Source organism: Saccostrea cucullata, unplaced genomic scaffold (assembly GCF_032062105.1).
Source record: "Saccostrea cucullata isolate Sc308-1 unplaced genomic scaffold, CSIRO_AGI_Scuc_v1 ctg3432, whole genome shotgun sequence".
Taxonomy (NCBI): domain Eukaryota; kingdom Metazoa; phylum Mollusca; class Bivalvia; order Ostreida; family Ostreidae; genus Saccostrea; species Saccostrea cuccullata.
Window position 1 is genome coordinate 1,863 of NW_026936889.1, and position 72,089 is coordinate 73,951.

General features: G+C 33.4%; 2 protein-coding genes and 1 pseudogene across 2 annotated transcripts; 1 reads left to right on the top strand and 2 right to left on the bottom strand.

Moving 5' to 3' along the window:
* Positions 1-7,153: 7,153 nt before the first annotated feature.
* On the bottom strand, positions 7,154-11,059 carry LOC134246809 (uncharacterized; annotated as a pseudogene).
* Positions 11,060-25,387: 14,328 nt separating this feature from the next.
* Positions 25,388-60,347, top strand: LOC134246808 (transmembrane protein 233-like). Its single transcript, XM_062729160.1, has 4 exons — positions 25,388-25,507; positions 57,895-57,989; positions 58,198-58,326; positions 59,849-60,347. The coding sequence occupies exons 1-4, from the start codon at positions 25,477-25,479 to the stop codon at positions 60,038-60,040; spliced, it is 447 nt and encodes a 148-aa protein (XP_062585144.1). The 5' UTR covers positions 25,388-25,476; the 3' UTR covers positions 60,041-60,347.
* LOC134246807 (chitin-binding domain protein cbd-1-like) lies at positions 39,381-41,179 on the bottom strand. The gene is made up of 3 exons (XM_062729159.1): positions 40,908-41,179; positions 40,001-40,252; positions 39,381-39,808 (listed from the first exon to the last, which is right to left on the bottom strand). The coding sequence occupies exons 1-3, from the start codon at positions 41,134-41,136 to the stop codon at positions 39,381-39,383; spliced, it is 909 nt and encodes a 302-aa protein (XP_062585143.1). The 5' UTR covers positions 41,137-41,179.
* Positions 60,348-72,089: the final 11,742 nt, after the last annotated feature.

Consider the following 72,089-nt stretch of genomic DNA (forward strand, 5'->3'; position numbering starts at 1 on the left):
TTATGTAGGCCTCAGTTGCTTTGGTGTGCGCAAACGCCATTCCTGTACAGGTTATGCCACGACATTTCATGAAGACGACATCCAGTGCAACAGATTCTGTAAAATATAAAGGAAAAGCCAGCAACAAGAACCAAATATGCAATCATTTAAACTCGAAATTATGGGAATGGGTGGGTGGGATATTTAAGACCGATGCAAAAAATTTCTTACAAATATTATGAAAAAACTTGACAAAAGAAATATTCAACCTACTCTGTATCCAGCAAGTTGACGAAAAGAATGTTGATCCCGAGCTTTCCGACTTATATAATACCCAAATTTTGAATTGTCAAACGTATGCAGATATTTGGTAAAAATAAAAATGTGAAAAGATAACGACCAGTAATCAATCTCCTAAAACGACAAACAAAACAAAATCTTAAAAAGAGACATAAATAAGATTCGTGAGGTGGGACCAAGAGAACAGAAGGAGTAGCATTTCCTGTTGACCAGTCACACCCGCCGTAAGCTATGTGATGTTTTCACACTACTAAGTCAAAAACGTACTGACATTCCCATTTTTTACTGACAAACTTAGAAAATTACTGACAATGTGCTGTCGTTACTGTAAAACTTAGACAATTACTGACCTTTTTACTGCCGGTGCTGATAAACTTAGAAATGTGCTGACAATCTTAGTCGGTGCTGAAAAACTTAGACAATTACTGACCCGTTTACTGTCCCTGCTGAAAAACTTAGACAAGTACTGACATTTACTGATAATTACTGTCCTTATTGTTCTGGCTCTCGGGGAGGCTGCAGAGGTGTGAAATTGATTTTTTTCTTTATTTCAACATAAATTATTATTTCATTTATTTGTTTTTTCATATAATTTTTAAATATGTCCAGAAGAAAAGATTGAAAAAAAAGCTTCTTTGATCGATTTATAGAAAATTTATTTGTAAAAAAAATATTTTCAAGAGAAAGGATAAAATTTCCAAACCGTCAAAAAGATAAGCAATTAAAAAAAAAATCTTCGTTTAGTAGTGAGATATGAAATTTTTTAGAGGTTCTTTCCTTTTTATAATGAAACATTGTTATTATACGACATGTAGTTTATGATATTTTCTTGATTAACATTAACTCCCTGACTTTCTTTATATTAATTTAGAGAATTAAATTTGATTTAATTTAAAGAATTCATCTGTTAGATTAGATGTGTTTTATTCAATTTTAATTTCATTTATTCAAATTAGTTTGGATAATTTTAATAAACTCATAGCAAGCGGTGAGGCTGTGGGTGCCCCCTTTTGAGGAAAACCGTTTGTTATAGATTTCATATCACGTAAAAATTTTAATAATGTGGAGGCCGCCTAAATTTGATTTTGTGCAGTCAAACTTACTCGAATCCAAGCATTTGCAAGAAGAAAAAAAAAATAAAAGACAGACCAGAGATTTAAATAAAAAAAAGACGACTTTTTATTGTATTTATTGGGCAGGTGGAGGGGGGTGGGGGTGGGGGCTACGGGCCTGCATCGATCATTGATCCTTTGACATTTTCATTGCTTTAGTTACTGTCCGCATTATTCATATGAAACAATGTACATCTTTAAGCTGATTTTCGAATCTGGATTTTCTGGATCCCCACCGAAAGTGTTATTTTAATTCAAATGTATGTAAAATCATTACATTTTTATTATCATGATTTTTCTATGCAAACTCCTGAAACAAAACGTTGATAGAATGTTCTTTTCAAATAGAGTGTCGGTAGACGTTCACATGGATCTAGTTTCTTTTCAAATTTAAATGGGGGGGTGGGGTGTTACGTGCGAACTATATGTAGAACATTGAACATTTATTTATTAATTTTACTGAAGTAGAGCACACAATACTGTCGTGATTAAGTTTGCACTCTTTTTATCTGTTTAATTTAAAAAAAAAATCATAAAGAGGGTGTTGCAGAAACTTGCAATCATTCCCTATATATCGAGAAGGACATTTAAATACCCTCGTTATGTCTAAATATAGATACAGCTCCGTAGAAGACTATGTTTACAGCGGGTATTTTCTGCTTGATACAGCAACACACTTTCGTCGTTTTGCACGAAAGAGGGTGGAACAACAAAAAGCAAAATGGCAACAGCAACATTTTGAAAGGTATACATATATATGTAGACTTCGTGCGAAAATATTTTTCATGAAATAAAACTGCGTCCCATAATCTCAATGTTGGTGCTACATCCAAGACATTATATTTGTTTCACATCAAATCTTTGCTACTAAGAGACCAAAATTGCCATAACTACAGTATTTGTATAAAGGTATTATTTAAACAATTCAGTAACTTTTTTCCAAGACAAAACTAAATAAAGCATTGGTTTTAAGTCACAGCATATCAAGGAAAACAATTTAATCCTGCATTTCTAATATATAGATTAGTTATTACTCAATTAACTTCTTGATACCTTCCCCACCTCTCTTTCAAAAAATGTATAATTTCGTTGCACTACAATTACATATGAAAAAAAAAATTATCCATACCAGGATTCGAACCCATTCTCTGGTAAAAGTACTAGTTGGAAGCCCACCAGTATTTCCAGTAGACCATTTCGGATACGATGGATATACGGAGTTATTTAAAGGACACATTTTACATTTCGTTTGGAGAATAAATTTTATTCATTTTTTGCGTTTTTCAAAAATGTGCCTCTTTGAAACAAAAATCGGAAATGGCAGTTTTGAAGAAAATTCCTGCCTCTTTGTGCATGCATCAAAATTAATTTGTTTCAAGGAGGCACTTTTTCAGAAAAATGGGGATTCCTATTTAAAAAACGGAAAATCTGCTATATTTTGCCGTACCACTAATTTTCACATCATTTAATAGCAAATTGGAAGTCAATGCACACTTTCCAAATATTGTTTCTCGTTGTGCTTTATACATTGTTGCATTTGAAAAAAACTAATATGAGTTTCTGCAATGTAAAAATTCTTCTTTTAATCTGCTACACATTTAGGGAAAATAACAAAAGAACTGCAACACCCTCTTTAATTAACTTATTATAATCAATCGACGTTTCATAGCTTTGTTCGGTATCGAAACCAGTATCATGATTTTACAGTAACACTGCGCTTTTTATTCGTCCAAAATTATTCAAGTCATTTAGCTGGTATCCAGCCGAATTACATAATCTTTCACGGAAACTCTGTGAAGCACCTGTGTGTAGAAGAAACCGCCTGAGGCGATCCGAGTGTGTACGGTAGCGGGTAAAAAAGACAATAGGTGTCACTGCAGCATTATACAGAAGACCACTCGCCGGATTTCACTGGAAGTTAGTTACGCAACATTACGGCGACAGGTAGACTCTTCAACACAGTTAGAATTTGAGAATATCAGCACCAACACAAACGTATTATAAAACTGCAATCTACAATCTTTCAACCTCTTCTTAGATTAAATAAATTATTTTTTTAACTACACCGACGTAAGATAAAATTAACGATTAATGAAAAAGAAGAATGATGTGAAAACCAACCGGGGAAAGACACACACTTTTTAAAGATTTAAACAAGGATAAATATATATAAGAAGGGGTACATTACATCTAGTTTTGTAAAAAAAATTACTGGTTCCTAATATTTTTGTTAAGTCGTGTTAGTCTGGGTGTGGGACAGTGAAGTGAGGAATTTATTTGAATATCAAATCAAATAAAAAATAGTTCATAGTATATTTTCTTAACTTTTTATCAGTAATTTAGAATAATTAAAAATAAAAAAACAATTTATATGCGGCAATATCATGACAGTAAAAAAATCAGCCGGAGTTTCACTATATTTTAAACTTTGCCTGGGTCGATATTGATTTTTTGTAGAGAGAGAGAGAGAGAGAGAGAGAGAGAGAGGGAGAGAGAGAGAGATGAACGGCAACTCGACACGGAAGATTGTAGGCACCTACAGTTAGCGAATAATCTTAATCTTATGAAATAGAAAGATGTTTACTTAATAAAACCTGAATAAAATATATCATGACGGGTATAAATTGATCAAATGGACAAAGAAATTTGCATCATTAAAAAAACTTACACATTTTTATAAATCCTTTTCAAGTATACTTAATATTTTTTTCAGGTAATGTGTGAAGGGGAGGGGTGGTTATACATGTATACTAGAGGGTTCGAAATAAATATTTGTTAGCACTGGTTCGACGGGCTTATGACTTTCAATTTTCACTACTTCGTAAAATATTTTACTAGACAAGTCCGCCTTCTGCCTTATTATTATGTTAACATCATTACATCCCATACGCCTACCTACTTTAATGAGATGAAATTTAACTTCGGCACATAAAATTAAATTAATTCCAATTCACCGATAGCTACAGGGGGAAATGGTAAGCATGAAACATGAAATATTTTTGATCAAATTGAATCATGATTAAAAAATACTTGATACTTAAAAAACTAAATCGTGATCTACACCCCCCCCGGCAATGTGAATAAACAGAGTACTTTTCAAGTAATTTAAAGCGTCAGTACTGTTTGTATCTTTGAGAGAGAGAGAGAGCGGGGGAGAGAAGAAAAATATTGGAGAAAATGGTGCTACTGCTAATATTAGTCTTACCGCTGACCTAGTAAATATGAATATTTTCCGTAAGATTACTATAATTGCTACTAGTACATGAATTTTTATTGCTAGTCTGATAAATATTTATTAGTCTCCGACATTGGGTACATATGAACCCTGTGTAAGCGACCAACCAACCATTCATTTAGATACCGGTAAAATGTTTTAATGACAAAATTAACAAGGCAAAGTACAAGTCTATAAGTGGAACACTGTACTGTTCAGTAGGGGAACTCCCGTATGAGCAAATGAAACCGGAAATCCGTTAACAGGGGTAAAAAATTATTTGACTTGTACAGATGTCCGAGAACATAATAGGAAACTGAATTACCTATGAGTAATTATTCAATATTTAATAGATTCCCTATTTTATCAAGAGACATCTATCCTGTTTGTGAAAAGAAAATTAATACCACTTTCCAATCGTGAAAAGGGGGGGGGCTCTCTAAAGTCAGATATCTGTGTGCAAAGAAATCAAGTTAGATGAAAACTAACTTGATGAATAATTAATTTTAATTCTTTAATTGAACTTGGATAGACATATTCTACACATAAATTTAAACTTGATTTACACGTAGTTAATTTCAAATCATATTCTGAATTATTTTACAGATATCGATAATATTTTAAATTAGATTTAAAATAATAATAAACTATTTTTTTTCATAAAACATTAAAATAAGACTGTTTTTAAACGCAAAGTATAACGCACAGTCATTTTCACACCACTGCAGCCTCCCCGAGAGCGAGAACAATAGGGACAGTAATTATCAGTAAATATCAGCACTTGTCTAAGTTTTTCAGCAGGGTCAGTAAACGGGTCAGTAATTGTCTAAGTTTTTCAGCACAGACTAAGATTGTCAGCACTTTTCTAAGTTTATCAGCACCGGCAGTAAAAAGGTCAGTAATTGTCTAAGTTTTACAGTAACGACAGCACATTGTCAGTAATTTTCTAAGTTTGTCAGTAAAAAATGGGAATGTCAGTACGTTTTTGACTTAGTAGTGAAGGCCGCAGGCCGATCCCGACCAAAAATTAATGCCTTTTCCGTAAAATAAAGTCATCTGATTTTACATGCATAAAATAGATGAAATTATTTATATAGGGAAATGACAACAAGGTGTTTGTTTTAACCTTTATTTTGGCGAACATTGGCCGTGGCATAGTATTTTGTGGGATGCCAATTAATACACACAACTTTTGGGCAAACCCACACAAAATCAACAAATTTCATCACACAAAATCAACAAATTTCATCAACACAAACAAGTCATATGTTCAACAATGACCACCCCGGGTAAACCGCGGGTGGTTACTTATTTAAGATACTTATTTAAGTCAAATTAGTTATATGCACAATTCAAGCACAAAACAAATCATATCAACATATCAGCAAATATTTTGCATATAAAATGGTTCAACACTTCAAACCCCTTCACAGTTCAATGATGAAAACTTCACAACAATACAAAGTTTATGTAGGCCTCAGTTGCTTTGGTGTGCGCAAACGCCACATGACAGCGAACAACCGAAGGAGAGTTCGCAGTCATCCCACACATGGAAGAGCACCCAAGCAACTGACAAACATCCCCCACGGACCAATGTTCTTTATGTTTTGTTCAAGGATACACATTGCCTTGTTTTAAATTCTGCCCCCCCCCCCTTGGATATTATTAAGGAAGAGTTTATTTCCTGGGTCATTGAGCTGTACTCCATCTGGTAACAGAAATTGTGACATGTTTTTCAATAAATCAGGGTACTTTATGTAACAACCCCCCAACTCTAAAACTAATGGAGCAGCTACCCTATTGGCCTTAAGACAGGATTGCTCCATTGTCCCCCGAGTACCTCTATTTCTTTCGTGGCAACTTCTGTGACCAAACAAGTGTAGAATGTGGAAAGCGAGTCTTAATAATCTTTAGATCGGATTTAATTTTCTCAATGAGAGTATACAGATCAATTGACCCTATATTGTTTGCACCACAATGGATAACCAAAAAGTCAGGGGATTCCTCGTATTCTGTCGGAAAATTAAAAGCTTTCTTTTAAGTCCCAAAAAATTCAAACCTGAATATCCCTGCCATCAGATATTTATTTTCAATCTATCCATTCCAAGATTTGTCCCCCCCCCAGTCTGCATACTGATGCCATCATTGCATTCCTAATAATAGAGGAGCCCACACACCAGACTTTAACTTCAGGGACCTAATATTATGCAATAATTTGCATAAATCTTTAATTTACAAAATTACAACTTATTTGCCCCCAACATCTGCCCAATAGGACATCTTATGTATGAATTGTATGCCCTAGACTTCCATCGCCCTGCTTCCATTATGACATCTTGTGAGCCACCCGATTCAAATGCTGCAGTGGCTGCCCCGATACGAAATGAATGGGTCCTATAATGTGCCTGAACCCCCAAAACCTGAAGTGATTTTTTTTTCAAAAATAAAGAGAAATGATACCTGGTAAGGGGATTTTTTCATAGTGGATAAATAATGGTCCTTTAAGTTTTGGTCTTACTGCAAGATTATCTATCAAATTTGCTACTGGACACAGGATTCCCTTACTTTTATCAATGGCTTAAGAAACCCCCTTTCTATCCTGATCACATTTTGACCTTCTTATGTGTACAAAAACCTTGGAGTAATTAGCTTGAAATTGAACATCAGTCACTTGTAAAATTGTATGAACACCATTACCAGTAGACAATGTGAATTCCCCTTTTTTGAGAAAACCAAAGAAGGCTAATAAATAAGCAGTTTTCCCCTTTTCTGAGAAAACCAAAGAGGGCTAATAAATATTCAGCTCTGAACAATTTTGTTTCATAACTATCACTACAAATGCTCGGTAAAACCCTAACAACTTTAGTAAGCAACTGCAAGGTTATAGGTAGCCTTGAATCTGCAGACCTACCAGTTCTTCTCATACCCTAAAGAACCTTTACAACCAGAAAGCTCTTCGTTTCATCAACCAAATTATGGATTTTGCATTGAAAACTAATAGATGATAGATAAGATTTAGCCGTAGCATAGGAACACTTCTTACGTGACAGATAAGCAACAAAGTGAACAACCTCCCTAAGAGGTGGGGGCCATAAAATTCCGTACCCAAATTCTTTCCGGAAATTATAAAATGATTTTTCCCTGTTTCGTATACTGTCTTAGTGTTGTAAGAGATTGAAGCATCTAGCAATCTATTCATTTGAATTTGTAAATCATGTTGACTAATTCTGCTGGAAGAGGGTCTGGTCTGGTGCTTGCCTCTGGTGCCAATGTCTTGAAGCGGAACCACTGTTTGCAAGAAATAGAATCTGCAATTTTGTTATCCAAGCTACCAATGTGATTTGCCCTAAATAAAACATTGTTGATCATCAGTCTAAGAACCAAATGTCTTACCAATTCCATAACTCTTTTGGACTTGGACGATTGGGTATTGATGACACTAACAGTGAAAGGTTATCAACATGAAATTGGACTTTTTTATGCAGCAACCTAGGTCCCCACATCTCTATTGCTAAAACTACTGGTATGAGCTCAAGAAAAGTCATGTCTCTCAAAATGTCTTGGTTGCTCCAGTATTTTGGCCATTGGAGAAAAAAAAAACTTCCACTAAAGTAACACCCACAACCTAAATGACCTGGACCTGCACTATCTGTAAATAACTGTAAAATACTAGAATCTTCCCATACAGTATTAGGAAAATATGCTACCCCATTGAAATGGTTCAAGAACACCAGCCACATTCTAATGTCACTTTTAATTCCAACTGATAATCTTATATGATGATGTGGCTTGAAAACTCCACTAAATGCATCATACATTCTTCGAATAAAAGCTCTACTAGATCTGATTGCCATTGAGAAAAAATGGAGCATTCCAACTAAAGACTGCATTTCTTGCAGTGTAACTTTTTCCCAATCTAAAAAAATTTCAATCAGACTCTTTAGGAATTCTAACTTTGCTTCTGGAATCTTAATTGTCATCTCTAGTGTATCAATTGCAATTTCAAAACCTAGAAATATTAATTTTGTCGTTGGACCAGAAGTTTTCTCATGGGCTAGTGGTACCCCTAAATCCCGGCTAAGTTACTAAAAGTAGACATTAGAATTTCACTTTCATCACTACCAGACCTACCTGCAAAAAGGAAATCGTCTAAATAATGATCTAATGTATTCAATCCAGACTTGAACTGAGTACACCAGTGTAGAAAAGTTGCAAATGTTTCCCAAATTCTGCAACTAATGGAACAACCCATGGGAAGGCATTTATCTATGTAATATAATCCATCTACAGAGAAACCTAACAAGTCAAAATCCCCTGAATTGATTGAAACTAAACGAAAAGCTCTTTTAATATCCATCTTACCTATCAATGCGCCGCTTCCCAAATTTGCAATCATATTGACTACACTATCAAAGATGCATACTGCACTGTACATAAATCTGGGTCTATAAAGTCGTTGATCCCCTGTGAACTAGGATAGGATAGATGGGTAATCATTCGCCACCCTCCATCAGATTTAGGGACAATGCCAACTGGCGAAATGTGGAGGTTAGAAATTGGAAGTTGATCGAAAGGACCCATGATTCACCCAAGCTTTATTTCCTTATTTATCTTATCCATCAACTCATCACGGTGTTCAATTGCAGACTTAAGATATTTTGAAAACACGTGACACCTCGGGCCTGTATAATTTTTTCAAAACCCTTTGAAAACCCATATTTTATATAATTAGCAGCATATTTGTCTGGATATGGTTGCAAGTATTCATTTTAACTTTTCCACATTAATAGGGAAATTTCCTAGGGCCCATATACCTTTGTGGTCTTGGGGTTTGGGTTGGGTGTGACATAAGGGATCTAACTTGGGGATTCCCCTGCAGTGGTCCCCTTGGGTAACTTGTGGACTTACCAACATAATTAGATTGAGGGCACAAATATTGCGGATGACTCCAAGAACATTTAATACACTTGTGCATGTACTGGTAAGAAGGTCTGTCACAATGACCCTTGAAGTTGAGATGATAGCACTTGTTGTAGGCTGGGCTGCTTAGTTTAATTTTTAGTTTAGATTGTAGGGATGATGACATTAACATCAATCATAACTCATAGTCTGCTTAAGACCAATCTATGGTGGGATCGATACTGCGGCGAAGTCGAGACTGCTCGTCATATTTCTTACATCCCAAATCCCCCTCCCCACATCTTGATGTCCCGAGTCTTATGTCATGTAAATATTTCAGCAAACCCTGACAAGATTCTGGGTGGGCTGAAGCATAAATGCTAGCGTTAACTAAGAATGCATCTGTCCATTTACTGATATTTTGAATCTTACTGCTAGGTTTAACAACCTCTCTTGTGACCAACTCCCCTTTTTTATTGTAATTTTTTTTTTTTTTTTAAGATTCTGTTAGGGAAGTGTTATCAAACAACAAATTAATCTCTATGTCTGCTGAACTAATGATTTAGACTCCAACGAGTTAGAGACATTGCTAGCCAATAGTGAATGAATGCTATCTACATATTGATTCTCACAATCAATGCTTGTACCTGATTGAGATTCAATGGCCAAAGCAGGCACAGGTGCTGGGGGAGAGTTTGACTTTCTGGCACCAACAATATTCTCTATGGCAGCGATGCTTCCTGAAAGACCTGGTTCCTCTACTGTAGGATTATCGTCAACCGCTACCGCTGGTCGCTTTTGCCTTAACCTTTTTGACCATGATGCTTTCCCCTCGTTGTCACTCAGTCTGCGTTCTTCTTATTCTTATTTTTGGTAGGCATTGCGGCTCGTTAGAGTAAATAATAAACAAAAAATTACTAACTGTAATTCACTAGAGACAAACTTTTTTGGTTGAATTTGCTACGGGCAAAAATAGTAACAATATATTCAAAATGGCAGTCGTGTCACATTTAGTCGGGCTGTAAATCCAGCACAATCCAGAGAAAATATGTACGCTGGATTAGAATAACATTAAGAACACACAAACTTTATTATCCATTAACCAAAATCTACATATATTTAAGACCGATGCAAAAAATTTCTTACAAATATTATGAAAAAACTTGACAAAGAAATATTCAACCTACTCTGTATCCAGCAAGTTGACGAAAAGAATGTTGATCTCGAGCTTTCCGACTTATATAATACCCAAGGCCGCAGGCCGATCCCGACCAAAAATTTATGCCTTTCCCGTAAAAGAAAGTCATCTGATTTTATATGCATAAAATAGATGATATTACTAGAAAAAACCTTGAAATTACGATTAATGACTGAATTTTTTTTTAAATGAGTTTTTACGAATTTAAGTTGTATAAATATCACCCTTACAAAGATCAACATCACAATCACTACTTGTGTAAAAGTTCAAAAAGGTGTTACTTAGCATCTAAAATGTGACAAACAGAGGAAAATTGAAGACTAACGTTACCTTTGATGTATCCTCTTCCAGGTACATATTGTTCTTTTAAACAGACATAAGCCAAAAGTCTTTCTTAACACAAGGGCTTTTGTTGATGTCTCCATAAAAAAAAATAGTGCACAGAAAATACTGAAATACCAATATCTTGTGATTATGTAAAGAAATATATGGAGATAACAAACAGCATTCGAGCCCAAATGTCCATAAAACAATACAAAATAGGAGCAGAGCAAAGACAGGCCTCCAAAAAAATAAGAAAATACATGGAATGCCTAATAAGACATATTTACTGTCACATACATATAAACTGACAATTAAAGAATGCTGATAATAAATGATTTGACATCACGATAAACAATTTTTTTATTCAAATTCATTTCCCGTCTCTTTTTATGCATTAGTCGTTCACAAAAGAACGAAATAGATTTCTAATAAAAAATGTTTTCAAATATTAACTAGAATTGTTGTTAGCAATGAGCTCACTAAATGATACCCCCGCCTCCCATATGAATATAATGACAGTGTTTTCTATGGAAAAACCCAAAATATTTGTCGGATCAAAAAGTAAAATAGTAGGTGCACAATAGAAATATGTAATAAAGATTCTTTGTCTTTGAAAGTTTCATCAAATTTTATTCAGTGGTATGAGAGGAGTTGTGGATAAGAGATGGGTACCAAAAAGCATAACAGACGAACATCCCGATTACTATATACCTTTCCGCTTTTCAAGCAGGTGTATAATAAAAACCCATCTAAATTCTATTTTGATGGTCTTACATACATGCTTAAAATTAACAGTTGTTTATTTAGGTTCTCTATTTTTTACTTCTTCAGGCAAGATCCCGTTACGACGAGGGTGACTATGTAAATGGGAGAGAGTATTCAAGATCGGCTAAACAGTTGACCTTGATTTCACTCATACTCGGCATCCTCTGTATTACTGGCTTTACTATCTTCCTAGTTTTCCGAATGAAAGAAGTGTTCGAACCAACAGGAGCAACCACACAAAACCCCTTTGGGATCTAAAGTGTTGACTTTGCTTTAAACGGTTATTAAATCATAACCAATTTATTTGTACTTTTTACTAGCATTCAATGAGCATAGAGTCTTTAATTCTTGATTGTAACTAATGGAAATTTTTCATACACAGATTAACATTCAATTATATAAGTAACCTGCTTTCTTTCACTTGGTCATGTATTTGTTTGAACAAAAAAGATTATCCTGTCTCCAAGAAATCCTATCCGATCAACTGTGAGTTTTTTTCCCAGATATTTAAAATCATTTGTAATTGTCTTCAAGTTACTAACATCAGTTTTGCACTGTCTAATAAAATTTATTTGCCATACTGTTTTGTGATTCATATACTGTATAGTAGCTGAATAAAATAAATGAAGTTCAACCAAATAAAGAATCAATTTCAGTCTTCATCACAGGAAATGTTGGATATTGTGGGCCCTAAAAATTAACTCATTCATCTCTTTGAATTTCTTAATCACCAGAATCTAATTACTGGCTGATGATTCCCGTACCAACTGTTAACTTAAGTGAAAACACTCGATTACGGCAAGTGCAGGAACGGCAAGATATTATAAACAGTCTTACCAAAATAAAGCTGATTATTAGGAATGATTTTTGTTCGTAACGCTCACTCTAACCGGGATGTAAATGTTACATGGAACATTACATTGAATGGGCCTGAAAATAAAAAAATTAAGATAAACTAGATACGATACTCGTTGCGAGCAACGAGAGGTCTTCCGTCCGATTGACGTTCCTTACATATATTACAGTATGGATGTATAGTTATATAATGCATAGATACGGTGATTTCACCCCCCCCCAATCTTCTCTCTTATTTTGTGATCTATATTTGATATACCATCTGCGTCACAAAGACAAGATATATACCAAATTGATTCATGGCATTTAAGGGCATTAAATTCAAGAGAACTTTTTTCTTAGCTGCTATGAATTACAGAAGATCGAGTCTTTTAAATGTTATTAACCCCCAACTGAATATTAAATTCAAACAAATCCACTTTAGCGAAAGGTATACAAAAATGCTTAATTATTTAGGTGGAATACATGTACATGTATTTACACTATTGAAAATCCCAGCAGTAATAGATATTCTGAATTTCTTTACGCGATGTAGTACATGTATGTATAAAGAGATAAATAGATGTGAATAAATTATATAGAAAGAAGAAGTAGATTTTCCATGTATTTCCGGGATGCCTCTACATTTTACATAGTCGAAATCGCCACTTCCGTTGCTTTCGATAAACAGGTGCAAGAATCGAGGACGTTTCGGTTCACTGCTTTTTTAAAACGGCATACGCAGGTCAACAGATGATAGGAATTTGTCATTCAATCATTTTTGAAGCTAGATCTCACCCAACACCGGTAGGAAAAATGTAGACAGAGATGAAAATTTAGTGTGAACCGAGGCACCCCCTATGATTCAAGATGGCGAGTGGCGCTCCTTTACTCTTTTTATATACAGTAAATATGACATTTTTAAAACGTGCTAATTTCAGCGAATTTTTATTTTTATTTTGACGAGGGTATTCAGACACACCTAGAAAAACACATAATACACAAAATACACAATCCTGTAACCAAGCGCCTATGCGCACGTGCGCAATGAATACACACTTTCTTTTTCAATGGGTGGCACTGTAGCTCTCCGGTCTGTCGATATATTTTACCGGAGAGCTACAGTTCTCTCTAGTCCTGGTCTGTGATCAAGTATGTGTCCAAAATATATATAGATGTAATAAATAATATTTTTGGTATGGCTGTGGGCCCCTATCCTGACCACAAACAGGTCCTTTTTTTCTCAAGAATCCTGAATCCGCCACTGGTGTAGAATTATCGAATGGAGCTGGCTTTTACTTCATTTATTCTATATGAATCTAACTCTTTCCCATGCGATTTCATATTAAGGCATGTTGATATAATCTTTTTCTGCACTTCTGTTTACTTCTGCACTCGTCAATCTCCACTGGCGTCGGAAAAAAAGATATTATATAGGTACTGAAATTGGGATTTACTTTTTTTTATTGGTTTAGCCCCCTCACTTTCGATGACCCCCCCCCCCTTTCAATTTGCTTCCGACGCCCATGTGCAGGCCATTCACAATTTCCCGCATAACGTCACGAGTAAATCGTGGCGCCTTTTTTTCTTTCGCTATTGGGAGTACTGCTCTAAATGTACTTGTCTATACTTCTGCAACAGTACACCTGTCTAAGAATTATCGAAGGCACCAAACGCCACGACTAAATCTTCGCGCCTTTTCTTTGGACTGATCTATTAAATAGGTGTGATAGCTTCAATGAAATTAAGAAAAAAGAATGTTCTTCTAGCCTTAATTTCGAGGTTTAGGAAATATATTTAACACATTGTACACATTATATAGGTAAGTTACACAAAAGCAGTGAAGTGACTATAATTTTAAACTTTTTTTTAATTTCTCGTTTATCCCCAAAGTGAACTATGCCGATAGTTACACTTTCACGAAAAGGTTGAAATGGTTCGCCGAAAAACATGATTCACCCTACGTCAAGGTATCAGGTACCATTTATGTTCAATAACTTGAATCAGATTATTGAGAAAAGAATGTTAATATAAACTCTATTAGACGATCTTATTTAAAAAAGGTTTTCTTTTTTCTGTCTTTTGTATTAGTTTAATATGACACAAGTGTGCATGGGAAACACAAATGTGACGTTTCTTGAAAAACTAATAAATTTTGAATACTGCTCTAAATATAGTTGTGTATACAGTACACCTGCAACAGTACACCTGTCTAAGAATCATAAAAGGCGGGCCACTATTCATAAACTGGCGCCAAACACCACGAGTAAATATTCGTGCCTTTCCTTTGGACTGATCTATCAAATAGGTGTGATAGCTTCAATGAAATTAAATATTCAATAAAACAACTTCTTATCGCCTTTATTTTATTTCGACATTAAGAAAGTATATTTAACACATTGTACACACGTATCTAGCCCAGTTACACTAAAGCAGTGAAACGGAAATTAAGTTTTAAGATTGACACTGAATTGCAGCGTACTACTACGTGAAAGTCCAAGGATTTTTTTATATTTCATGTATCCTTATGTCAGAATGATTTAATCAAACGCTCAGCTGCCTCCATAAACCCCTACTCTCGAAATGGCGGAGTTGACAGCCGCCATCTTGGTCCCGCTTCAGATTTTCAAATATTAATATCTAGAGTTCTGATTAATCAATATCCAAACAACTTACATAGTAAGCATCAATGAAAGGGTCTCTATTATCATTCCAAAAATAAATAAAAAATATTAAAAAACAAAAAAGTTAGAAAATGCAATTTTTTCAATTCGCTTCACCTAACGACAGGAAGTACCGACGACGAACAAAACGTCGCGTCCTGGATAGTATATATCACGATCTATAATCCCTGAAAGTTTCATGTTGATATCTTTTACCGTTTTTGAGTTTAATCGTGGACAAAATGTCATTTTAATTTCAGAAAATTGTCCGTAACTTGGCACCGGAAGTGAGTTTCCTAATTTTCTCTCAGATATACTAAATTCATGTTACAACACATCTGTCCTGAAAATTTCATGTAATTTCATTTTGTAGTTTTCGAGAAATCGCGTGCACAAAATTAGAAAGTCAAACAAATAAGAATAATAACTAGATACGATCTCGTTGTGAACAACGAGTGGGTCTTCCGTTCGATTCTTGTTGAGATGAGATAAGATTTTGAATGAGATTTTCACTCTAAAGTAATGATTTTCCATAATCTGTAAAAAGACATTGAACAATAAAGACTTCTAAAATCGACTTTTGGCCCCTCACGCCCCTAATATTAGGGATCAGCCCTTTTTTCTTCAAAATATTTTAAAGTTCCTAGGATTATGAACACTTTTTGTTTAACAACTATTCAGATATTCTTTTTCGTTTTCGAGTTATTCGCAAAAGAAATATTAAGGGACCAGCCCTTCAACTCCCTAATGGGGACGTTTAGCGAAAAATGGAAGGTTGCATATTGTTCAGAACATGATTTTGAACAACTTTTGTTCAATATTACTTATCAAAATATTTCTCACTTTCGAGATACAAAGCATCAAAGATTTAGCCTTCTGGCCCCTCGTGGCCCCTTATTATGTAATGTACGACTTTAAAACCATAATATACAGTTGTAGATTGTTAAAATAAACATTTTTGCTTCATTAATGTATAACAAATTCTTGACTGTTAAAGAGTTATCGAAAAAAGACTTTTAGCCCCTTTTGGCCCCTAATTTGAGTACCCAGCCCCTTTTCCTGGATTTCATTTTGAAGCTCTTAAGATTTTAAACACTTTTTGTTCAACAACTATTCAGAGAATCTTTTTCGTTTTCGAGTTATTCGCAAAAGAAATATTTAGGGGCCAACCCGTCAACTCCCTAATGGGGACGTTTAGCGAAAAATGAAAGGTTGCATATTGTTCAAAACATGATTTTAAACATCTTTTGTTCAATATTACTTATCAAAATATTTCTCAGTTTCGAGATATAAAGCATCAAAGATTTAGCATTCTGGCCCCTTGTAGCCCTTAATAATGTTATATATGACATTAAAATCATAATATACAGTTGTAGATTGTTGACATAAACATTTTTGCTTCAGTAATGTATAACAAAATACTGACTGTAAAAATATCGAAAAAAGACTTTTAGCCCCTTTTGGCCCCTTATTTGAGTGTGTAGCCCCTTTCTCTGGATTTCATCTTAAAGCTCTTAGGATTTTGAACACTTTTTGTTCAACAACTATTCAGAGATTCTTTTTCGTTTTTGAGTTATTCGCAAAAGAAATATTTAGGGGCCAACCCTTCAACTCCCTAATGGGGACGTTTAGCGAAAAATGAAAGGTTGCATATTGTTCAAAACATGATTTTGAACATCTTTTGTTCAATATTACTTGTCAAAATATTTCTCACTTTCGAGATATAAAGCGTCAAAGATTTAGAATTCTGGCCCCTTGTGGCCCCTAATCATGTACCATACGATATTAAAATCATAATATACAGTTGTATATTGTTGAGATAAACTTTTTTGCTTCATTAATGTATAACAAAATATTGACTGTTAAAGAGTTATCGTAAAAAGACTTTTAGCCCCTTTTGGCCCTTAATGTGATGAGTCAGCACTTTTTTTATGGAATCATATGAAAGATCTTGTCATTCTGCACAAATGTTGTTCAGTATGTTTTAACAAAATAATTCTATTTTAAAAGATATCATTAAAGATGTCTCAAAAAATTACTCATGATTTGTGTCCTAAATTTTGACCCCTACCGAGCTTCCATACTAGGAAATTCCGGAAACTATCCAAACTCCCAGTAACCTGGGGACTTGTCCTCTATCATCACTGAAAATTTCAGCGCTCTAGCTCAAGTCGTTTCTGAGATCCAACTTTTTTCAGTGCCAATTTAACTTCTTTCAGTACTATTTTTTTAGCATTCAATCCTACATTTTCCTGATATCAATTTACTGTAACCAACCTTTCAATTAACATTTCCTATAGTAAAAGTAAGGTTGGGAAAAAAGTGGGGAGGGGGGCAAGGCTCCCCCCTGTTGCTACGAACAGTGAAGAGGACTATCCTAATCAGGCGACAGTACGTGAGGACGTACCTGAATCAGTCAAACAGAGTGCGAGGTATAACACTAATCAGTCTAAAACAGTTTGCTAGATTTAAGAACAACGTGCGAAGTTTTTCCCTAATCAGTCAAACAGTTTTCGGGAACCAACCCTGATCAGTCAATCAGTATGCAAGGACTACCTTTAATCCTGCAGTTAGACTGTGTTCAATGACAAACCATAATAAGTAAAACAGTGTTTGAGGACTAACTCTAATCAGTCAGGCTGTGTGCGAAGACTGATCCTAATCAGTCAAGTTAACAGTGTGCGAGGGATAACCTTAATCAGTGAAGCTGTATGTAGGAACTAACCTTATCATAGAATGGATAGGTGGGATACTTATCCTGATCAATGGAACTGTATGCAAGGATAAATCCAGTCTCCAAGTTGTGGTTTAGATTATAAGTGGTATAAACTAAGGTCATCTTTAAAAGAATTGTTTCGTTGACCTCTCCCGACAGATTGACTAAAATGGCCTGATTCTAAACATATTTTATATTTGCAGGACATGATTTTATTTTTATGTTGAATTTTTTGGGAAAAAATCTATCCGTCTTTCTACCTAGCTAATACTTTTATTATGAGTCGGCAAAAGAATACTAGTGCTATCATATAGATCAGTCATTCTTATGTCGACACGGTGTATCCCGGTGAGCTTGAAATAAAAGATACCACAGAGTCTGTCACATCTGTTCTATATTTAAACTTTTACTAGAAAAAGACGCTGTTTATCTAACAACAAATCTTTATGATAAATGTGATTACTTTAAATTTTTAATCGTCAATTTCCCTTACTTAATATGCAGTAATATACGAGGGCTGTTCAATAAATAATGTCCTCAGTTCTCGAAAAGAAAGAGGAAAGAACGCATTTCAATAATTTAGTCTGATTGATTTAACTTAAATATTTTCTTTTAATCAAAGTACATAAGAATTTGAACAAGACCACTAATATTTCAGAAAGAAAAGAATATAAAAGTGTCTTAAAGTTTTTCCTCTTGAAAAGCTCTTTCCAGACCTTTGCAATTTTTGTAAAGTGCATTGCACTGTAAAAATGTTTAATAATCAATCTTATTCGGTATCCTATTACCCTCTAATTTTTCATTAATTAATTTGTTCTTGAAATATGAAATGGTTATTTACATTGGACAGAAATTAGAACCAAAAAAAAAAAAAAAAAGAACCAGCAATATATAAATGTTGAATTATTATTTTTTGATTTTGATCTTGTTGCTCGTGTAAAAGCACCTGTTGATGTGACTACTTTTGTTCCGTGTTAAGTTTGTAGTCGTGACTAAGTGTTTTTACAAAAAGAATCTGTGGACAACTAAGTGTAAAAAATAATGACCTAACCATCAGTATGCAAAAGGTTAGTCAACATTTGACTTATTGATAAGTTGTATTTGCTGACAAGGTAATTGTATCGACTTTTGAACTTTAAAGAAATGATGACTTTAAACGAGACTACTGAAATTCTAGCTTCATCAAATTAAGTTTGTCAATAATTTACCTCGTTTTATAAATTCTTCATTCGTACAACATGCTCTTTCGTACCGAATCACCTGTGAGATAAAAATACCGTATGCAGGTGACAAATGTACGAGGGCTGTTCAATAAATAATGTCCTGAACTATATGACATAAAAAACAGATATCATATGACATTAAACTTGACTTTCTCTCATGATTGAATCGTTACTGAATTGATATCAGTATATGTTACCACTTTTTATTTTTCATCATTTTTTCATTGTGAGAAGCTGGAAAACGAGAGCTATTCGAGACACTGCATTAAAAATAAATGGTAAAGAATTAGTAAACTAGAGTGAAATTAAATGCTTCGTGAAAGCTGCTGTAAAACTTTTTGAGAATCCCAAAGAAATATTCACTGAAATATGTGAAATTTACAACAACCAATGGTTGTTTTATAGACACAGGAGCAGGTGAATGTCTATTAACAGTAATGATATAATGGGCATCAAAAATTGGTACTGTCCTTGACGACAAGGACTTAAAACAACCAATGTTCTGTTTGCCAAAATTCAAAATTATCACTTATGATGTTTAATGGTCTTTAAAACACATAGCAAATTTAATAGGCATCATTTTGGGGGTAGTTCACATTTGACGGTAAAAAAGCTAAGTTCTCAATGGCCACCCTATGTTTAGAAAAATGAGTGAACACGACATGTGAAATGTAAGAATATCTAAACAATGTATACTGTATTTAAAAAAAAAATCAGAGATTGTAGTTATCCACATTTTTCTGAAATTCAAACAAATAATGAAACTTGAATTCATTGCTTTTTTACCCTTTAACCTAAATTAACCTGATATCGTGACATCAATGTTAATAGATTTTTCAAGATTTTTTGTCTCGTTGTTTGATACGATGGGCATTTCAAAAGTTCTGAGTACTGTTTAATTAAAAATTTAAAACCATTTCAAGGAAATTTTTAAATGTTGTTTCTTTTGGTTTGTCTGCTTATTTTTTTTTTTTAATTGCTTAACACAAACACACCCTTACATATACATAGTATGGCCATCATCATTCAAATACATTTCTTTTTAAGGTAAGAAAAATGATTCACGGTATGCAATTACGTGCTCACCTATATACAGTGGTATAGAAAAAAAAACATATTTGTTAAGAGAAAAAAATATCTTGAAGCAAAAAGCTTTTGTATACAGTACTAGTATTTCAAGTTAACAAGCAAGTAAGCATGAGAATCATCGTCAGACATGGTTAATTGTTGTGATTAATGTGTCCTCTCTACATTCTGTATTAATGATTTTTTAAATCAGTATAACAGACTGAGGTATTAACCTTTCTATATATCTGCTAGAGTTTTTCATCCATATCACTTACGGCCACTTGTCACATTTGTTCTGTCGAGAAGATTGATTGATTGTTGTTTTACATCACATTTGATAATTCTTCACTCAAAATGAAACATCACCGTAAACCGATGAGGGGCTTTTAATTTTGACATTTAAGCGGCATTTAGAGCCATTGAGCAGTGAGGGATCTTTAAAATTGTATCAACATATTGTAACGCGGGGCCTCGATTTTTAAGGTTTTATCCCAGGAACCCAAAATTTTCACTTCAAGTACCGAGCGCATGGCGAAGAAACAATTGCTTCCCATTTTTATCGACTTTGGTCAATCGCAGGCGAGATTCGAACTCACATGACTTCCGGATCACGGATCGATTACTATACCGATTGAGCTACATTGTACGAGGGCTGATCAATAAACAATGTGCCGAGCACTATGACATACAACATAGAAATCATTTGACGTTAAGCTTGGCTTTCTCTCATGAAATCATTTTTAATTAATTGATTACAGTTTATTTTACCACTTTTCATCACATACTTTCATTGTGAGAAGCTGGAAATCAATGGCTATTCGAGACACTGCATTAAAAATGAAAAAGTAAAGAATCGGTAAACTAGAGTGAAATAAATAAAGCTTCATGAAAGCTACAGTACTGAAAAAATTGTTAAGAATCCCAAAGAAATATTCACTGAAATATGTGAAATTTACAGCAACCAATGTCTGTTTTATAGGCAGGTGGATTTTAATGAACATTATCAAAGACCTATGGCTATATATAATAAATAAATGCTAAGTATTTTTTGTTTAATGTTTAATGTTTCATTCGAGTTGGCAGGTATTGTCCAAAGTGGTCAGCACAACGTACAGTGGGGCAGCCGGGAAACTGGCACACGCCCAAAATCAACATATGTTTTGCCCTCCCTGACGGGAAAAGTAGCACGCTGGGTTGACCTCATTCGTGCTACGGACACATTTCAACACAAAGTATCTTTTAATTATATTCTTTTGCTTTAGATTTACATCAATTTGTATAAGATATAATTTTCAAAGTCAATTTCACATATATCAACATCACCCATCACATATATCAACATCAACCACAAAAAGTCAACAAAATCAACAGTTCAATGGTTAAATTGAAGTTGACGTTCCGCCACATGGGCACCATAGGTGCCCATCGCCACTTGGTGGGGGTAGGCAACATCAATTTAACCACCCACCATGGACTCCTAGCCTACTCAAAACCCTCAGCGACCCATTCATCGTGAACATCAATCTCTCTCATTTCCAACCCACTGTCGATTTATGCTGCATTAAAATAATTCTGTTTTCCCTTCAAATTAATCGTGCCTAACGCCCCCCCCCCCTCTTCCCTGAATTTATACCTTTCCAGGATACTATTATATTTCTTTGGGTCTCTATTTCTATTATAAATATCCAGTTGGCAAGAAAGAACTACTAACTGGACTAATGTAAGCAATTTATGTAGAAAATACATTTTATCTAGATTTAACATGATAGAGGACTTTGTATTTACCCTAAGCATTTGTAAATGTAGATGGACTGAAGCAGACATGTAAGGCACATATGACTAAATCCTTTATTCTAAATCCCTTCCCAGCTGATGCTCCATCAAAAATGCATGATCTTATCACACCTTAAGCTTCCTACTTTGTGAAATTTAGGGGGGTAACCACCCACCCACCCTGCAAAAATATGCTATGAAATAGGTTATTAAAATTATAGACTTTAAAATCTTTTAAAGCTGTAAAAATGGATAAATTATACGATTGAGAGCATGAAAATTAATATGCTAAGTCAGTGGAAACCTATCCTTTATCTAATACGCTAAAATGCTGGAGAAGTTTATCTCAACTTAGTACTATGAATCTTTAATTCCTAAACACATGTAGATAAATTTTGTATTTGTATCCCTAACTAACCTATATTTGTACCCACTAGCTTATGCATGGATGTAAACTACATGTACATATATATACACCGACAAATGCATCTAAATCTCATATGAGATAAATGTGTAAACATAAAATAATTATGCTACATGTAACTGCTCAAATGAGGGATAAACACATATATTATATACGAATGGCAACTGGGTTTGAACTGATATTTTCAATGGAAACTTTGGAAGTGAGACTAATATATCAAATAGTACATATTATACATGTTCCGTCCAAATCGGTGTCAGGGTCATTCGCAAATTTAAACAATTAAATGCTTTCTTTGGTTGTTAGTACGGGAATGAATGTCGTAGCTGTTATATTCGTTTATATTTATATCTGTTTAAATAATCATTTAAAGTAGGATTAAAAAGATTAACTATTGTATTAATGGTGCGAACGTCTTTGTACGTTTCATTGGTGGAAAAGCGTAGATATTGAATAAAATCAAATTTGAACTGAGGCATCGCCCCCTCTTGAATGCAATAAAGAAAATGTCGTCGCTTGTGTCCTTTTACATTTTTCAATCTTCGTGGTTTACGAGGTAAGAAGAAACCCTAGAATCTATGTCCACCACGAAATATAATTTTTCACAGACATTACAACCAAAAAATTCTTCATCCTCGAAAGTAAATCCCCAACCGAACAAATGTTTTCTTTTCAAACCACGAAAATTTTACTCTACGAAATTTGTGATTTTACAGTATACAGAAATATATCTTTGAAAAACTTTAATTTTAACTTTTCATTTTTATTTTAATGATTTTTAAGACAGACAAAGAATACACATAATACACAAACACTCCATCCTGAAACCAAGCGCCTATGAGTTGAAACAGACGATAACATCTCTCTTGACTTCACATATATATAAAAGGTGGTAAGTTTATCCAGGTAAGCTTGAGATAAAAGATACCACAGACACATCTGTTTCATACTTAGATATTTTACTTGAAAAAGACGTAAATGGTAATCTTACAACCAAGCTCTATGATAAGCATGAAGTCGTTAACTTTCGTCAACTTCCCCTACTTATGCAGCAATTTATCTTTTTCACCTGCATACGGAGTTTATATATCTCAGTTGATTCTATACGCAAAGAACATGCTCTACGTATGAACAATTTCTTTAAAAAAAGGGTACATTATTGACGAACAAATTGATGAAACAAGAATTTCAGCTCTCTCGTTTAAAGTCATCATTCCGTAAGTTCTATGGTTGATACAATGACTTTGTCAGCAAATAAAATTTTTACCTTTGAATCAAATGCTGACTGGTGATTTTCATATTTATTATTAGTCCATTACTTATACGAATTTTCCCGTTATTTCCCGATCGCTACAAGGTGCAAACGATAGGCGTGATAGTTCGACAGAGGATTCTTACTCCTTCATCGCACCTGATTTCACCTCTGATGTTTTGGAGATCCATATTTGCTCAGCTCCTATTTTGTATTTTTAATGGACTTTTGAACTTGAAGAGCATTCGTTATCTCCTTATATTTATCACAAGAGAAATAAACATAGAGATCGTGCATTTTTTCTCGGTTATTTAAATATTGTTAATAAAATTAAAGGCAAACATATACATGTGGGTACTACTTTCTTATGAAAACATCAAGATTGTAACTTCTTTAAGAAAATACAAACTTTTTATTTAATATATTAAATAAAAACAATTGAAATCAAAATATATAACCATAGACATTTTTGCTTTTATTTTTAGCATACAATGCGGGGTACGATCAACTTCCTACATACGAATCATGACAGCTTTCAGATGACGAGTACTTCAGTCAATATTGTTGTTAATCTGTGGTCAGTAGAAAGCAATTAAAATTTTAATTCCGAATTCAACTTTATTCTTATACATCAACTTTTAACGTTTTTTAAAAACTAAAATATAAATAAAAATATATAATGAAAGCTTTGGAAGACCAAAATTGTGATGCATTGCGAGTACACAGTCTTTTCTTATCATAATAAAATACGTAAATTCTTTTAAGGCCCACACGATTCGGGGCTGTTAGTTTTTGCCCTGACCGACCGTCTGGCAGTCTGTCTAGCTTTCCGTTTGTCCGAAAAAACAACCTTCCCTAAGATTGGTTCAAGCTATGGAATTCATATTTAATAATGAAGACAAAGGCACTGGATGACTGACAGGCGAAAAATAATTAAGAGTATAATTTGAGAGACTGCTTCTGGTATAACTGCAAGGACCATCATCGGTAAATAGCAACTGCATATTTGGGCGTCAAAAATGCGCAATGCATGTCGGGATATTGGTTTTTGGGCAAGAAGATCATTTTTGAGTTTGGTCATGACACAGAGACATTTGACAATCCGATTTAATTGGAAAAGATGGCGTTTTGTTTATACTAATACCGATGAGGGAAATGTTCAATACACAAAAAAGACTTACAAGTGGTGCGTAAGCAATTTTGTCCAGTACAGGTTTTTCTTTGAGGGAGTCTGAAAAACAAGATTTCAGTTTCCCAAGAGCAAGCTTATTTCCATGGCTGCTCTTTGAGAAATAGACTTGCTCTTGCGAAACTGGAATCCTAATTTAAATTGCAACTCTACTATTATGTAAATGGATTACTAGCGTGAATCTTTTTTTTGTCTTTATTATAACAGCAATGTTTATTCCAAAACTTACACAAAGAAAAGGACATTATGTTATCTATATATTATCTATATTTTGATAATAATATATATACTAGTATTAACTAGAAATAAGTATCAATGTTAACCTAACAGTTGGCTTTACAACCAGTATGTAAGCGACCATTCTTTTTTAGAAAACAGGAATGTAATAATCAAAGGATGCAGATACTTCCGGGTCAAAAAATTCACACATTTTAATATGCCAGTTCATATACCAGTATTTCAGTTGAAGTGTGTTGTGGAGTCACGGTTTTGGAAGTTAACAGTTGAATATATTTGAGTTTTAAAAAAAAAATCTGCACAAAGATGTCCAGCGGATATAAATACGAAGGGGATCGTGAGTATTTCTTATAGTTTATTTCATGTACTTGTAATTAAAATATTACTTTCCAAGAAATAAATAAATAAATAAATAAATAAATAATATAAATATATATATAATTCATACCATACTTGATTTTTAAAAAATAACAAATGCATACGATTGTTGTGCAATTTGATTTGAACATATTGTATTGTTTAACACAAAAGTATCAGAAACAAGTTCTTACAGCTTGCAAGTTCCTCTCTGTTGTGTAATTCAGATCTATAGGACAAGGAGGGATCATACGAAGAAGATGAGGAATTTGATTTAAGTTGAATCTTGTTCTAATGCATCTTCTCTAGCCAACGGTTTCTGATATGTTACTTCCTTCTTATAGGAGGTGCACAATGACACTATCTGATAAATATTCTGAGACATTTGTAAAATTTTATATAAAGTGGTACATGTATTGGACTTGTGAATGGTAGTGATGGTCCCGATATTATAAGAGGAATAGCATTATTCATGTTTTGTTATAGGAAACCAGAAATATTTCTCAGGTTAAAAGTATATTGATTTTGATTGATTGATTGATTGTATATTGTTTAACGTTCCTCTTGAGAATTTTCACTCATATGGAGACGTCATCGTATGCCGGTGAAGGGCTTCAACTTTAGACCTATACTCGGCACTCAGGGCCATTGAGCAGTGAGGGTTGTTTATCGTGCCAGCGCCTACCGTGACACGGGACCTACGTTTTTAAGGTCATATCCGAAAGACCCGTGACTTTCACTTCTGATGCCGAGCGCTTGGCGAAGGAACAGTCACTACCTATTTTCACGTCTTAGGTTTGACGCGGCGCCGGGAAATCGAACCCGGGCCTCTCGATCACGATTCACTAGGCTACCGTGAATTTTATATAAAGTGGTACATGTATTGGACTTGTGAATGGTAGTGATGGTCCCGATATTATAAGAGGAATAGGATTATTCATGTTTTGATATAGGAAACCAGAAATATTTCTCAGGTTAAAAGTATATTGATTTTGAAGATGTGCAGCTATAACACCATGTAATATAGTCCAAATGTCTTACGTTTTCCGGGCTATTTCTACGATATTGATATTTCATGTGCCAGGATATCAAATCGTGAAAAAGCGTGGAAAAAGTAAGATTTTTTGGACTATATTTAATGAAAATTCCGTGATTAATTAAAAGATATAGGAAGAGTTTTGAGTAAGAGATGTGTCTACTCTTGATATGATTTATAGAAAGAATCGCAGTCTCTGGAAATCGTTCAGATTCATGTTCTTCAACACAGATACAATAATCGTGATGATGATGCATAAAATCTCATGAATCAAATTAAAACAATTGGCAAAATTTGATGAAATAAAGCATTTTCATTATATGTATTCCAAATTTCTATAAAAATTATTACCAATTTGAGTTTTTAAAATTTTCATATTACAATTTTTGTCTATTTTATAATCGAAAAATTAGTTAATATTACTTCTGAAGCAGTTTTGAGACGGGATGTACAAATGATCCGCTTACTTGTAGAGCAAACGAATGTCCACCTAGATCTTTGAGAGCAGGTGGATTGATCGATAAGACATGATCATCAGCAATAACTAAAACTAAACTGAGACAAATATATCAAATAAAATTTACACGTATACTTTACATTTGCGTCCAAAACTGTGTAAGGTATGAGTTGGGAATATATTTCTTGTCAATTCTTCTTGTTAACTTCTTTTTCAATACGATGCTGAATGCCTGAATTTGCTAACTTAATCATTTACCTTATAAATTTTTTTTCTTTGTTCCTATTGAGAAGAAACGTTTTTAAAAAACTGCAAAAAAATGCTTCATGTAGAGATTCAAGTCAATTTTTTTTTAAAATAGATTAATAATGAAGACTTGTCTGTCATTCGTCCTATGACATTCTTTTTATTCAGCTTTAATTTCAATCTATTGAGGTTATTTATTTCTTTTAAATTTAATTTTACTTTTGAAAGAAAATCAAACTGATATTTCTCAAACAATTCCTTGAGTGGCAAGTCTATAGAAACTAATCACACGAAGAAACGGTTATAGCTAAGGTAACATGTTTGCATCTTTTCATTGGATTGGCCCATCAAATGAACTGTATCTACTGCATAATTAGCCTTAATGTACGTTCTTCCTTGTGATTATATCACTACTATTCAAACGAAAATAGAGACAGGAAATATCAGCCTGCAAATTGTTCAATGCTGTTTAAGTTCGAATGAGACATAATTTTGGACCCTTTCGAAAATCAAAGTTTCAATATTTTTTAACAATTGTAGGTTATGTAATATGCACTTACGAATTACGCAAAATTTGATATCTCTGGAATCTCCGTGCACAATTATGACACGCCTGTAACTTTAATTGATTTGATAGAAATCATCATTTCTGTTGCTTTCAGTGTTAGGAACGGAGACGTTTTTTTTATTAATTACGTGTTTTAGGGCTAAATCTTTGTCCGTTATGCAAATTATCCCACCTTTCCAACTATCTTTGATGCCCTGGCATATCAACGAGCTAGACAATGAGAAGCCCATTGTACCTAAGGTTTCATTCTCAATATTGTTACCCAGAGTTTTGCACATTTAAAAAAAAAATTATGAAAAAAAGTTGTGACCTCATCAGTGGTTTTCGAGTATTTAGCGTTAAACATTGCGATTAATATCATAAACATATGACAGCATTTAATTTCATTTATACTGTTGCTCCAGAATATATATCCTCTTCAAATCAGAATCGTTGTTAATTTATTTTATCTAATTCATAGAAAGGAAGCGAAGAACTCAAATGAAACATCAATTTTTTGTTTCTAAAAGCAAAACTTTTTTCAGACTTCAATCATAATCTTCGAAAGCATTTACCTTTTGGATTGCACTTTTCTTCAGAAGTCCGATTGTACTTGTAAATAAAACATCTAAAAATTACAGTTAAAGTCACAGCTATATTCTGTATTGAATGTCACATTCATGAACGTTGAATACATTGATGCTCAAAATCTGTCGCAACCATAAAGCCACCATGTAAAGGGGCACATTTTGGGTTTTAGTTAAGTATCATATGGGGTTTCAATTCCGAAGCGGTGATTTTTTGAATTGGAATATATACTTGTAAACATTCTTTGCAAATGAATTCTTTGGGGCCAAATAACATGCTGTCTAGAAGTGTTAACACAATCCGTAAGGCTTTCAAACTGGTTATTGCAATAAATTGGAAGGCAATACATTTTTCAAGGCGTGTGCATGTCATTTGGCTCCAAAGAATTAATTCATTAGCAAAGGATTTTTAACTTGAACTCCCACATTTGCCCCGTTATAGGGTGATAAATCCGTAGTTCTTTTATAAACTAGAAAAACAATAAAGTTTTGAAATTTTCATCCAGGGGATTCAATTAGGAGGCAAAAATAACGTGTTTTTTTTAAAAATACATGTAAAAACATTATTTTTTTTCTTGATTCTCTTCTGATACCAAAGTATTGATTGTTCATTATTAGAGGTAAACATCTACGGAACCAATCTTTCAAATTGAAAAATATTGAAGCAAAGAAATGATTTTATGCTTTATTTTTAGCATACAATGCGGGGTACGATCAGCTTCCCGTACACGCAACACAGCAGCCCTCAGGATATAGTTACCCGATGTCGAGAACTTCAGCAAATATTGTTGTAAGTCTGTGGTCAAATATATACATGCTATAATCACCTTTATTCAAATACAGCAAAGTTTCACGTTCATTAAAAAATACAATGTGTAAAATGAGATTCTAAGGAAGATAATGTGATTAAGTGCAGGTAAACAATCTGATCGTGATAAATGACATGCATATGTACATTATCAAGTCTTGCTGTTTCCTCTTACCTTATAGGTAAATGGTACCCTACACCTAGAGTTTTTGCTGCACAAAGAGAAAGGGATTGGCTGGTGCCCGCAATTTTTGCCTGTCTTTGCTGTTTCTGGCCCGTTGGCGTCTGTGCCATCAATGCAGCTGTTAATGTATGTTTATCTTAATAAAATAGAATTCTAGACATGATTTTATATATAAAGGGATGGTAGAAACTGTACGTAGACTCGATTTCATAATTAGATTCACTCTGTACGTCAAGAGCAATTAATATTAAATATAGTTATAATTTAGATTACAACTAGAGGTATTGGACTAATGAACTCACTAAATGATACCGCCGCCTCCCATATGAATATAATGGCAGTGTCCATATGTAGAAAGGTTTCCGTGATTCGGGATAGCTATGGAATCGGAGCTTATTAATTTCGTGTCACGGAAACTTGGCGGAATAACATGGTATCCGCTGTGGAAACCATGTAAGTTTCCCATGAAGGGAAACTGCTTTTTTCACCCAGTGCATGTTTTGCTTTGGAAAACCCAAAATATGTGTCGGATCAGAAAGTAAGATAGGAGGTGCAAAATGACAATATGTAATAAAGATTCTGTGAAAGTCTCGTCAAATTTCATTCAGTTGTATGAGAAAAATTGCAGATAAGAGATGGGTTCCCCAAAGCGTAAGACGGACGGACATAACGATTACTATATACCTACCCGCTTTTCATGCGGGGGTATAATAAATACCCATCTAAATAATTATTATTTTGATTGTATAAGGCATGCTTAAAATTAACGGTTATTAATTAAGGTTCGTTATTTTTTACTTCTTCAGGCAAGATCCCGTTATGACGAGGGTGACTATGTACATGGAAGATCCTATTCAAGATCGGCCAAACAGCTTACCTTGATTTTATTCGTACTCAGCGTCCTCTGTATGAGCTTTATCATCTTCCAAGTTTTCCGAATGAAAGAAATGAACGAACTTACAGGAACCACAACCACAGAAAACCCCCTTGGGATCTAAAGACCTTAGTGTTAACTTTGCTTTACAGATTATTTATTCATAAACAGTTTATTCATACTTTATACTAGTGTTCAATTAGCATAGAGTCTTTAATTCTTGATTGTAACTAATGGAAAATTTTTCATACACAAATTAACATTCGAATTTTTAAGTTCACCTCCTTTCTTTCACTTGGTCATGTATTTGTTTGAACAAAAAAGGTTATCCTGTCTCCAAGAAATCATATCCAATCAACTGTGAGTTTTTTTTCCAGATATTTAAAATCACTTATAATTGTCTTCAAGTTACTAACATTAATTTTGCACTGACTAATAAAATTTATTTACCATACTGTTTTGTGATTCATATTCTGTACAGTAGCTGAATAAAATGGAATGAAGTTCTACCAAATAAAGGGAACTTTCAAATTCAGTCTTCACCACAGGAAATGTATGGCACTGTGAACCATAAAAATGAACTCATTCATCTTTGAATTTCTTAATCACAATCTGAGTCTAATTACTGGATCATGATTCTCGAACCAACCGTTACATGTAACTTAAGTAAAAACACACGATGATGGTAAGTACAGGAACGGCAGGATATAAAGTCTTATTAAAATAAAGCTGAGTATTAGGAATGATTTTATTTTTCGAAACGCCCCCCTCCAACCGGACTGTAAATGTAACATGAGACATTACATTGAATGGGCCTGAAAATTAAAAAAAAAAGTAAAGATAAATTAAGTGTGCAAAGACTAACCCTAATCAGTCACATTGTGTGCAACAAGAACCTTAATTATGCAAAAAGTGTGCTAGGACTAATCCTATTCAGTTAAACTTGTGCGATAGTTAATCCTTATCAGTATAACAATATGGACTAACATTTATCAGTCTCAAACACTGTAGAGGACAAGCCTAATCAGGCGACAGTGTGCGAGGACTTTTCTGAATCAGTCAAACAGAGTGTGAGGCATAACACTCATCAGTCTCAAACAGTGTGCTAGATCTAAGAACAACTTGCGAGGTTGTTCCTTAATCAGTCAAACAGTTTTCGGGAACCAACCCTAATCAGTCAATCAATGTGCAAGGACTAGCCTTAATCGTGCAGTTAAACTGTGTTGAAGGACTAACCATAATAAGTAAAACAGTGTCCGAGGACTAACTCTAATCAGTTAAACTGTGTGCGAAGACTGATCCTAATCTATCAAACAGCGTGCGAGGGATAACCCTAATCAATAAAGCTGAATGCGATAAATAACCTTATCTTTCGAATGGATGGGTGGGATACTTATCCTGATCAATAGAATTGTATGCAAGGATAAATCCAGTCTCTAAGTTGTGGTATAGACTAAGTGGTACAGACTAAGGTTATCTTTAAAAAAAAATTGTTTCGTTGCCCACTCTCGACAGTCTGACTAAAAAATGACCTGACTCAAAAATATCTTATACTCAAGGACAGGATGTTATTTATTTTCTTTGTATTTGTCTCATCCCGTCAACAAATGTTTTGTACATTTTTGGAAAAAAGACCTATCCGTCTATCTATCTAGCTTATAATTTTACTATGAGTCGGGCAAACGAATACTATCATAAACATCAGTCATTCTTATTTCGACACGATGTATCCCGACGAGCTTGAAATAAAAGATACCACAGAGTCTGATACATCTGTTTTATATTTAAATCTTTCACAGGAAAAAGACGTTGGTTATCTAACAAGAAAGCTTTATGATAAATGTGATGACTTTAAATTTTCAATCGTCAACTTCCCTTACTTATGCAGCGATATACGAGAGCTGTTCAATAAATACTGTCTTCGGTGATCGGAAAGAAGCAAAAGACTCTTTTAAATAATTTAGTCTGACTGATTTAACTGAAATATTCTCTTTGCATTAAAACACATAAGAATTTGAACAAAAAGACCACTGATATTTAAGAAAATGGCATATAAAACTGTCTTTGTCCTCTTGTAGTTATTCGCTCTTTCCAGACCTTTGCTATGTTTTTAAAGTGCATCTTATTGTAAAAATGTTTTGAGGTTAAAAAAGCAATGAATTCAAGTTGCATTATCTGTTTGAATTTCAGAAAAACGTGGATAACTACAATCTCTGATTTTTCAAAAATACAGTGTACATTGTTCAGATATTCTTACATCTCACATGCCGTTTTCACTCATTTTTCAAAACATAGGGTGACCATTGAGAACTTAGCTTTTTTAATGTCGAATGTTTCTTCAAAATAGTGAGAACTACTACCAAATTGATGCATATTAAAATTGCTATGTGTTTTAGGTCTACCAAACCATAACCTCACTTGGAATCGGTCTCATCTGTGTTATCATCTTGATTGCCCTACACATAGTCAAAAGAAAAGAAATGGAGGACCTCAACGACTTCACAACAACCACGGGCACAACAACGACCCCGTGGTACTAAAACTAATTCTAAGAAAGGATGCAGTGAACTTTATTTTTTTAATGTCGTGAAAATTTGATTGATCATTAAATATAGAAAAAATTATGAATTGTGATACATGTAATACTCTTTCATTCTTTTCATATTTAATGATAATAAACTTTCTAGATTGCAATAATCTCTATTTCCTGTCTTCTGTGCATTGGTAATAGGTTTTTCATTTATGTTTTTTATACTGAAATATTCTAGTAATCATGCATTTCATTCCATTGCGTTATTCAAATTGGATACGTAATCATCGTACATGTGTGAAAATTAAACTACTGATACTTTTCTGATTTGACTTTACTAAATAAAACTATGTATTCATATTGTTTAATGTTATTAAATCGAGAGTTGTCAATAAAATTTGGTCATTGAACACGAATGAATACCCCCACTTACCCCTTAACACCCCTTAACTTCAAAGTAATTGACTTATTTTGAAAGAATGGTCTATATAATCTCTGTCTTATGACGTTTGCGCGTCATTCTGAATTAGATAGAAAACTCTGATCTAAAAAAATAAGAAAGAAATTCTTTCTTGAACATTTCTTTCTTAATTTATACTGTGTAGTTGAGCTATCAAACAAAAAAATGACCAAAAAAAAATAAATCAATATCATGGTTGGTCTCTCTTGGTTAAGATTGATGATAAATTAAATGGTCCATATTGTCCCTGGGTAATGTCGATTGTTCCCTGATATAGTACAAAATGATAAAGGGTGATCATCTTTCTTGTACAGAACCCCTGTTGCATACCTACTTGAGGCACCAAAATGGATCACTTGAATTTCGGATTCTAGATTTGCCAGCATAATTTTCTGAAAAATCTACACGATTTCTTTCAAGGATCTATCTTGTTCATACTGGTGTCTAATGTTATAAAGATGCAAACTTTAGAAATCATACGATTGTTTATTTTATCTAACAAATTCTTTAACGTAAAGAAGATTTTCAATTTCACTGTAATATGAACACATAATGTTCTTTTCTCTCCATTAGGTTTCACACTTTCTCTTTCTATGATCAAAAGTAATAACAAAAAGTAGAGTTTTGGTAAAGAAGAAGGTACGGTTTGGGCTTTATTCTGCCCTAAAATGTAATGTTAATGTATCGTTCAAGAATGTTATTTGATGTTTATTAAATAAAACGTTATGAAATTGGCTTTAACAAGAGTTGAGTAGATAAATATGATAAATTTTAGAAGAATATGGCATGAAGCAGAAAAGCTTCTACATGACTCATTTCTGAGCTCATTTTTCTTTAGAAAATAGTGTCTGCCACTGTCGCCCACTTAATTTTTGTGGAAATATTATGTAAAATTCACATATATCAAAATCTTTGTGGCGAGAGAATGTTTTCTGAAAGAGAATTGCACTGAAAATTAATGTATTCTGCAGCTTTTCATTAAGAAAATAAGGGGAAATTCACACGTTAATGGCGTCAAAATTCGCGTTTAGTAAGGTCATAATGAGCAACAAATATGTACGAGGGGTGATCAAAAAGTTCGCGAACTATCTCTATATTAACAAAACCACGATTCAGATCAGAATGAAATTTGACACACCTATAGTCATGCACATGTTCTATAAATAGCATATAAAAAGTAATAATTTTCACCATCATTTTGACGTTACAATGTGAAAATGACGTCAATATGTAGATGACTTGTGACGAAAATTGTTGTCACAGTCTTACTCGAGCAACGGACTGCTGTAAAATTAAATATGTAACTTGGAAATTCCTTTGAAGTTTCTTATAAGAATTTGTACAATGTTAATGAAGACAATAGACTTTCCGAACGTTCAATCATCACGTGAATTGATTGTTTTCGTGAAAGGAGGACGATTGTAAAAAATGACGTTTGTTTTGTAGCCCAGCGAATGCAAGCTGAGGAAGAGATTTGTTTTTTGTTAGGCATTTTTAAATAAAAGAATGCAAAGTGACAGCTATATAATTATTAAATTCCTTAAATATCGTTTAATCTAAACTTTAAACACATTAAAATTTTAAAAAGAAGGCCCAGACAACTATATTCATATTGAATAAACGACGTTCCTAAGACAGAGTTCTCGGGTTGTGATGGTCACCATTTTCTTTCTGGAAAAGAATATTCTTATCCAGGCAACCTACATATACCAGAGATTTGGTCATTTCTGACAAATGAACTGTTCTTTTTTTTTTTTTTTTTTAAAAATCAACTTGCATGGTAAGAACTAGAAGACTCGGAAAAATGGTTTAGCGTCTCCGAACAGAATGCTCCAGAGCATGTCACGTGACTGCCTGGATCACGTGATTCGCGCATGGGCAGAACAATGGCAGACATGCATTTAAATCGAAGAAGGCTAATTTAAAAAGTAATAAACACTGAAACATAATTTTATTTCTTTTATAGAAGTAAATCAATTATTTAACGAACTTTTTGATCACCTCTCGTATATTCTTACTGCAGGGAATTCGTATGATTCAAAATCAATAAATATAACTTTCTTATATCATTTTCATATTTTAGAAGAATACAGGGATATGAATTTGTATCGAATCTTGTAATTTGTTCTTTTTTGCAACAGTGGGTTAAATTCCAAGGTGAAGAGGTAAAATTAGTTGGTAACAAGTAATAGCTTTTCAAAAAAGCTTGCCTGACTAATGCAATCAATATCTATAGAACCTATAATCATGATAAGTTATTTATATAAACGTTTACATTGGGGTGAGGGGTAATTATTTCATTAGAGTAAATTATGAAGACGTCGAACAAAACATCATGCATTAATTTTAAGTTGTTTGCTACTTATGAAAACAATGGACAGCCTCGTTTTTGAAATTGGGGGGGGGGGGGCAGCTAGAGAATTTTTTTTCACTCACCTGCAAAAAAAAGGAATATGCCCAAAGTTGAAAATCTAATTCAGGGGGGGGGGGGGGTAGTGACCAACTTTTTTTCAGTGTCAAGTCCTTTCTGTACCAATTTTTTAGCATTAAATACTGCATTTCCCTTAAATAAATTTCCTGTTATATACAGGGGGATCCAACCTTTCAATTAACATTTCCTATATATAGTAAAAGTAAGGTTGGGAAAAAAGTGGGCCCCCCCCCCCCATGTTGCTACGTGTCTGATGGAAAAGGAACAGTGGGATTTTATTTAAAAGGTATATTTTGTATGTGTTAAAAATTGGTTTTGATCTGTTTTTCGTTTGTTGTATAAGGACGCCTGTGGAGTGTTACAAATACTTGGAACTCAGGACCAATGAGCAGTTTCATGTAATCTTTTTCGTGCTTACACCTACTGCGACTCGGGACTTGGTTTTAAACGGTCTCATCCTAAGGGCCGATCTCCACGTCCTGCAGTGGATTCGAACCCACGACGTAAAGCTCAGCTCCTCATTCCGCAACTCTATAAATGGTTTTAGAAGATGTAGTAATTAAATAAGGGAAATGAACTAATGAATTAATGTATGCTGGAAAGCCGTGTCTATGTAAAGGTCCGGTTATATATTAATTTTAAAATTAAAATTTAGAATTAGATTCAACTGCATAGACTACCAGGAAGACAGCTGAGAATATGATAACTACAAGAAATAAATGAATCGTTATGATCATCATGCAGAATATGTTTAAGTACTAGATTGCTGGGTATGCCAGAGCATCAACGATTGTTGGAAACAGCCCGTTATGCATAAATGACCCAACGAACTTGACGGTGATTCCTTATATTCCTCAATCCTGGAAAAGGAGGGACACTTTTCCTTTAGGAAGTTTATTTTCTGTGTTTCATAGGAGGAAGAATTTTATCTCTGAAAACTGGGGGAGGGGGGCTGCGAGTCCGGGCGAGATATGATCAGAAATATTATGTATATTTGGCCAGTTTTACTCTTAAGAACATTTTTTCCGTTTCGTTTTATTTACTTTAAATGATGTAACTTCTAACTTCTTTCACAATATCACCGATATGTTTTTTTTCCCCAAAGTTCGAAATTCCGATAAAAAGAACAGATTTGAAGTTTTCATTTCCATTCAGTGCAGTAGAATCATGCAGGAAAAGGGCGCGAAGATATACACGTGACATTTGGCGCAAAATGATTGTGACACCCCTTACCAAGAAGACAAATGGACTCATCCAATAGTACAGAAACGCAGAAAAAAGGTCAAACGGACATGTCCGTATATGAAATCGCATGAATTAAACAGCTGCATGCAAAAAAGAAAAAACTAAAGGAAATAAACACATCAATATATTGTATCAGTAAGACGGTTATTTTTTTTCTGCTAAATGTTTTATTGAAACGAAGGTAACAAATTCCAGTGATAATCAGCAAGCACAAAATTTTGCTGGCTAGCTGTGACCTCTTCTCTTCGCACCTCGGAAATATCAATCCTTATACAGCCTGACGCCGTGACGTCAGGCAACAAAAGAAAGGTATTTTCAAAATTAATGCACATGAATGTATGTGAAATATTAAAGCCATAACGTCAACCAATCAAAAGTTATGGATAATTAAGTTTAAGGTTTTTGGTGACAAACATATAAACAACAATAAATACATGTTAATTATTTTATTTCCTTTTAAAAGACGTACACGCATACTTTTGAAAGTTTTATTTAATCAGAAAAAGACGTTTATTGTAACAAAGCTTTATTATCGTACATGATATTATCTTTTCAATCGTCAATGCCCTATACTTATGCAGCAATAATATCCTTATGTTCTCCATTCATGTTTCATACATCAGTTGCTTCGATACGCAAGGGCATTCTCTACTATACGTATAAACATTTTCTAAAACGACTATCAACAGTCTCGCTTGAAGTCATCATTTAGATAGTTCTATGGTCGAAACAATGATCTTTTCAGTAGATACAATCTATCATGAAGTTCAATGCTAGGTGCTGTTTTTGTTCCCCACTTTCACTAAGAGTGGGGGATGTCCATCAGACCGTTTGTCTTTCTGTCTGCAACACGTTCGCTAATACCATAAGAGCCCTGCTCCCTCCCTAAATGCCCCGTACCCCCTCGGAATCCGTGCATGCTGTTTTTTTCCTTAAGCGAGGAACACATATTTTTCTTTGATAACTTAAAGCGTGTTCATTGTGAGGCAAATAGATACATTCAGTGTTATTTTCTTTATAAAATTCGTTAGAAATCATGACGTTCAAATCTGTATAACACACGCGAGAATTGGTCACCGCGCGGTAGAATACACAATAGGAACTTCATGTATATGTATTTTCAATTCTAGTATTTTACGAACACCAAAATGTACAATATTTATTTCAATTTAATGAGAAACTATAACACTGATAATTTAACGTAAAAATACAACACATGTGTGTTTGAAATTACAAGTCAATTTCTTTCCTCGCAATGTTTGATTACGTCAAATGTTTAACTTTGCAAAGTCAAAAACGGCTCTTACATGTGTACGTCTCTTAAGTAAACCGGTTTTGAAAGGTGCTTTATTCACGTTAAAATCAACAAAATAAATTAAACTATTATAAAAAAAAAGGGAAAATAAGAAAATTCAAATTTGAATAAGCATTGAATTCATATATTTGAATGTCGTCGGTCCTATAACATAGCCGACGACATCCAAAAATATGAATTCAATGCTTATTCATAATCTCATAATAGTTTTGTGAAACCCTATCCCGGATGCGTTATTTCACATATGTCAGGTATAACCTCCCAAGGTAAGCAGGCACTTAATTGTTGTGAATTTTATATACGGTATTTAAATTTTGGATCTTGTGACCATCTCTAAGCAGATCTCTTCCTGTTTCAAATACGAAGAATCTCTTAGATACAATTAAGTCAAACCAGTAACAATATAGGAGCTTCGTGTTGTTGCAATCGATGGTTTGACAACCACCCTATACCACTGATAAATAATTCGACCTGAGGGCGAATAAATGAAACATACATGATTAAAGAAAGACCTTTTCCATTTCATTTTGGTAAACTTTTTATCAGACCTAATTAATTTGCATTAGACAGTACGATTTCAATGTGAGATGATTAACCTCAGTGGCATAGAAAAGTTAATCCTTGATGTTTATGAGTTTAAACATATTCTAATTGGCAATAAGCTACCTTAGAAAATGAGTGTAATTTGAGAGGTTCTGTGTTTTTTCTTGCGGTAATAATACAACTTAAGTTTTGAGGCAATAAATTTAAGTAACCATTTCTTTGAAAATTCTTCAAGAGATAAAATCAATATTCAGGTAACTTTCTATGGATTTAACACCTTAGATTCGTACTGCAGACTGCTATCATCAACAAATAACATACAAAACCTTAAAATCTTGTCAGATACACTATTTACATAAATTATTAAAAACAAAGGAACTATTTCATAGCCTTGTGGATATAAGGGCACATAAGGGATTTTAAAAAAATCCCCAGAATTGTTTGATTCTTTGAAACAAACCTGTGTCACGAAAATTTTAAGAAGTCTGTTTACAAATGCCCTTATAGCTAAATTTTACAAATCTGAATATAAAAATATTAGTATACAATCTAAGAAAATTAATTTTGTACAATAAACATAAAATTCATCTCTATGTACATCTTCCTCCAACTTTACATGTCTTGCTGAATATATCAAAAACCGTGTTCTGGGGACATTTCACAGCTGAAGCAATTCCACCATCACATCTGTAGTAAGCGTCACACGGTCGATCAGGATACCGATAATTTCCGTCTGCTGTTCCGTTACAAGACGGAAGATAGCCAATACCATTGTAATCTTTAGGTATAGCAAAAATATGTACGCATTTACCATTGTAAGGGTAGGACGAAACACCCCAAGTTTCATCTTCTGGGCAAGTTCCTGTCTCGATTGTCCTTCCATTCTGACAGATCATGTAGTAACGCCCTTTCCTTTCAGGGTGTGACCATAGTCCGTCGTCTTTATCTTCACATTTAGGGTAGAATAGTCCACAAGGTATGCAGTGAGATCCTTTACATTGCAGTCTATAGTATCTACCTTTTGAAATAGAAACGTGTTCGAAGAATATTAATCGTTAGATATTTGTTAAATGTGATTTTACAATCTGAATAAATTAGTATCTGTCTTTTTTGGCATTAAATTTACTATCATGTACAACTACATTGAGATATTGCTGGCTTGAATAATCGTAATTTAGTTAAGTTATGTTTTTCTAAATGCTTTACTCACAAGCCCATTTTGGCTCATAACGTTGTCCACAAACAACTTCGGTGTAATTTTCACAACGAAGTGTTTCATTGGAAAACAAGAGCGGATAGTGACACTCATGCAGATGCTTCGCAGTCCAGGTGTTCAAGATGTAGCCTATTGCGCCGCCCAATGCAGGATCAATATAAGAACAGTCATAATACTTGTGACAATCGGTGGTGCTTTCTATAACCAATCGTGGGTGTTGAACGCAAATATCATCTATGGTGTTATCTGTGGAGTGATTTTATTATTTTAATAGAATATCATAATTATATTGTTCCAAAAACAAAGTCAATAATATCCCTAAGAAAGCTAAAAGAAGATTAGCATGACAATTATTTTATTAGTAGTATTGGATGATTATTTATCTAATATTTTTTTTATGTTACTCAGTTTGTAGCGTTTACCTTAAAATATACGTGTAACACATCAAAATCGGAGACTAAAGGAGCGAGATAGCCAGGGTTTTCCTCTTACATTGATACATGTAATGGCGCACTAAGATGACGCACTAAGTTCATGAAGTTACTATCCAGCTATTTGAACCATACAAAATCAAACAAGAAACATTTGTTAAACACATGCCCTCCCCTTCCTGAAATGAACGGAAACTGCCAATAATTGGAAGTCCCCGGCGCCTTACTTTGTCAAAAATCGATCGTACCCAAAGGAGATCCTGACCTATCAAATTTGTATGCCAAATCTGTATGTCAAATTTCATTTCAGTATTTGCAACCTCTGCGATAAAAAGTGAAAGGAAACGATCGGTGGACATGCAGACAGACAGACAGACCGAACGACCGACAGGCAACAGCAAAGCATTATGCATGAAATGAAGAATATCAAATTTAAATAAATAAGCCTCTTAAATACAACTTTCTCATACCATTTGGAACTATCCTTAAACTGTACATTTTCAGTAAATCGTCGTAGTCTTTATTCGATTTTTCTGACGTCCGAATAATTTCTTGTAAACGGAGAGTAGTTTCTCGCAATCGTTTTTCACCTTCTTGCAAAGCCATCTGTAGAACATCGATTCTATTGTCTACGTTTAGGTCTTTGTAGATTTCTTTGTCACTTTTATAAAGTGTCTGAGAAGAAACACACATAGACATCAAGAGACAAAAATTAAGTTTAAAACTCAAATGAAACACATCCATTTCGTACGAAGAATACTACATATATGGCGTTATATCCTTAAGAAATTATTTTGAAAACTGATTTTAGATGCATTTATAGTCTTCTAGACAAAAAAAATCCCTTTTCACCACATACCAAACAGCCATACACAATAGATGTGTAACTAGCGCAATGCAGTTAAATATAGTGCCTATTCAAATAGACTAAAGAATTTAAAATTCAAACGTCATGAAGATATAATGGTTATAATCAAAGTACAGCCAGAGCTGACTGACGTGGTGCCTTTTCTTGATAACATCCTTCACTGGCGGATGTTCAAAAGAACATTGATACACATTTATATTTATGTACTAGTTTTTTTCACTACGAGCACTCCTTTTTTTTAATTTATCCTTTTGGGTCTAGTATAGTATACTGATATGTAGTTCCTTTGGACTCACTCATTCTGAAAATTGAGTGAAAAGTCCGCTTCAATAGATGACAATTTGTAATCAAAGAACTCTTAAATATTCATTTTTATTATTTGCATAAAATGTTTATTTGTTTAATTCATAAATATGCAATTTTGAATTTATATATATATATAAAAGAATGGCATAAACAGACATACAGCTCAACAGGTCTACGAGTCGAGAAGTCTAGACCTGTCGACCCTTAGACCTGTATGCTCCAAAACTAACAACCTATTGTACAACATATATGTACACCTGTCGACATGTTGCCTTGTTGACCAGTATGCCTTTATACTCAAACTATTGTACAACTAACAAACATTTAGTCACTTCCTCTCTTGTTAATTGTGTCGTAATGTGATTCTATTTCATCCCATATGTTTTTCTAATCTCTAATTATATTTAATCTGAGATTAAAATCATCCAAAAAGGGTATTCTATAATATAATTCGTTTTTGATTGAATGAAAGGACTTTCATATCCAACAAATAGAAAATAGAATGTAGCAGCTTTTTAATTACAACTAGCATAAAATTATATTACTATAGAAAATTTGCATAAATTTAGCATGCTTAATTATAATTTTTTGCATGAAAATTTAATTACAATTTTTACATGAAAATTTAATTACAATTTTTGCGTGCTGAATTTACGTGATAATTTTTGTTGAATTTCTCGGAAGATTTATTCATTGATATCACTGATCGTTTGTACAACATGTAGACGACGTTTCGTCAAATACAAAACCTTTGCGACGTATTATCTGGATAGAAATTAGGATCGACCTAGATATATTCATCAGTACAAAATTGATTTTCATGAAAGGTACTCTACTTAAACTGTTAACAGTCCAATAGGGCTTTTTTTTTTTAATTCTTCCTAAAACGCATCATTTTTATAATCAAATTTTGTAAATAAGTAAAAAAAAAAAAAGGCAATAAAATCTGAAACCTGAACCTCCAAACAATTTCTAGCCTTACTAGTTCCCATTACCAAAATATTTGCCAAAGTTCAGAATTCGGGAAGCGTTTTATAACGTTTCTTTTGTTTCGTAAAGGACAAGATAGGGTAACGGCCAAATCTGGCCTCTTATATAATGATCATCAAAAAATCAGAACACTTGTAAAATTCTGATAGTTTGTAGGTAAGAAGTTAAAATGATGCTTACTTTAAAACAAGCACTAATATAAATTCAAGGCTTACAGCCATTAAAGCCACTAGAGGGTGCAGAAGTTTGACATTTTCCAGAATTTTTCTCAATTCTGGTGAAATTCATCATATTCGCGATATATATGTATTTCTCATGGGAAAACATAGAGGACAAGCTTGCATATCTGGGATTTTTACACACAAACTGCATCTGATATTAGTGTATAAAATATATAAATTTGGTAGATAGGCAAGGGTGTGCCCTATGTTTTGAGAAACAAAATGTGCTGTAAAATTGATGAAAATTTGCATAAAAATAAGAGATTTCGAAAATAGACCTATTTCCTGACCTCACTGTGGCCCATGTATACTCTGAATCTTAGAACCAATACTCATTTTGTGGCAGGGGTGACAACATGTTTTTATGGATAATATAAACTGTTGGATCATTCTGAAAGACACCCAAAACCGGGGGCCAAATACTGGTCTTACCCCATCTAGTCCTTTGTGGATGAAATTTACGTATTTAAAACATTTTTTTTTTATTATTTGTGGAAATGGAAGAAAAGGATTTCATCACCATAATTACGATAGACCATTTGGAACCTATCAAAATATTTGTGAATTCTATATAAATTATTGACAGGCAAGTTGATGAAACAAAAGAATCAGTGGTCTCGTTTAAAGTAAACATTACGTAAGTTTTGTGGTCGATACAATGACCTTGTCAGCAAATACAAATTATCATTGAGTCAGATGCTGACTCAAGCTTTTCTTACCAATTGTCAGTCCATTACTTACACACTGAATTGACGACGGATTATTTCACGATTATGACAATGAACACATGGCGGTTGTGACCGGTCGACAGGGGATGTTCACTCCTCCATGTCATCTGATCCCAACTCTGATGTGAGTGAATTATGTAAAACTTTTCATCACGAATAGTTCAACTTTTAAGATAATTTCACACGTTCAGTGAAATCATTTTTCGCTGTAGTATTCGTAATAAATGCCAGTATTCAATGACCATAGAACCTTTGCTTCGGAATTGTAACTCATTGAATCTTTTCACATGCAAATTGTTAGTCGAACAAGCAACGTAATTATAAGGGATTGTTTAAAAATTGTTTCTGCTTGTTATCATGTATTTTTTAAACAGTAAAATTATTCTGTCTCCAAGAAATTCTATCCGATCACATGCGTTTTAAGTCCAAATCACTTGTAATATTCTCCAAGTTACTAACGTCAGACTTCAACTTTTTAAATTTCTTCATTTGTTTGATTTTTGCATTAATAAATTTATTAACTATAATATTAAGTAATTTTTACTGTGTAGTTGCTGATTATTTAATGGCATGGAGTCAAAAAAGGAACCTTGAAAATAAACATTTATTTACATGATTTTACATGAAATTACACTTTAGTGTAAATAATGGACTACCAATTAGTATGAAAAACGCCAGTAAGAATTTGACTCAACAATTTGCTGACAAGGTCATTTTATCGACCATAGAACTTATGAAATGATTACTTTAATCGAGACTGCTCACATCTTGTTTCATCCACTTGTTTGTCAAAAATTTACCTCGTTTTAGAAATTGTTCATACGTAGAGCATGCTCTTGCGTATCGATATATAAGCTCTGAATGCAGGTTATGAAGGTATATTGCTAAAAGTTGACAAGAGGAAAATTTATCATATAGAGCTTGGTTGTTAGGTTACCATTAACGTCTTTTCAAGTAAAATATCCAATATGAAACAGATGTGTCAGACTGTGTGGTATCTTTTATCTCAAGCTCACCAGGATATATCGCATCGACATAAGAATAACTGTAATTATCATGAATTGTTAATTGACAATACGTCGTCGATATATCTACCAGTAAATGTCGACTTGAAAATCCACAGCAAGTATTTTCTTCTTTTAACGTATACGATTTTTCACGAATTCTGCTTCATATGAATACGAAAATAGGTCTGCTAATAATGGGGCGCAAATGGTACCCATGGGAATTCCAACAGATTATTGGAAAATCTGGTCTGCAAAACCACAGAGATAATGTCAATCAGAAACTCAAGCATCTTCTTGATGTCAGCTTAAGAGTTCTTGTGTGTACAATCAGAATGTTTTCAACAAAACAATTTTGCAAATGATCAATGACAAGGAAAGTAAATTAACGAGTTCAGTTTTTATTGAAAAAGCAGCTGTCAATGATATCAAAAAGCATGAGCATGGACTTTAATTTATTGCGGCGAATGTTTGTGTATAAAGTTTAAAAGTCGAAAGTTTTCAGCTGTTGATTTTGGAGAACTCTTGGAATTTTTAAAAATCCATCTGATTACCACCTTTTCTTGAATATATTGTTTCACTATATTTTTGAAGTTTTTCCTTCACTACTGTTAAATATCTTGGTGAGGAGTAAAGAAAGCGGCTTGGTTGAACATTTACTGGAACCAGCCATGTATCTTTGTAAGGATTCTTATAAATTTCAGAATCAAATATATATATGGTTGTTCAAATGTGGTGACTTTAAGTTTTCTATCGTCAACTTTGCTTACTTGTGCAGCAGTATACCCTCATCTTCTGCATACGGAGTTCATATCTTTCAGTCGATTCGATAAATACAATTTATCATTTATTCAAATACAGGAATGACGTTTTTGCAGTCCGGAGGACCGGGCTGCTCTATACATATAAGTTTAAGTGTTGGTGTATGGGGATTGGGGTGGGAGTCGTTATGTAGAATTAAAGGTTTTCTAAACATTGAAAAGATTGTTAATAAGCATGTTCTTTCCGTTTATAAATTATGAGATGCATAATTTATTTACTTCCATAAAGTGAATCTGTAAAATATATATGTTTTTCATATTTAATTTATAAAGTTACTTATCGTTTACTATCGAAACAACGACAGGTCCCTTTTTTTTAGAACATCGAAATTTACTTCTCGGATAAAAACGTACTCTGCACAGTTCGTGTGTTATATTCTAAAATTGAAAATCAATAAATTTTTAAATATAAATGATGCGTGTGTCTAACTTCAATTTATATTTTATGCAGCCAAAATTTACTTGAGGAATTGATTTAGTTTAAAATTGTATCGTTTTTGATTGATTTTTATCCGACTACAAGTTTTAAAAAATATTTGCTACTATCGTCTCCATCAATTAGACTCATGCCTTTTTACACATACATGTATCGAAGCGGTTTGCTGATCAAGACTCTTTTGCATTGTTTACTTTATATATTTCCGGGCGACAATTGATGATGACATCAATGTTTTCTTGTTCATACCTATTATAAGTCCATTATTTATAAACTGAAATGATCATGACAAGGAGCACTCGGCGGAAGTTCCCGGTCGGCAAGGAATGCTCACTCCTCCATGGCACCTGATCCCACCTCTGATGTATTTTTATGTATTTTGTATTGTTTTATGGCGTTTGAGCTTGAATACTGTTCGTTTTGTCAATATGTTTCATTGCATGGTTTAGTTTTTCACTAGCGTCGCATAGTTTACATTTGTAATACTAGTAATTATTCGACAATTTATCCGATGATTGTTTATCAATTTCGAAGGAATTACATGTAATTCATTGATCAAGATTAAGCCTATCGTCTGAGGCGACAGTCCGGAGTTCGCAGTAACTTTCTCCCACTATGGAAGAGGATCCTACATTACGGCCGTGCTAAACGATGGATTTAGTCTGTATCTTGTTAAAAATGAGCGAGATGTTCCGTGAGCTCTTGAGAAGCAATATGATGAAATTGCAAGCATGCTATAGCACAGTGAATTAGATAAAAAAGGAGTGCTGGCAGATTGCTGTAGAAATGTTGTATCAGAAAATAATATTAACATTAAGATCTTGACTGGTGATACCTCCACCTATATTGGAATCTTCGGGTTTGAGCAGATTTTCTTACCTTTCGCTCTGGTCATCTTAAACATCAATATCCTCTTCTAAAAGAGCATGGAAATATATGATCTAATTCGACTAGCTTTCTCAGCCCACCTCATTCCCCCCAAAACGCTTATTCTGTAATTGAACAAATTACGATTTTTTTTCCGAACGCCATTTTAACCTGCTATACAGTACCTCGACAAGTAGTAACTTGACAAATGAAATCCTTCGTAGCGAAAAAAAAAATCAGACGGATACAATACAATTGAAAAGTTATCGAATACAAAAAGAAATTATAGAATATAAATTAGAAATTCTACAATACAAGTGTTATAAATGCAATGTATGTTGGAAAAAAATTATTGCAAATGAAAAATTTACAATTCAACTGATTTTTTTTTTTAAATACAAATGGGAAATTATAGAATAAAAATAAAAGATTATACAGCTCAAGCGAAAAAATGTGGAATACAATTCAAAATTGTACAAAACACAATAAATATTACATAATACAAATGGAAAATCATAAATATGAAAAGAAATTATAGGATACAAATAATGACGGATTTTTCCGTTATTTTCCGATCATAACAAAGAGCACAGGGCAGATGTGACAGGTCAGCAGAGGTGCTCATTCCTTCATGGCACCTGATCCCACCTCTGGTGTTTTGGATGTCGATGTTTGCTCTGCTCCTATTTTGTATTGTTTATGGACTTTGATCTTGAATACTTTTCGATTTCCACAAGTTTCATTGAGAAATATACAATACAAATAGGGGAAAATCGAACATCGCAACATTTGACACGCCTTAGTATTAATCTGATATTAATTTTATATATTTTTACTTATTGGTTCAATAAATGAATAGATAAATAACAAAATTGTTTATTACATCTTTAGCATTGTAAAGACTAAATATACAAATGACCCGCTTTAATTGAACGATTGATCATGGTTATCAGCTTTAACTAAAACTAAACTGAGACTTTTATATATCAAATAGTACATTCTAATGCATATGAATGACAGATTCTCGAGAGGAAAGTTAAACAAAATTCAAGTAATCTATACATGTTGCGTCTAAAACGGTGTAAAAATAAGGGGCACACGCAAATACAATCATATTTAAATGATAAATGATGACTTGTATCCTCTTGCAACTTTATTAGTAGGGCATCCAATTGACATGCACACCTAAAGCATTGAATGTACGATTTCGCAAAGTAGTTGAAAAATCGCTTGGTTTAATCAAATAAAAGCGCTGACAAGTATCACATATTAAAAAGAAAAACGAAAAAGAAATATTAATTTTTTTTAGCAGAGATCGCCAGCGGGACCGAGTAGTCTGGTCCTGATTTTTAAAAAGAAGGTTGGAAATAACTTCTAACGGCAAATAATTATTATTTGGTCCAGCAAAGTTCTTTAACCTAATTCGAGTATGCTGAATCCGGAAAAAATATGCTGGCCTTCATGAAAATGGCGTTAAAGAGGTCAAAATGGCGATTCAAAATGGCGAACATCCAATTTTTCTAATTTTCTCTAAATGTCGTTAAAAACGGAGAAGTAATGAGTGAATATCTTACTGAGTGTAATAAAACTATAAAAAATATAATAAAACGCTAACATTATTAGTTTAACTCAGAAAATTTAGTCGTTTTTTCACTTAATTCGAATTTTCTCTGATTTATTTGTCTTTTTTCTCTTTATTGTCCTTTGTTAAGGATTTTACATTTGCAAATATCCATACACTGCAGATTTGTATTTTTTCCTCTACATCTCACTATTCTACAATTGAATAATGGTGCAGCTGTAAGTTTAAAGTCAAAATGGCGATTCAAAATGGCGGATATTCCTTTTTTTCAAATTATTTCTTATTGTCGTTTACATAGGAGAAAGGATTTGTGAATATCTTATTGAGCGATGTACAACTAGGTAAAATTCCAATAGAACACTAGTATGATCACTTTAAATCGGAAAATTTAGTCGTTTAAATTTAAAATGTGTTATTTAGCTCAAAATGGCAATTCAAATTACGTGTTATACACTCGATTTCGTAAAATACCCAAACTGCTTAATTCTGATTTGTTTTGCAGAAAATAAATAACATGTTTTTTTTATTCATGAAATAATGTTCAAATATGTGATGGAAGTTAATGGATATTTTCATTAATGACTTAGGACTTTTATAAAACGAATTTTTGTTTAATTACTTCTATATTATTAAGATAAATTTTTGAGGACAATTCCAAAGACATTTCACCTATTATCCATCATACATGTATCATGCTTCCTCATATAAAAAGTTAATAATATCATACAATAATTGCTGTTTTGAGGACAATATGAAAATTAAGCTACCCCAAGAGCAGTATTCACCGAGCATTAAGGCGAGTGAACATTGTAGTTCGAGGGTTGCTAAATCATATCAGTTGTTGGAAATTCTTGATCTAATTTTAGTCCAGTGTAGAAAAAAAATATTTATGTTCATGTGGAAGATCTAGTGCAACATAACTTAGTATAATTTTTAAAATGATGAACCACGAGCAATTAGATTGCTAGTAATTGTTACTGTACATCATATAAATCTGAATATATTATAATATCCAAACATAAACATATTTATTAAGAATTATCAGTATAATATACGTAAACCATATTTTTTTTTTGATTGTCCAGCTCTGATTCTGTGTCCCTACATTGACATTTTGTTATTCTCAGTCAAAAATCAACTGTATTCTCAAATATTTCATGGTGTGAACGGTCCTCCTCCACCAATTTTGTGTTGAACAGTGTATATAAATTCAAAAAAATTTAAATTTACAAAATCTGAAAGAAGAAAATGTTTGTGTTCAATCCTTCCTCGATTCTTGATACAACTTTACACTATCCTAACGAAGAAGTGTGGATCAAGTTGCCTTGTAAAGTTCTTGGAGTGTTCAAGAAAATTTTGTTGTCAAGAAAAGTGTTGACTAGATCGAAGTCAAGAATGGCTTATGCCTATTGTACGAAAGCTTCTAAGTGATAGGAATCACCAGGAATCTGCAGGCGCCATTAAATTGCATAATTTTACAACTTTTCTCACCAAAATATGCACACAATGTAATTCCAGATGATGAAGTTTGGGAATTTTCTTGCTAATAGAATGACCTTTCTACCCAAAAAGAAAACAAATCTATACGCGGTCACAAAATAAAGAGCTACAAGTCTTGAATATCAGAGAATTTTTTTATAACCCCCCCCCTCCCCCGATTGAAAAGCGGGAGAGTATAGAGTAGTCGGTATGTCCGTCCGTCTTTTACGCTTTGGGGTACCCGTCTTTTATCCGCAACTCGTCTCATACCACTGAATAAAATTTGATAAACTTTCACAGAACCTTTATTACATATTGCCTTTGTGCACCTCCTCTTTTACTTTTTGATCCAACACATATTTTGGGTTTCACATAGCAAAACATGGACACTGTGTATTCATAGGTATTCATATGGGTGACGGGGGTATCATTTAGTGAGCTAATTGCTCACAGTACATCTTCTTCATTTTGCATAAGGTTTTGGAAAACAACATAGAACTTTTAACATTTGAACATAAATGTATTTTTCCTTGAGTGTTGATTGATTGTATATTGTTTAACGCCGAGTCGCCTATTTTTCAGCCATGTTTCGGCAGACTATCAGTTTAAATAATCGGTTTTTGGAGGATTTTGGTTTCTCTCGTGGCCCCCTGTGAGCTTTCTCTTTTTCGAACTCCAGAGAAAGGATCTTTTACGTGCCAAGTGGGTTGTCATCCTTGACACAGGGCACCGTTTTACTTGACTGTGGAAAATACCAAAATTCCGAAAACAGAGTGAAACATATAAAATAAAGCTGGAATAGAAGATGTTAGGGGGTAATACTAAGTTCTTATAAGTGCTTAAAAGCTAGAACAAAGTACTCGATGAAATCGGAAATGAATTTAATTAATTAAATAAAAATCTATATGTAACAATTCAGGACAAAAGTTATTTTAAAAGATTTATGATGAGAATTTGAATGGGTTATTTCATGTTTTCATACAGTGTATACATGTATAACTAAGCAAACTGTTCAAATCACATTTTCTTTATTATTAATTCTCGCTGATGTAGATATGATGCAATTGATGTGTTGCAAATCAAATCTCCAAATGGAGGAAATAAAGAATAAAAGAATAAACTATAAAAAATAAAAAAATAAAAAATACCTACGCTCCTATATGAACATAATTGCAACTTGAGATATTGACTGAGTTCGAGGGCAACATGCGTTTTGTTGGACCCAAGAACCAAACTCTCTGCCTAAGGCCAGTTTTGAGACGGGATGTAAAAATGATCCGCGTACATGTAAAACAGAGCTCACTTATGTTGACCTAGATCGTAGAGAGCAGATGGATTGATCACTTGGTCCCGGTCATCATCAATAAGTAGAACTAAATATAGACTAATATATCAAATAAAACATACGTGTTCACTCAACATTTTGCGTCTAAAACTGTGTGAGGATGATATGCAATAACAATTCCAGTTAAATTACCCTCTTGCAGCTTTATGAGTGGGGAATATATATGAATTAACATGAGCATCTCATACATTGAATGCAACTTGGGGGGGGGGGGTTGTCAAAGCTTTTTGTTAACTTCTTTTTCGACTAGATGTTACATGCTTGAATTTACTAACTTAATCACTGCCTTTCTTCCTTTTGAGAAAAAAGTATTTAAAAAAGCTGCAAAAAAACTTCATGTATAGAATCAAGTCAAACTTATTTTTGATAGATTTTTAATGAGGACTTGTCTGTCATTTGTCCAATCACTACTTTTTTAATTCACCTTTAATTTCTATGCATTGAAGCCATTTATTTCTTTTTTAAAATTTTATTTATTTTTTTTTTTTAGAGAAAATGAAAACTGCATTTCTAACGCAATTCCTTGAGTGGCAAGTCTATAGAAACTAATCACACGGTGAAACGGTTTATAGCTAGGGTAACATGTTCCATCTTTTCATTGGATTGGCCCATCAACTGATCCGTATTTCCTGTAATTGGCCACTTATTATTCATTCGGCTATTCAAATGAAAAGAGATACGGGAAATATAAGCTGTTGAGTCACGTTTTGTCCGCCATCACGTTATGTCCGCCGTCACGAAATGTCCGCCACTTTTTCGGAAAAATCGTCACGTTATGTCCGCCGTCACGAAATGTCCGCCTCTTTTTCGGAAAAATCGTCACACTATGTCCGCCGTCACGAAATGTCCGCCTCATTTTCAGAAAAATCGTCACACTATGTCCGCCGCCACAAAGTGTCCGCCTTTCTTCCCGACAAATCGTAATATTATGTCCCCCGCCACAAAATACCCACATACCTTCTAAAACAAATCGTTATATTGTCCGCCGCCAGGAAAAGTCCGCCTTTCTTTCGAAAAAAAAAATCGTCAGATTATGTCCGCCGCCAAGAAATGTCTTTTCTCGGTAAACTCGTCACTGATCACATTGTGTCCGCCGTTAAGAAATGTCTTTCAATATTCCGGATTGTAAAATTAATATCGTCTCGTAATGTCCGCCTTCATAAAAGTACGCCCTTTCTTTTAGAAAATTGACACTTTTTAACTGTGTATATATATATATATATATATATATATATATATATATATATATATATATATATATATATATATATATATATATATATATATATATATATATATATATATATATATATATAACTCTTTAATAAAATAATTTTGAAGAGAATTCTTAATTTTGCAAAATTTAGGGAAAAAAATGGTCTTAGTCGTAAGTTCATTTGTAAAACGTGCCCCATGCCCTTACCGACTAGAACAAACCACTTTCTAAATTTTCAAATGATCACGTATTTACCTCATCCAATGGGGAACGCGTTGCTTGGTCGCACCTGGCCGCAGGTAGGTATCTTTATTTACTTTGACCCCTGCTGCGCCACGTGACAGGTTGAAAAGAAAAATGAAGACTATCGGGTAAGTATTAAACAAACAATACCAGCATGTATGTTGTAAAATAATTAAAACAGATTGATGATGAATTTAAGTTGTTTTTCTATTACCATCCTCTAATTGTTTAATAAATAAAGTCGTTCCAGATTTATTTTCAAGCAGAATGTTTTCAAAGCCGGCAATGCTATCTATTTATCATGTCTTCATGTTTATTTTAACTAAATATCATTTCTTGAATTAAAAAATAATTTTTCAATTTTAACCAATGTGTATTGATGTGTTAGGGATAATGTACATATACTGCATAATGTTATCATTTAAATGTAAAAATAAAATACAAATTGGTTAAAATCGAAAATTTATATTTCTAAGCGAAATAGTTCAGTCTTTAATTTTATAAATACCTGAATTAAGTTACTTTTTCTCATAAACTTTGTTTTGATGCATCTGTCGGATTATTCAATGCATGCAATTTCTTTTCTTTTAGCATCTTTAGTTAGGGGGGTGTTTTTTCTAATATTTTCTTCATGATGGTTAAAATTTGTAACTTTTTGCTCCAAGAATGAAATAAGAAGCAGTTTTGACGTGTTTAATTGTTTATGAATTGAATCAGTTATATATTTAAAAAAAAAAATACATGAAAAGAGAACGTTGAACGCATTTCAGAATTCCTGAAACTCAGGAATTGAATGCAATTTCATTGTATTTGAATTGTAGTTAAAAATTTTTCCCATGCTATAAAACAAAAGGTGTGAATCTCGGTGTCTGTTGAAAAGGGCTTCATTGTTTTAGAATCACAGGTGTCATTAAATGTATTGTACACATCCTGTCTCTACCTGAAAGGGGGTACACTATCTCGGTTGCGTTTGATGTAATTTTGACATGCCCCTCAATCAGTGCGACGTCTTCCACCGGTGTCTTCTACCTATTCCCACTTTTTAAAAATCTCAATTCCACCTATTCCCTCTTGCAAATAACAATAAATGTTTATATAATAATTTTACTACAGTAATTACATCCCATCTTGGATTTACCTGTATTTTGTACATTTGAAGACAGAAAATAAATAGTTTTATTAGACAAAATGATTTATTTTAATCATATGCATTACATATATAAGAAATGCATAATATATTTAATAATTTGAAAATAAAGGGTTACAAACCCGTAATAAATCTTGAAAGTTTATGTAATTCTTAATCAGTTATTTTTTTTATGACAGACATTCTTAAAGTTTGAACATCAGCAGTAGTTTTCAATATAACGTAATAAAACGTAATTTTTATGTGTTCTGAGAGTCACGTGCACAATATTTCCAGTCAGCATCCTCATTTTGTCTCTGTAGTCCTTTTTTGACATATATTTGGACATTTTTTATAAAAAAAAATAGTCTGTTTCCGGGGAGATCGGTTTTCATATAAGTACTTTTTTTTTCAAAATCTTAGGCACTAATATTCATGACTTTGGAGATTTTCTGTTTGTTTTGTTTGATTTATAAAATTCCATAGATTCATTTCTAAAGACAAAAACCTCACAAACTAATTTTTGAAAATGTAATCAAAACATCAGTCATTTATGGAAAAAAAATATAATGACTTTGTTTAATATTGCTTATATCACAATGATATTGCAAGAAAATGGGCTTTAGAATAGATTTATAAATATTTTATTATTGTGCAAAAATATAAACATCAAAAGTCGGGACATTTTGTTAAAAAAACACATTGTATAGAGTAATGGATATAGCGTTGCTTTGCACAATGCTTCGTTGGAAAGCCTAATGGGTTAGGCAACAGACAATACCAAAATACCCTTTTATGCCGTTGAAAGTCAGTAATGTTTAAAAAGATAATTTATTGTTACAGTTATATAATTAGATCGCTAAAAATCATGTATTCTTTTTAATGTCCTACTTTAGCACAAGTCATGATTATCTTTATATAGTGTTAATGAAAATAAAATAACCATTTAAGTTATTTCCACCATCGCAATTCTAATGGTTCAAAGTACAAAAACTGCATTTATTTTTATTTCATAAATTTTAAATTTTTCAATTATTGCAAAAAATGCATAGGTCGCCATATTATTTAAGGTGTGAGACAGAAATAAACAGAAGTATATGTCAACAACAATATCGCACATTTTTTTGTAAACAATATTATGAGAAATATGTAAAAACTGGTTAAAATGCATATTTCTGATGCTGTATGAAATCCTAAATACTTTCTACTAATAAGATAATTTTGAATTGAGAATATCAGGGAAACTATGTTACATTAGAAGTATAATAAAGCAAATGCCCGAATGAAGAGACCTGAGAAGGAGTTATTGCCCTTGTCAACATTTTTTAAAGATTGAATAATTGATTAAATAAAAAAAATGCTTATTTTAAATTCTTTTACTTTACAATATTTATCATTACACCTATTGAAAAGCATTCCTCCAAAAGATATTGTTCTATCAGGTATTAATTTTAACTAAAAACAGTTTTTGCAAAAACCTATGACATCATAGGAGGGTGGAATTACTTTAAGAGAAGGTTCTCATTTTTGCCGTCAATTTTTTCATGATTTTAGAATAACTTTGACTGTCTGACAAGCCTTTTCGACCAAATTAAAGACTTAAGTCCCAGCTACAGACAACCTCAAATTTTTTTCACAGAGATTGTTTCTAGAGGAAAATTTCGATTTCCTCTGCAGCGTGAAGAGTTTGATGCAAGGGGTAGGACTGTTAACAATAAGATGAAGAAAATCCTTGGCAGAACCTATATCAGAATAGATGTCAAATTTCCAAGACATTACTTTCCCGATGAGACCCACTTCAACCAGGCGGGAACAGTCCTCTTCTTGCTGTCAATAAGCAAGACCATCAAGAGTTGACAATAAACGGCCCTTTTAAGGGCCATTCAATTATTCGAAAAGATACCAATGAATACAGTTAGGTATTTAAAACAAGAAACATTTTGACTCAAGCGGCAAACCACAATGTTCCTGTTATGAGAGGCAACAAACTGATATTACTTGATTTGTTATTAATAAAATATATCATAAAAATCTATAAATATGTCACATTAAAACAGTGCATGCAATATTGCAGGCGCGTATTTTATTTGAACAACCGATTTTTTTTTTCATACATAAATTTTATAAGTAGCCTTTCACGAGACAATTACCGGTACTTAGGTTAAAACACAAAAAATATTTGGAATCTCTTTCTCTAGCATATCTTAAAGGAGGGACTGTTGACCCCCCATCCCATTCAGATCCGCTAAATTGCATTTCTCCTTATTTTGGCACACTATAAAACATGCTATATCCTTGTCTGCTGCAGCAAAAAATTCGTATTTGTGAGAATTAAAATTTTACATATAATGAAAATCCTTAGGAAATATATACATGTACCTACATGTACATGCTAATATTCTCTGCGCTTCAAAATTCGTCAATCAGGATTTGATCAGATACAACTCTTACCCGATTATTTATTCAATTATAATTTTATTTATATTGCATTTTTGCTAATTCTCAAATACCGAAAACAATCTAGAGAAATTAAACAAATCTCCATTTATTGATCGAAACAATGTTGTTCAATGAAATCATTTGTAGCAAATTAGATAAAACAGACCGTTATTATTAATTTTTCTTGGTGGATATTTCTGATGGCATACGTTATTACCAGTTTCGTCAAAGATACATATATTAAACACCGAAAAGAAAAAATAAAACGCTATTTTCAATCTTGGACGGACATTTTGTAGGGACGAACATAACGTGACGACAATTTTGGATGATTGGCGGACACTTCGTGACGGCAGAAATAGTGTGACGATTTTGGGGGGGGGGGGGGGGGGAGGCGGACATTTCTTGGTGGCGGACATAATATTACTATTTTGGGGGGAGAAAGGCGGACATTTTGTAGCGGCGGACATAGTGTGACGATTTTTCCGAAAAAGAGGCGGGCATTTCGTGACGGCGGACATAACGTGACGATTTTTCCGAAAAAGAGGCGGACATTTCGTAACGGCGGACATAATGTGACGGCGGACAAAACGTGACTCAACATAAGCCTTCAAATCGTTCTATGCTGTTTGTGTTTGAATGAAACATACTTTTGAACCCTTTTGAAGTTTCAATATTTTTCGACAATTTTTTATAATACATGTGTACATGTATGACATATGCACTTATCAATTACGCAAATTTTGATCTCTCTAGAATCTCCATACACAATTATTGCACGCGCGTAACTTTAATTATATAATAGAAATCATCACTTACGTTACTTTCAATGTCAGGAACGCAGGCGTTTTTATTAATTACTAGTAATTCCTGAGGGCAAAAACATTTTCTCGCCTTCCAAACTACCATTGATGCCCTGACATATCTAACAAACTAGGCAGTAATTAAGAAGGTCTAAAAGTTTATTTACTGGAAATTGTTTAAGATTACGTGATCAAATGTATTGAGAAGCCGTTTGGACCCAAGGTTTCATTTCCAATACAATGTACTTTTACCTACATTTGTACACATTTCAAGAGAAATATGAAAAAAAAAATGGCGTGGCTTCAATAGTGGTTTTCGAATATTTAGCGTTAAACATTGATGGACGTATGACAGTATTTAATTTCTTTTATACTGTTGCTCCAAAATACTTCTTCTTCAAATAAGAATCGTTGCATTATCAAATTCATAGAATTTAAAGGAGAAATAGTTCTTGTTTTTTTTAAAAGGCAGAACCTTTTTTCAGACTTCAATCATCAGAACATAAAAGCGTTTACAATTTGAATGCCACTTTTCTTTAAAAGTCAGATTGTGTAATTTGTATATAAAGCATTCGAAAATTACAGTTAAAGTCACGGAATCCTGTACTGAATGTCACAGCCATGTACGTTGAAGACATCGATGCTCAGAATTTGTAGCTACGATAGAGCCGTAGTTCTTTTATTAACCAGAAATAATATAATAAAGTTTTAAAATTTTTATTAAGTGGGTTAGATTAACAGGCGAATTATGACGTTTTGTTTTCTACATAAACCTGTTTTATTGTGGATTCTTTGCTGGTTACCCAAGTTGTGAGTGTATATTTAGAGGCAAACATCTACAGCAACTGCTTTCCTATGACAGCATCGGATCCAGCATTTATTTTATTTATTTCCTTTAAGAAAAATTTAACTTTCTTTCATATGAAAAAAAAATTCAAAATGAAAAAAATATAAGCAAGGCATTTGTACCTTTATTTTTTTAGCATACAATGCGGGTTACGAACAACTTCCCGTACACCCAACACAGCAGCCCTCAGGATATAGTTACCCGCTGACGAGAACCTCAGCCAATATTGTTGTAAGTTTGTGGCCAAATATATAAATATCACCTAAAATGTTTAATTCAACTTGATTCAAGTACAGGAATGTTGCACGTTCATTTAATGTGTAAAATGAGATTTTAAAGAAAAATAATGTAATGAATTGCAAGTGAACAATCTGATTTTTTGTGATAAAATATGTACATTGTAAATTTTTATTGAAATTGTTTTCCTTTTATCTTATAGGTGAATAGTGCCCCTACACCTAGAGTTATTGCTGCACAAAGAGAACGCGATTGGCTGGGGCCCGCCGTTTTTGCATGTCTCTGCTGTTTCTGGCCCGTTGGCCTCTGTGCCACCAATGCAGCTGTTAATGTATGTTTATCTTCTCAATAAAATAAATTTTTAGACATGATTGTATAAACAAAAGGTATGGAAGGAACTGTACGTAGACTCGATTTCATAATTAGATTCAATTTGTACGTCAAGGGCTATTATCATTATAATTATATAGTCATAATTTAGATTACAACTACATGTAGATCTAGAGTCACTGTCAGTAGTGAGCTCACTAAATGATACCCTGCCTCCCATATAAATATAATGGCAGTGTCCATGTTTTGCTAAAGGACACCCAAAACATGTGTTGGATCACAGAGTCAAGTAGGGGGTGCACAATGGCAATATGTAATAAAACTTCTGTGAAAGTCATCAAATTTCATTCCATGCTATGAGAGGAGTTGTGGATAAGAGATGGATATCCAAAGCTTTACAGACGGACGTACGGACGATTACTATACACCCTCCCGCTTTCAAGCGGGTGGTATAATAAATTAACAACCGATAACTGATATTAAGGTAATTCGACCCTCCTACGATGTCATAGGTTTTTGCAAAAACTGAAATTAGTTAAAATTCATACCTTATAGAAAAATACCTCTTGGAAGAATGCTTTACAATAGGTGTAATGATAAATATTGTTTAGTTAAAGAATCTAAAAAATGCATATTTTCTATATGTAATTAATTATTCAATCTTTAAAAAATGTTGACAAGGGCAATAACTCCTTCTAAGGTCTCTTCATTTAGGCATTTGCTTTACTGTAAAATAGTTTACCTGATAATCAGAATTCAAAAGTATCTTTAAAGTAGGAAGTATTTAGGAACACTCAGCATCAGAATTATGCATTTTAACCTGTTTTTACATATTTTTCTCAATACTGTTTCCAAAAATGTATATTTTTTATGTTGACATACACTTTTGTTTATTTATGTTTCGCATCTTAAATAATATGGTGACCTATACATTTTTTGCAATAAATGGAAAGTTTAAAGTATATTGAATGAAAATAAATGCAGTTTTTATACTTTGAACCTATAAAATTGTGAGGGTGGAAATTCCTTAAATCAATATTGTATTTATGTTTACTAAAAGTAAAAGTTGTTTCATCCAGATGTCTAAAAATATGTCTGTTACGATATTTACTTAAGGACATACACAACGTACCTAACCAACTGCATTTTTTAAAAGATATTCGAAATTTCAAATTATAGCACCATTACATGATCTTAGACATAAAATTAGCATGTGTTATCATGAGTTTTGAGCAGATATCACAAAATTCTTCCATTATTTAAAGGAAAATTCACACAAATTACTAAACAGATTCTTTGTCTTTGATAGTTTCATCAAATTTTATTCAGTGGTATGAGAGGAGTTGTGGATAAGAGATTGGTACCAAAAAGCATAACAGACGAACATCCCGATTACTATATACCTTCCCGCTTTTCAAGCAGGTGTATAATAAAAACCCATCTAAATTTTATTTTGATGGTCTTATATACATGCTTAAAATTAACAGTTGTTTATTTAGGTTCTCTATTTTTTATTTCTTCAGGCAAGATCCCGTTACGACGAGGGTGACTATGAAAATGAGAGAGAGTATTCAAGATCGGCTAAACAGTTGACCTTGATTTCACTCGTACTCGGCATCCTCTGTATTACTGGCTTTACTATCTTCCTAGTTTTCCGAATGAAAGAAGTGTTCGAACCAACAGGAGCAACCACACAAAACCCCTTTGGGATCTAAAGTGTTAACTTTGCTTTAAAGGTTATTAAATTATAACCAATTTATTTGTACTTTTTACTAGCATTCAATGAGCATAGAGTCTTTAATTCTTGGTTGTAACTCATGGGAATTTTTCATACACAGATTAACATTCAATTATATAAGTAACCTGCTTTCTTTCACTTGGTCATGTATTTGTTTGAACAAAAAAGGTTATCCTGTCTCCAAGAAATCCTATCCGATCAACTGTGAGTTTTTTGCAAGATATTTAAAATCACTTGTAATGGTCTTCAAGTTACTAACATCAGTTTTGCACCGTCTAATAAAATTTATTTACCATACTGTTTTGTGATTCTTATACTGTACAGTAGCTGAATAAATGGAACGAAGTTTAACCAAATAAAGGGAACTTTCAAATTCAGTCTTCATCACAGGAAATGTTGGGTATTGTGGACCCTAAAAATGAACTCATTCATCTTTGAATTTCTTAATCACCAGAGTCTAATTACTGGATCATGATTCTCGAACAAACCGTTAAGTGAAAACACACATGCTCATAAGTACAGGAACGGCAAGATAATTGAATTATAAAAACTCTTATTAAAAAAATATTGAGTATTGGAGTTTTATGAAGAGACTTACTTTTACAATCGACGACTGACTTTTACAATTTAAACAGAGACAAACTCTAATCACTAAAATGTAAAAGTCAGCTGTCAAATGTAAAACTAAGTCTCTTCATAAAACTCCTATAGGGACGATTTTGTTCACAACGCCACCTCAAACCGGACTGTAAATGTAACATGGGACATTACATTGAATGGGTCTGAAAATAAAATAAAAGTAAAGATGAATTAAATGTTCAAGGACTAACCCTAATCAGGCACATAGTTTGCAACAAGAACCCTAATTATGCAAATAGTGTGCGAGGACTAATCCTAATCAGTCAAAATTGTGGGATAGTTAATCTTTATCAGTATATTAATATGTGAGTACTTACACTAATCAGTCTCAAACAGTGTAGAGGACTAGCCTAATCAGGCAAAAGTGTGCGAGGACGTACCTGAATCAGTCAAACAGAGTGCGAGGAATAACACTAATCAGTCTAAAAAAGTGTGCTAGATCTAAGAACAACGTGCAAGGTTGTTCCCTAATCAGTGAAACGGTTTTCAGGAATCAACCCTGATCAGTGTGCAATGACTACCCTTAATCCTGTAGTTAGACTGTGTTCAATGACAAACCATAGTAAGTAAAACAGTGTTCGAGGACTAACTCTAGTCTAGTCTCTAGGATTAACTTAGTTAGACTGTGTGCGAAGACTGATCCTAATCAGTCAAACAGTGTGCGAGGGATAACCGTAATCAATTAAGCTGTATGCGGAAACTAACCTTATCTTAGAATGGATAGGTGGGATACTTATCCTGATCAATGGAATTGTATGCAAGGATAAATCCAGTCTCCAAGTTGTGGTTTAGACTTAGTGGTATAAACTAAGGTCACCTTTTAAAAAATTGTTTCGTTGCCCTCTCCCGACAGACTGACTAAAATGGCCTGATTCTAAACATATTTTATAGTTGCGGGACATGATTTTATTTTTATGTTGAATTCTTTTGGAAAAAATCTATCCGTCTATCTATCTAGCTAATACTTTTATATAATTATTCGGCAAACGAATTCTATCAGAAAGATCAGTCATTCTTATGTCGACACGATTTATCCTCACGAGCTTGAAATAAAAGATACCACAGAATCTGACACATCTGTTTCATATTTAAACTTTTACTGGAAAAAGACGCTGTTTATCTAGCAACAAAAATTTATGATAATGTGATGACTTTAAATTTTCAATCGACATCTTCCCTTACTCAATATGCAGCAACAAACGAGGGCTGTTCAATAGATAATGTCCTCAGTGCTCGGAAAGAAGGAGGAAATGATGCTTTTCAATTATTTATTCTGACTGATTTAACCTAAATATTTTCTTTTAATTAGAACACATAAGAATTTGAACAACAAGACAACTAATATTTAAGAAAAAAAAGAATATATAAAACTGTCTTAAAGTTTGTCCTCTTGAAATTCTTTGCTCTTTCCAGACCTTTGCAATTTTTGTAAAGTGCATCGTATTGTAAAAATGTTTAAAGGGTAAAAATCAATTAATTCAAGTTTCATTATTTGTTTGAATTTCAGAAAAACGTGGATAACTACAATCTCTGATTTTTTTTTAAAAAAATACAGTGTACACTTTTTAGATATTCTTACATTTCACATGTTTTGTCTTGTTCACTCATTTTTCAAAGCAACAGTAAACAATCAATCAATCAAAGCATAGGGTGACCATTTATAGTGCTTAGCTTTTTTACCGTCAAATGTGAACTACCTCCAAATTGATGCCTAATAAATTTGCTATGTGTTTTAAAGTCCATTAAACATCATAAGTGATAATTTGTTGAATCTTGGCAAACAGAGCCATTGGTTGTTCTAAGTCCTTGTCGTCAAGGACAGTTCGAAGTTTTTGAAGCCCATTATATCATTACTGTTCCTGTGTCTATAAAACAACCATTGGTTGCTGTAAATTTCACATATTTCAGTAAATATTTCTTTGTGATTCTCAACAAGTTTTACAGCAGCGTTCATGAAGCATTTAATTTCACTCTAGTTTACTAATTCTTTACCATTTATTTTTGATGCAGTGTCTCGAATAGCCCTTGTTTTTCCAGCTTCTCACAATGAAAAAATTATGAGAGATGAAAAGTGGTAACATAAACTGATATCAATTCATTAAAGATTCAATCTCAGGCACGTAACATCGTTTTTGAAAGTGGGGGGGGGGGCAACCTGAGAAAATTTTTTTTTACTTACCTAAAAAAAGTTGACAAGCAAAAAAAAAAAAAACCAAAATTGCCCAAACTCGAAAAATCCTATTTGGTGGTGGTGGTGGTGGTGGTGGTGGGTGGGGGGGGGGGGGGGTAGTGGCCAACTTTTTTCAAGGCAAACTTACTTTTACTTCCAATTTTTTCCTATATTTTCTTGCTATGTATATACTGCGGTAAAAGGTGGGGGCGGGGGGGGCAACCATCTTTTTAATAGACATTTTCTATAGTGAAGGTAATGTTGGGGAAAAAAGTGGGAGGAGGGGCCAGGCCCCCCCTGCCCCCCCCCCCCGGATACTACGTGCCTGAATCTTGAGAGAAAGTCAAGTTTAATATCATATGATATATGTGTTGTACGAGGGGTTATCAAAAAGATCGTAGACTGAGGCTATGAAATTAATACTATGTACTCTGTGCTTTCAAAATTTGTAAGGAACATTAAACAACAAAAAATAAAGAAATGTCGAAAATTTTAGCTTGATACGTATATTATTTTCCAAATAATCATAAAATAATAACGATATCATAGGATCAATCGGCGCTGTCGCCGTTTAGTTTTATGACGTCATACAACGTCATTGTTTTTCAATGTCCGCTTCTTCTACTTCATACACTTATTTTCATGAGATTCCATGGAGCTTAACAAGGACTTTAATCCATCTTATTTATATGATTTTACAATGTCATGAACAGCGGCTTTCAATGCATATTATATTGCAAATGGATTTATACAGTGGGAGAGATCCTCGCTTGATTGTGCAAGCATATTTGCATTTTTGAGTTTAATTTCTACAACACATGATCGACGTCATTTTTTGACGCGATTGACTGTTCACACCTTGACTACAAATCGACATTACTTGTGCATCGCCTTTCTCTCTGACTCTCTTTTGGGATTAAAAAACAAGTACTCTGGAAGCATTTTATTTCTCCGTAGCCAGTTCAAACATTTTCTAGGTCTAAACCAGTTTTTTCATTGGCAAACCTTATAGAATGTTGGAAAAGGAAACCCCTTCCCCCTTTTGACGTCATTTTCAAGGCCTTATTTGTTTGGACACTCCATGTAAAATTTACGATAAATTTTCATAGAACTTCTAGAATGAGGTAAAAATTCAATATTTTATGGAAAAAATAGTGTCCCAATAAATACCTAAAATAAGGGGATTTTTGATTGTCAAATGTCAAATGTTCATATCAAAAGAGTTCTTCTCAGTTACACGAAAAAACGTAGTGTTTGAGGTTGTGCCACTTGGACATACCATTGCTAGCAAAAACATTACTAATTTATTAAAAAGAATTACATTTAAGATTTGAGGTTTATTCTTTAAATAGAAAAGATGATGCTTACTAGATATTTTAAGATTCATTGATGTACCTAAAGCGGTTTTAATTTTATAGCGCTAGTCCACATACTTTTTGATAACCCCTCGTATGTTATATAGTTCAGGACATGATTTATTGAACAGCCCTCATACGGAGTTTATACATGTATCTAACAAGTGATTCGGTACGGAAGAGCATGTTCTACGTATGAAGAATTTATATATAAAACGAGGTAAAATATTGACAAACAAACTTAAGTTGATGAAGCTAGAATATCAGCAGTCTCGTTCAAAGTCATCATTTCGTTATAGTTCCTGTCCCATGTAAATAACCATTTCATATTTCAAGCACAAAATAATTCATGAAAAATTAGAGAGTCTTTTGTTTTTTTGTTTTTTTTTTTATCAACTGTGCTACGGAATAGAATCGACTATTAACCTGATATCGTGACTTCAATGTCAATAGATTTTTCAAGAATGTTTGTCTCTTTTTTGATTATACGACGGGCATTTCAAAACCTCTGACTACTGTTTAATTAAAAATTAACTGTTTCAAGGAAATTTTTAAATGTTGTTTGTTTTGATTTGTCTGCTTGTTTTTTAAAATTACTTAACACAAACACATCCTTTCATATACATAGTATGGCCATCATCATTCAAATACAATTCTTTTAAGGTCGGAAAAAATGATTCACGGTATGCAATTACATGCTCACCTATATACAGTAGTATAGAAAAGACATATTTGTTTAGAGAAAAAATATCTTAAAGCAAAAAACTTTTGTATACAGTACTCGTATTTCAAGTTAAAAAGCAAGTAAGATGAGAATCATCGTAGGACATGGTTAATTGTTGTGATTAATGTGTCCTATCTACACTCTGTATTAAATGATTTTTTTAAATCAGTATAACAAACTGACGCATTAACCTTTCTATATATCTCCTAGAGAGTTTTACGTCCATATCACTTACGGCCACTTGTCTCATTTTCTCTGTCGAGGAGATTGATTGATTGTTGTTTTACATCACATTCGATAATTCTTCACACAAAATGAAACATCACCGTAAACCGATGAAGGGCTTTTAATTTTGACCTTTACTCGGCATTTAGAGCCATTGAGCAGTGAGGGATCTTTAAAGTCGTACCATTATATTGGTATTGTGACGCGGGACCTCGATTTTTAAGGTTTTATCCCAGGAACCCAAAAGCATGGCGAAAAAACAGTTGCCACCCATTTTTATCGACTTTGGTCAATCGCAGGCGAGATTCGAACTCACACGACTTCCGGATCACGGAGCGATTACTATACCGATTGAGCTACATTGTACGAGGGCTGATTAATAAACAATGTGCCGAGCATTATGACATACAATATAGAAAAAATTTGACGTCAAGCTTGGCTTCCTCTCATGAAATCATTTTTAATTAATTGATTACAGTTTATTTGACCACTTTTCATCACATAGTTTCATTGTGAGAAGCTGGAAAACAATGGCTGTTCGAGACACTGCATTAAAAATGAATGGTAATGAATCGGTAAACTAGAGTGAAATTTAAAAAAGAACTTCATGAAAGCTACAGTACTGTAAAACTTGTTAAGAATCCCAAAGAAATATTCACTGAAATATGTGAAATTTACAGAAACAAATGTCTGTTTTATAGGCAGGTGGATTTTAATGAACATTATCAAAGACCTATATATAATACACAAATGCTAAGAACTTTTGGTTTAATGTTTAATGTTTCATTCGAGTTGGCAGGTATTGTCCAAAGTGGTCAGCACAACAGTGGGGCAGCCGGCAAACTGGCATACCCCCAACATCAACATATATTTTGCCCTCCCTGACGGGAAAAGTAGCATGATGGGTTGTCCTCATTCGTGCTACGGACACATTTTAACACAAATTATCTTTTAATTATATCATTTTGCTTTAGATTTACATCAATTTGTATAAGATATAATTTTCAAAGTCAATTTCACATATATCAACATCAACCATCACATATATCAACAACAACCACAAAAAGTCAACAAAATCAACAGTTCAAAGGTTAAATTAAGTTGACGATTCCGGCAAATGGGCACCGTAGGTGCCCATCTCCACCTGGTGGGGGTAGGCAACTTCAATTTAACCACCCACCATGGACTCCTAGCCTACTCAAAAACCTCAGCAACCCATCCATCGTGAACATCAATCTCTCTCATTTCCAACCCACTGTAGTACTAACCTCCATTAAAATAATCCTGGTTTCCCTTCAAATTAATCGTGTCTAACGCCCCCCCCCCTTCCCTGAATTTTTATCTTTCCAGGTTATACTAGTATATTGCTTTGGGTCTCTATTTTTATTATTTATATCCAGTTGGCAAGATAGAACTACTAACTGGACTAATGTAAGAAAGAACGAGGGCGCTTTTGATTGGTATTCGGCAGGAATCTGGGCGTACTTGAAAAATGAAAATTGTATCGACAGTTCACATGAAATTTTAACATTTTGTTTAATTATCGGGTTCCTGTGCAACAGGAAAGGAAAATATTTTCCCGAAAATGAGCTTTGATTTGCTAAAATATAACTTGAAGATTGGTCAGATCAGACATTTGGTACAAATTGGTACATTTTTAAACACGTTTTTCAAAAAAAGTTATATCTCTGGGTCTTCTCTCCATGATTTTGAAACGTTATTGAAAGGAACGAATACACTTTTTAAAAAAAAATGGAGAGAAGACCCAGAGACCACGAAAAATGAACTTTTCCCCAAAAAATCCAATTGTGTGAATGTGGTGCTTCTTTGGCCTTTTAAAATCACCTGTATATGTGTAGTGGTGATAGCTCAGTAAGATTGGGCTACCTGTTCTGTGCACAGAAAGTTTTTGGTTCGAGCCTGGCATGAGGCGTTACATTTTTTCTCCATGCAAACAACCATTTATTTTGTCAGTTTCGTTTTATGTACTGATTTTTTAAAATTTTGAATTAGATAAATTTTGGTTTAGTTTAGTTGTCGAAATCAATTCCAATCTTCTATTCTATAATGTACATGTACAGGCATCATTCATCTATGCATTAAATATTTAGGTGTCTATTTTTTGTAAAACATTACTATGTTATAGTACCCCCGAGGAAAAACGGACATAAATGTTACAATTTCACTATGTCTTTCAAACTAAATGAAAAAAAACACCTATGGACGTGTTTGTAAGATCTGACCAGGTATGTTCAGCCAACCAAATCAAGGACATTTAAACCATAAATGTTTCGTACGAATGATTCCTGTAGAACTCACTCTCGCAAAATGCGCCCATCTTCTTTATGTAGAAAATACATTTTATCTAGATTTAACACGATAGGGGACATTTGTAAATGTAGATGGACTGTAGCAGACATGTAAGGCACATATGACTAAATCCTTTATTCTAAATCCCTTCCCAGTTGATGCTCCATAAAAAATTCATGATGTTATCACACCTTAAGCTTCCTACTTTGTGAAATGTAGGGGGGTAACCCCCTCCCCCTACAAAAATATGTTTTGGAACAGGTTATTAAAATTATAGACAAAAAAATGTTTTTAAGGCTGTAAAAATGGATAAATTATATGATAGAGAGTATGAAAATTAATATGCTAAGTTAGTGGAAACCTATATCCTTTATCTAATTCGCTAAAATGCTGGAGAAGTTTATCAAAACTTAGTACTTTGAATCTTACCTCCTAAACACATCCGGATAAATTTTGTATTTGTATCCCTAATTAACCTGTATTTGTACCCACTAGCTTATGCATGGATGTAAACTACATGTACATGTACATATATATGCACCGACTAGTGCATCATAATCCCATATGAGATAAATGTGTGAACATGAATTAAAATAATTATGCTACATGTAACTGCTCAAATGAGGGATAAACACATATATTATATGCGAATGGCAACTGGGTTTGAACTGATATTTTCAATGGGAAAATACCCCTGAGATGTGTACATGTGTAAGTTTTTTTTTAATTTCCAAGCGTAAGTACATACAATTAAAAAGAAAATATTGTAGGACATGTATCAGATTGTAACCTAGCCTGTGAAAAAATATGTGTATTTGTATTTGTAATGTGTAATTGTATTTGCTGACAAGGGCATGAATTCTATGGTCGATAAAATTACCTTGTCAGAAAAGTTCTGAGGCAAATACTGACTTTCGTTTTTTATACTGTTAGTTCATTATTTATACACTGAATTGACGACGGATTTTCCGTTATTTCCCGATCATGACGAGGAGCACATGGTGGGTGTCAGCAGGGTATGCTCACTCATCCATGGCACCTAATCCCATCTCTGATGTTACGGAGGTCCGTGTTTGCTCTGCTCCTTTTTTTGTATTGTTTATGGACTTTGATATTGAATACTGTCCGTTATCTCCATATCCTTCATTAAATCGACCATGGTTTTAGAAAACAAAAACAATAATTAATTGATGCAGGTTTTTTTCGGTAAAATAAAAGAGACGTACAAAAAACGGCTTTCGCATTTATATGCTATAGTATCTTAGTTAAAATGTGTTAAGGGAAGAAGCACAAGTTTATGTAGAAATTTTACAATGGAAATACATACATATGTTATTTAAGATTCGGAACAAATATGTATAGCCATCATAAATACGAAGGTGACGAAGGTGATCGTGAGTATTCCTAATAAGAATTTAACTATTACCATTCGTTGAAATATTGTATGTACTGAAAAAACCATACAGGTCGATAGGCCATGAAGGGGACGTGAGAAGATACGATAGGTTGATTTAAATTGAATCTTGTTTTTGAAACAAGAGAAACAATGAGATCACTAAATGATACCCCCACTTCCATATGGGATTAATCCATTGATTGCAACGGGAAAACGAAGTAAAAGATAAAGTAGGATGTGCACAAGGGCACTATTTGATAAGATTTTGAGTTTTTACTCCCATCCAAATGTAGTTAAGATGTAAACAAAAGCACTATGTAAAGATATTATGTGAAAATTTCAGAAATATAGAAGAGTTTGTGGATAGGAGATATGTATCCTTGGTATAAAAGAAAGAATTATACATGTTGCGTCCAAATCAGTGTTAGGGTCACACGCAAGTTTAAACAATAAAATGCTTTCTTTGGTTGTTAGTACGGGAATGAATGTCGTAGCTGTTGAAGAAAAAATACATAACCCGCGTAAGCGGGTTATGTATATTTTTTCTTATTTGTTTACATTAATATCTGTTTAAATAATCATTTAAATTAGGATTAAAAAGATTAATTATTGTATTAATGGTGCGACCGTCTTTGTACGTTTTATTGGTGGAACAGGCAATGTTTAAGAAATCTGTACAGGTGACATGCCTAGTGTAGTTCATGTATTGATTAACGCAATGGGTTTTCTTAAGAAATAAAGGAGGAAATATTATTGGATGTAAATATACATGTATAATCATGCCCGCTGTTCAATCCAGTTCATTAATTGGAAAAAAAAATATTTTCAAACCAAATACACTTACAATTAAATTACCTGTATCCTCTTGCAACTTTAATATGGCATATAATTGCATCGCCGCATGACCACAACAGGAAACGGCTATAGAATAAATTGTTTTCAATAAAAAGGTCCACCATATGATCTCTATTTTTAGCCTATTATCCTGGGTTCTTTCTTGTTATTCTTTCCAGCTGTCCTTGGTTCTTTGCAGAGGTCGAAATATTCAAGTGGAAAGAGAGAGGGAAACATAGTCGTCAAATAGTTCAATGCTGTTGTTTTTAAATGTAACATATTTTATCCTTTCGATACTTTTCAATAGTTGTATATTTTCTGAATTGAGATACACATATTGTCTATGTTTATGTTAAACAACATTTTGTAAAATTTGTGTAATATTTTGTATAAACAAGTCGGCTGATGACTGAAAAAAAAACCCATAAAACTCAACGTCATACTCACTCGAAGGAAAACGTAGATATTGAATAAAATCAAATTTGAACCGAGGCATCGCCCCCTCTTGAATGCAAAAAAGAGAATGTCATCGCTTGTGTCCTTTTACATTTTTCAATCTTTGTGGTTTACGAGGTAAGAAGAAACCCTAGAATCTATGTCCACCACGAAATATAATTTTTCACAGACATTACAACCAAAATCTTCTTCATCCTCGAAAGTAAATCCCCAACCGAACTAATATTATCTTTTCAAACCATGAAAATTTGACTCTACGAAATATATCTTTGAAAAACTTTAATTTTAACTTTTCATTTTTATTTTAATGATTGTTAAAACAGACAAAGAATACACATAATACACAAAACACACCATCTTGAAACCAAGCGCCTATGAGTTGAAACAGACGATAACATCGCTCTTGACTTCATATATATATAAAAAGGTGGTAAGTTTATCCAGGTGAGCTTGAGAAAAAAGATACCGCGGACACATCTGTTTCATACTTAGATATTTTACTTGAAAAAGACGTAAATGGTAATCTTACAACCAAGCTTTATGATAAACGTGGTGACGTTAGTTTTTCTATCGTCAACTTCCCCTTCTTATGCACCTTTATCACCTGCATACGGAGTTTATATATCTCAGTCGATACGCAAGAGCATGCTCGCATGCTCTACGTATGAACAATTTCTAAAGAGAGGTAAATTATTGACAAGCAAGTTGGTGAAACAAGAATATAAGCAGTCCCGTTTAAAGTCATCATTCCGTAAGTTCTATGGTTGATACAATGACTTTGACGTTGACGACGGATTTTCCCGTTATTTCACGATCACTACAAGGCGCAAACGATAGTCGTGACAGTTCGGCAGAGGATTCTTACTCCCTCATGGCATCTGATCTCACCTCTGATGTTTTGAAGATCCATGTTTGTTCAGCTCCTATTTGTATTTTTTAATGGACTTTTGAACTTGAAGAGCATTCGTTATCTCTATATATTTATCACAAGAGAAATAAACACAGAGACCGTGCATTTTTTTCGGTTATCTAAATATTGTTAATAAAACTAGAGGCAAACATATACATGTGGGTACTACTTTCTTATGAAAACATCCTGATTGTAATTTCTTTAAGAAAATACAAACTTTTTATTTAATATATTAGATAAAAACAATTGAAATTGAAATATACAACCATAGCCATTTTTGCTTTTATTTTAAGCATACAATGCGGGGTACGATCAACTTCCTACATACGAATCACGACTGCTTTCAGATGACGAGAACTTCAGCCAATATTGTTGTTAATCTGTGGTCAGTGGAAAGCAATTAAAATTTTAATTCCGAATTCAACTTTACTCTTATACATCAACTTTTAATGTTTTTTTTTAAACTAAAATATAAATAAAAATATAAAATGAAATCTTTGGAAGACCAAAATTGTCTTTTCTTATAATAAAATACGTAAAATTCTTTTAATGCCCACATGATTCGAGGCTTGTAGTTTTTGCCCTGACCGAACGTCTGGAAGTCTGTCTAACAACCTTCCCTAAGATTGGTTAAAGCTATGGAATTCATATTTAATAATGAACATAAAGGCACTGGATGACTGACAGGCGAAAAATAATTAAGAGTATAATTTGAGAGACTGCTGGTATAACTGCAAGGACCATTATCGGTAAATAGCAACTGCATATTTGGGCATATATATATATATATATATATATATATATATATATATATATATATATATATATATATATATATATATATATATATATATATATATATATATATATAAAGCACATTTTACAACAACTCTTAAACTAACATAACTGCCCTAAGTGAAGAAATATTAATATAGAAAGCACAGAGAAATTCACTTTTACATGGATACCCACTTCCGCCCCAGCCCGGGGTTGAACTCTCGACCTTC

Bases quoted from the DNA above. Each gene is read 5' to 3' on its own strand.
- LOC134246808 (XM_062729160.1), top strand. From the start codon at position 25,477: ATGTCCAGCGGATATAAATACGAAGGGGATC. The intron at 25,508-57,894 runs GTGAGTATTTCT...TTATTTTTTTAG, and splicing joins ATATAAATACGAAGGGGATC to CATACAATGCGGGTTACGAA. The intron at 58,327-59,848 runs GTATGTTTATCT...TTATTTCTTCAG, and splicing joins CCACCAATGCAGCTGTTAAT to GCAAGATCCCGTTACGACGA.
- LOC134246807 (XM_062729159.1), bottom strand. From the start codon at position 41,136: ATGTCTATGTGTGTTTCTTCTCAGACACTTTATAAAAGTGACAAAGAA. The intron at 40,253-40,907 runs GTATGAGAAAGT...ATCACTCCACAG, and splicing joins TTTAAGGATAGTTCCAAATG to ATAACACCATAGATGATATT. The intron at 39,809-40,000 runs GTGAGTAAAGCA...CTATTTCAAAAG, and splicing joins TTATGAGCCAAAATGGGCTT to GTAGATACTATAGACTGCAA.